Below are 69180 nucleotides of genomic sequence, written 5' to 3'. Positions count from 1 at the left end.
GTGAACCAGCAAGTGCACTGGCTGAAGGGCCTGGAGTTCTAGCCTCTGAACCAGTTTCCTCCTGTGCCAAAGGAGGATAATAATGTGTCTTTTTTTTTTATTTTATTATTATTATACTTTAAGTTCTAGGGTACATGTGCATAACGTGCAGGTTTGTTACATATGTATACTTGTGCCATGTTGCTGTGCTGCACCCATCAACTCGTCAGCACCCATCAACTCGTCATTTACATCAGGTATAACTCCCAATGCAATCCCTCCCCCCTCCCCCCTCCCCATGATAGGCCCCGGTGTGTGATGTCCCCCTTCCCCAGTCCAAGTGATCTCATTGTTCAGTTCCCACCTATGAGTGAGAACATGCGGTGTTTGGTTTTCTGTTCTTGTGATAGTTTGCTAAGAATGATGGTTTCCAGCTGCATCCATGTCCCTACAAAGGACACAAACTCATCCTTTTTTATGGCTGCATAGTATTCCATGGTGTATATGTGCCACATTTTCTTTATCCAGTCTGTCACTGATGGACATTTGGGTTGATTCCAAGTCTTTGCTATTGTGAATAGTGCCGCAATAAACATACGTGTGCATGTGTCTTTATAGCAGCATGATTTATAATCCTTTGGGTGTATACCCAGTAATGGGATGGCTGGGTCATATGGTACATCTAGTTCTAGATCCTTGAGGAATCGCCATACTGTTTTCCATAATGGTTGAACTAGTTTACAATCCCACCAACAGTGTAAAAGTGTCCCTATTTCTCCACATCCTCTCCAGCACCTGTTGTTTCCTGACTTTTTAATGATCGCCATTCTAACTGGTATGAGATGGTATCTCATTGTGGTTTTGATTTGCATTTCTCTGATGGCCAGTGATGACGAGCATTTTTTCATGTGTCTGTTGGCTGTATGAATGTCTTCTTTTGAGAAATGTCTGTTCATATCCTTTGCCCACTTTTTGATGGGGTTGTTTGTTTTTTTCTTGTAAATTTGTTTGAGTTCTTTGTAGGTTCTGGATATTAGCCCTTTGTCAGATGAGTAGATTGCAAAAATTTTCTCCCATTCTGTAGGTTGCCTGTTCACTCTGATGGTAGTTTCTTTTGCTGTGCAGAAGCTCTTTAGTTTAATGAGATCCCATTTGTCAATTTTGGCTTTTGCTGCCGTTGCTTTTGGTGTTTTAGACATGAAGTCCTTGCCCATGCCTATGTCCTGAATGGTACTACCTAGGTTTTCCTCTAGGGTTTTTATGGTATTAGGTCTAACATTGAAGTCTCTAATCCATCTTGAATTAATTTTCGTATAAGGAGTAAGGAAAGGATCCAGTTTCAGCTTTCTGCTTATGGCTAGCCAATTTTCCCAGCACCATTTATTAAATAGGGAATCGTTTCCCCATTTCTTGTTTCTCTCAGGTTTGTCAAAGATCAGATGGCTGATCTGATCTTTGACAAACTTGAGAGAATAATGTCTGTCTTGATTGTCTCCTGGACTTGTGGAGTTCAAGTGTGTATTGCCTTAAAAGATGTGGAGACTGTTGCTGTGTTTGGTACCACATCGCCCTCAGGTGGCACTCTTCAGCTTAGGTTCCTCTAGCAGTGTCAAGTTTGTGAACCAAACCCACTGGCCTTTCTGCATTCTGAGGGCACGTGTGTTAAAGTCTCTACTGATGTCCTTTTGGAAACGCCTCTGCATGAATTTATGGTAGCTCTGACTCATCTTTAAACAATTTTAATTTATTTAGAAAATAAAGGCTTATCTCTCCAGGAAATTTTTTCTTCCTTCAAATAAATACTCAGTTCCAAATATCTCAGATAATCCTAAGAATTCATCTTAGAACATGTTAATACTCTTTTTATGAATATCTTGTTTCTTATTGAGTGTTGTGCTGATTGTCAATTTATTACCACTCTGCTCCAAATTCATTCTTCATAATAGGCACAGTGATAATGACCAGAGTTCCTTTAAAGTCAGCACAATGACTTTCTCCTTTAAAGTCAGCACACTGTTAAGCTTTTTCAGTACAGGGCCCTGGAGGGACACAGCAGGAGGAAGGGGCTCTCCTGCAGCTTCCAGCTGCTGCATGGTGGGTCAATGAAGGGGCTGTGAAGACATCCTGTGTGGCACTGCTTGTGGTCCCTGCCCCTCCCAGTACATCATTCTATCTGCAGACCCTCACATCACCTGTGCTTAATCTGCCCCCTGCCTGGAGGTTTCCACTGAGCAGTACTTCCTCTGCAAGCCCCTGCCTCAAGCCAGGACAGTTTCTTCCAGCTTGTCTAGCTACTTCAGGCCAGCTTTGGCCTGGGTAAACCTGTGAATGTCTCTGCTACCCAAGGTATGGGACTGAACCATGCCTTCTCCAATAAGATCTGCGCCCCAGCCTTGGGGAGGAGTCACACTTCCGAGTTGCTCTTCTTTGGATATTCTCCTTCCACCCTAGGGTTTTTTTGTTGAATTTTCTTATATATTATAATTGTTTTCTTATTATGTTTAATAATTCTGTTAAACTTCCTCTGCTTAACTCACGGTGGAGTTTCCATTTCCTGATTGGACTCAGGAGGATACATGTGTCTTCTCAGCTATACACAGAAATCTGTGAACTTTCCAAAGCTACTACTTGAATTTGCTTTTGCTTATGAGTCTATGGCATAGAGTTGGCCCACTTTGCTTTGTGGCGTAGCTCTTTCTTTAAGAGCTGAGAATGGATGTTCTTTTTTGCAAAAACCATCCTTGGAAGTACCTGCTCCACTTTTTTTTCTTCAATTATTTGTTTGTTTGTTTATTTATTTATTTAGATGGAGTCTTGCTCTGTCACCCAGGCTGGAATTCAGTGGCGTGATCTCGGCTCACTGCAACCTCCACCTCCCGGGTTCAAGTGATTCTCCTGCCTCAGCCTCCCAAGTAGCTGGGATTACAGGCACACACCACCACACTCAGCTAATTTTTGTATTTTTAGTAGAGATGAGGTTTCACCATGTTGGCCAGGCTGGTCTCAAACTCCTGACCTCGTGATCCACCTTCCTCGGCCTCCCATAGTACTGGGATTACAGGCATTAGCCACTGCACGCAGCCTCAACATTTATTACAGGTTCAAGGGGTATATGTTTAGTTTTGTCACAAAGGTATATTGTGTGACGCTGAGGTTTGGAGCACAAATGAATCTGTCTCCCAGATAGTGAGCATAGTACCCAATAGGTAGCTTTTCAGCCCTTGCCCCCCTTCCTCCCTCCCGACTCTTGTGCTCCGCAGTGTCTATTGTTCTCATCTTTATGTCCATGTGTCCTCAATGTTTAGCTCCCACTTATAAGTGAGAACGTGTGATACTTAGTTTTTTGTTCCCATGTTATTTCATTTAGGATAATGGCCTCCAGCTGTCTCCATGTTGCTGCAAAGGACATGATTTCAGTCTTTTTAATGGTTACCTAGTAGTCCATGGTGTATATGTACCACATTTTCTTTATCCAATCTGGAGTTGATGCTGCCCCACTCTTAGTGTATCCTCTCCTCTCATTCCCTGGGGTCTCTGTTGCTTAGGGTAACTATAATTGAGAGGGTGCTTGTAATCATTAAGCAGGATGACAGTTGTAAACTGAGACTGGCTCAGACAAACTTTGCTCATTCTATTTGTGCTGTGCAGTTGCTTAAACTGGTTCTTCTTCCTTTGTGGCCTGGACCCTATTCTCAGGCCACATATGTCTTCTCGCTTCCCACTCCCTGTGATGTGATTTGAAAACTGCCTCTAGGTGGAAAGGCAGGGAATAATTAAAGGCTCACCTGGATTATTTTCCCATACTCAGTATCACAACACTCACTTTCTGTTTTTCTCAATGTCTGAAAACACTTGTTTAATATATTTTGATGAGTTTCTACATGTTTTTTGTTGTAGGAAAATATCTTTCTTTCTCTCTCTTTCTCTTTCTGGAGATAGGGTCTTGCTCTGTTACTCAGGCTAGAGTACAGTGGCAGAATCATAGCTCATGGCAGCCTCGAACTCCTGGGCTCAAGAGATCCCTCGGCTTCAGCCTCCTAAATAGCTGGGATTACAGGAGCACGCAACCATTCCTGGCTAAGTTATTTTTATTTTTTAGAGATGGGGGGTCTCACTACATTGCCCAGGCTGGTCTTCATTTTTTTGGCCTCGAGCAGTCCTCCTGCCTCAGCTTTCCAAAGGGTTGGGAGTACATGCATGAGCTACTGTTCCAGGCCTGGTTTGGCTTTCTTGGGGCATTTTTATTTAGTTTTTAATACACCTTCTTTTCAAAAATCCTAAAGTTATATAGCTGGATAATATTTTGACATTTTAACATATGCATTTATTTCTTTTCTTACATGTTTCCTCTTTTCTCCTCCTTGTCTATGTAAGATATTTACACATTTCTCTTTGCCTCAGGGGAAGAATGTGGCAAGATAGAAAACAGAAATAGTTTCCCAGTCATTCTGTGTTATTTCCAGCAGCACTATCTGGGAGGGGACAAAAACGCAGAGAGAATGACTATGACGTTCTGCTGGACAACAGGTCATGGGTAGCTTAGCAAAACACCCATACTTATAATTGTGGCACAGAAATCTCAGAAAGGCTACTGTGTCTTAAAAGGCTGTGCAGAAAGTGATATGTCTATTTCAGGGATAATCAGTATGGCTTAACCAATGAGTGTCAGTGAGTATAAGAGTTAGAGTTCTGGATTGGGGACAGAAATCAGGAAAAACTAAAATTACATGTTTTCTACCACTGGACGAATGATGCTCAGAGTTGGAAATTACGTTAACTAATGGAAAATAAAGCGATATCCAACATATTGTTGGATATTGTAAGATTCACATGTATTACCTGTGGGATTTGTGTGGGATTACTAAGAATTATTTTACAGAACATGTCTGTCTCCTGGATAAATCATAGCCTCCAGCACTGGAGCCTGTGCATTTTGAGACAATTGCTGTGACTGTATGGGGACATGTATTTGAAGTCTGGAGATGGACTTAGAATTTAAAACTGATTCCTGAAACTTCTGTAGACTATAGTAAACACTGTAAGATGACGATAGAATGATCTATAGCCCATAGTGGACATACGGTGGTTGGAAGATGAAAAAATCAAGGTAAAACCAGTCTTGTTAGAATTTTCTGAGAGGATTAAATTCTGTTAGTTTCAGAAAAATAACTAGAAATGAAGGAAAGTGGAAAATTACATATATGGCCTGTATTTCAGACTCTACGTTTCAACAATAGTAATAATAGTAACACAGTTACTACAGCAACATCAGCTTCTTGGTAAGAGATGGGCACGGGCCGGGAGAAATTTCAACTGAAAAATGTGAATCTAGCTCATAGGGAACAGTTTTGGGTAGGTGTAAAATCATATTGCCTAATAGACCTTCAAAGAACTGAAGCTCGTAAAGCAGAAACAGAAGTGAAGTGGTTTTCTCACCACCATGATCAAAAGAAACCTGACACAGTTAATGTAATGGTGGTGGTATAATCCTAGACCAAGCGAGAGAGTTCAAAAATGTGGTGGTTGGAATAGCCTACTGACTTTGCAGCCTTTGGGGAGTCCAGCAAAAGCAGCCTTCTATTGGGCCTGAGAGCTGGCTGTTAAGGCAGAGGGACCGTCATGTCACCCACGCATGGAAAAAGAATAGATACACTTAGCTCTTTTCACGGATGATGTTACCATATACCTGGAAAACCCAAGCAACCTTATTTGGAAAAACAAATAGTAGAATTTATAAGGGAATTTCAACAGGTAAAAAAGATGAATATATGAAAATCAAAACAATTTTTTTCCTGTTAACAATAACCAAGTAGAAATGTAAATGGGAAATAATAGTCTATTAATAGTCCATTGAAAAAACAAGAATTTTAAAGACTTAAGAATACCTTTCACAAGAATATTGTGGACCCATATGAAGAAAAGTATAGAGTCCTCTGAAGGACAATAAACATGTTCTGAATTTATGAAAAGCTGTGCTATAGTCTTAGTTTAGAACATTTACTATAGTTAAATATTAATTATCTCTTCAAATTTGTAAATTAAATACAATTCTAAGTAGTATTAAAATGACCCCAACATACAACAAATAGTAAAGATGGGGAATCTGCCATAATAGATATTAAAACCCAAAGCCAATGTCATCAAAACATCATGGTAATAAAATAGAAGTTGACAAATAGAAGAATAGAGGAAAAGAATAGAAAGCTAAGACATAGATCTCAATACATAAGGAAATTAATCTATGTATGAGATGTCATTTCATATTACTGCAAAGAATAATTAATGGATGGACCTCCTATGCATATAGAAAAAAACTAATTGGAACTTTGCCTCATAGAATAACCATAAATAAACTCCAGATGTATTAAAGACATGGAAGGTTTGAGTATTTTTAATCAAAGCAGAAATACAGAAACTATAAAATAAAATATAGATATATTAACAAATAAAATGTTTTTAAGGCAATAGATGGCATAAAGCAACCATAAATTGGGAAAATATCTGTATTACAAATGACAGATAGTGTTAGTTAGTATTAAAAATGAGCATAGTCACTCACAAATTTATAAGAATAAGTTCAACACTCAGATAATAAATGGGTAAAGACTATGAAAAGATAACTCATGAAGAAAAATTTAACATTGCCAACATAACAGAGATAACCATTCTCATTAGTAGTCACAGAAGAATCATGAGATATCCATTCTAACTTATCAAATTGATAACAATGAAGGAGGATAATATATTTTTTTAACAGCTTTTTGAAAGCTTTTTGGCAAAAATCTCTTTACATGAAAAAGTAACGGGCCCCTGAACTCAAAAATCCTACTCTTGGGAACATATTTTATTAAAATGAAAGCACCATTGTTTGAGGATGTATGTACAAGATGATAGTTGCAGCCCTTCATGTGTGTGTGTGTGTGTGTGTGTGTGTGTGTATGTGTGTGTATATATATATATATATATATAGTAGTGGCCAAAAACTGAAAATAGATATTAATTAGGACTAAGTGCAGTTGCTTAAGGCAAAAACAGCCCCCCCCAAAAAGAGGCTTAAACAAGTAAAAGTCTTAGATAAGACTTTTACTCTCTTACAGAATAGAAGTCCAGATGTAAGCACTCAAAGGCTAGCTTCCTGAGGTTAATAGGGACCCGGCTTTGTCGAGCTCGTTGCTCTGTTACTCGTTATTATGCTCCATGCGAAATGCTAAAGTGTGATCCATCACAAGAGTTTTCTGGGTAGCAGGATGGAGGAAGAAAAAAGGACAACGCCTTTATCCCCACTTTTAAAGTGAATTAACAGAAGTAGGAGACATGAACGCAAGCCTTCTGCTACTGTCTTAATAAGAAGCATTCATGCGACCACAGCTACATGCCAGTGAGGCTGGGATATCTAGCATTAGTAAGAATATGCCTAACTAAAAATCAGGTTTTGTTACTAATGAATTTGATGAGGCAATTTGCAGTTTCTGTTACAGGCAAACCATGGAACAATGGGCAGTCATTGAAAGAAATGAGTTAGATATATTAACTTAGACTTGAAAGAACTAGAACAACTTTACTAAGTTTTGAGAATCTGTAACCAATTTATTTCTCTTACATTTTCCTTTGTTTATTCACAAAAATTACACATAATTAATATGTTTGTTTAAAAAAGTTCAAAAGACCACTTAAAAAGAAAAGTTAAAACACAAAGAGATAAAAATACTGCGTTGGTTTAATTGACAGTTTTTTTCTTTTCTTAGTGGTACATAAAATATTTGCATAATTACAGTTGGTGACATCTTAGCATGATGAAATACAATATCATAATTTAAATTAATATGAAAGTATGATATAACATTACGACAATAGATACCATATGACTCTGATAATACCTTCATTTACTTTCCTAAAATTTTACAAAATTTTTACTCTTGGTTATCACCTCAAAAGAATAGGTAAAATCTTTTTTTTTTTCTTTGGAGATGGAGTCTCACTCTGTCCCCCAGGCTGGAGTGCAGTGGTGCAATCTCGGCCCACTGCAACTTCTGTCTCCTAGGTTCAAGGTTCAAGTGATTCTCCTGTCTCAGCCTCCCTGGTAGCTGGGATTACAGGCGCCCACCACCACACCCGGCTAATTTTTGTATTTTTTAAAATAGAGATGGGATTTGGCTATGTTGGCCAGGCTGGTCTTAAACTCCTGACCTCAGGTGATCTGCCCACCTTGGCCTCCCGAAGTGCTGGGATTACAGGTGTGAGTCACCGTGCCCGGCCAGTAGGCAAAATCTTAATGCATGACTTTGTACTACCACAGCACATCTTCCTGACTCTTGGTATCTAACTCCCTGGAGACCATTTTTTGGGCTCTACTCCTCACCCTCCTGGAATCTACCAATTCTTTGTTAGCTCCCCTGATCAGTGTGCTGGCTGTCTTGCTCCAAAATCTGTTAATCAATTGTGGGTCATTCAAGGGCTTTTCAAAATGGAGGAAAAATAGTTTATTTTATGGAGATGCCATTTTCTCTTTTCTTTTCCAAATTATTGGAATCTAGGTGAAGAAATACTTCATCTAAAATACAGGGTCATGGATGCTATGAATCGGTTTGCTGAAACTGGAAAGGTAAAACCACATTTCTCAGACTACTTTTCATTTTCAGTGTTGGATGTATATTTGGTTTTAACATTTAGATGCACTCTTGGGACATTTTTAGCCAGGCTTTTAACTACAAATGCACTTTCTTTAATAGATACAGAGTTATTCAACAACTCTGATTAAATGAATGAACACCTTGAAAAACACAGGCTACCAAAGTTCACCCAAAAAGAAACAGATGGTCAGGGGTGGTGGCTCACACCTGTAATTCCAAAACTTTGGGAGGCCGAGGCGGGTGGATCATGAGGTCAGGAGTTCAAGACCAGCCTGGCCAACATGGTGAAATGATGTCTCTACTAAAAATATAAAAATTAGCCAGTCGCAGTGGCTGACATCTGTAGTCCTAGCTGCAAGGGAGGCTGAGGCAGGAGAATCACTTGGACCTGCAGGGCAGAGGTTGCAATGAGCCAAGATGGCACCACTGCAATCCAGCCTGAGTGACAAAGTGGGATTCTGTCTCAAAAAATAAAAATAAAAAAAAAAGAAATAGATAACCTGAATAACTTTTTCTGATATTGATAATTTGTATTGTTCCTCTTTTTTTCTCCACAGATTAGTCAGGCTAGAGGTTTATTGGTTTTATTAATCTTTTCATTGATTTCTTTCTTCTATTTAATTCGGGTTTAGTTTGTTCTTTTTTTGCTAGCTTTTAAAGATAAAAGCTGAAGCTATTGATTTGACATCTTTATCCACTTCTTTAAAAAAAATTAATAGCTAGTTTAGTGACACAAAGAAAATAAATTGTGCCTCTTCAGCAGATAAGTCCTGATTGACAAAAATCATGTAATATACATATGATTAAAAATTCAAACAAATGCTTACAGAAAAGAAAATTAGTATCCCTTCCTTTCCGCTTCCCATTGTCCCTCTCATAAGGAATAACCACTCCTATTTACTTTTTAAACAATTCTTAAGTTGATACATAATAATTGTATGTATTTATGGGGTACATGGGATATTTTGATACATGTATACATGCATAATGATCAAATCAGAGTATTTAACATACCCATCACCTCAAACATTTACCATTTCTTTGTGCCTGGTAACATTTCAAATCTTTTCTTCTAGCTATTTTGAAATACACAATATGTTAACTATAGTTACCCTACTATGGTATTGAACACCAAACTTATTCCTTCTATATAACCGTATGTTTGTACACATTAATGTGGCCACACCACATTTTCTTTATGCATTTATCCATCGATGGATTGAGATTGATTCCATATCTTGGCGATTGTGACTAGTGCTATTGTTTTCCATAATAGCTATACTGATTTACATTCCCATGAACAGTGTGTCAGAGTTCCATTTTCTACACATTTTCTTCACCAGCATTTGTTATTTATTTATTTATTTATTTTTTTGGATAGTAGTCGTTTTAACTGGAGTAAGGTGATATCTCATTGTAGTTTTGATTTGCATTTCCTTGATGATTAGTGATGTTGAACATTTTTTGATATACCTGTTGTTTATTTGTATGTCTTCTTTTGAGAAATTTCTATTCATATCCTGTGCCCAGTTTTTAATGAGATTTTTTTTTTTAAGTTTTTTTGGGCTGTAAGTTTAATGCAAAATAATCCTCTCCAATTTTACTGAGGTGGCTGACCACGTCCACAACCAAATCCGCCTCTAAACTGGAATTCGGTTGCTGACCCATTCCCAGTCTCAGCCTTCTTGTTGGCATCAGGGGGCACAGCAATCCGCCTGTAGGTATCTCTGTTGGCTTCCCCTCTTGTGAGTCTTGCAGGTCGCTCACCCTTTAGACTGAGGCCTGCCAGTCTCTGGATGGCTGTGGCGTAGGGTGGCAGGCACAATCTCCGGGGCAGATGAAGGTAATCACGGAGATACTGGATGCCCTCATCCGTAAGGTACCAGTAGAAATGTCTCCAGGCAAACTGTTCCTTCACGTAGCCTCGGGACTTGGGAGACTGCATGGCCTTCAGGACATGAAGGTTGGGCACATCCTTGTCTGCCAGTTCCAGGTGCTTAGGCATATGGACATCTTTCTTGGCCACCATGACTCCCTCCTTAAAAAGGAGTTCATATCCAGCACTTTGGGAGGCCGAGACGGGTGGATCACGAGGTCAGGAGATCGAGACCACCCTGGCTAACACGGTGAAACCCCGTCTCTACTAAAAAGTACAAAAAACTAGCCGGGCGAGGTGGCGGGCGCCTGTAGTCCCAGCTACTCCGGAGGCTGAGGCAGGAGAATGGCGTGAACCCGGGAGGCAGAGCTTGCAGTGAGCAGAGAGATCCGGCCACTGTACTCCAGCCTGGGCGACAGAGCGAGACTCCGTTTCAAAAAAAAAAAAAAAAAAAAAAAAAAAAGGAGTTCATAAATGGGAATCCAGTTCTTAGGCATCAACATCTCGGCAGCTTTAGGGTCCGGATCCGGGTCTGGGGCTGGAAAACTTCTTTCCTTTCCTCTTTCCTTTCCTTTTTCCTTTCCTTTTTCCTCCTTTCCTTTCCTTCCCTTCCGGGTCTGGGGTTGGAAAGCTACCTCTCCTCTCCTCCCCTCTCCTCCCCTCTCCTTCCCTCCCCTCCCCTCCCCTCTCCTCTCCCTCTCTCTCTCTCCCTCCCTCCCTCCCTCTCTCTCTCCCCCTCTCCCCCTCTCTTTCTCTTCCCCGTCCCCTACTCTCTCTTTCTCTTTCTCCTTCCTTCCTTCCTTCCTTCCTTCCTTCCTTCCTTCCTTCCTTCCTTCCTTCCTTCCTTCCTTCCTTCCTTCCTTCCTTCCTTCCTTCCTTCCTTCTTTTTTTTGGCTGTTGTTTGAATTTCTTGTATATTGTGGATACTAGGCCCTAACTAAATGAATAATTTGCAAATATTTTCTCCCATTCTGCAGGTTGTTACTTCACTCTGTTGATTGTTTCCTTTGCTGAGCAAATAAAGCCTTTTAGTTTAAGATAGTCCCATTTGTCTATTTTTGTTTTTGTTGCCTGTGCTTTTGGGGTCTTAGCCACAAAATCTTGGCCTAAACAATGTCCTGAAGCATTTCCCCTGTGTTTTCTTCTGGTACTTTTATAGTTTCATGTCTTACATTTAAGTCTTTATTCTGTTTTGATTTGATTTTTGTATATGGTGAGAGATAGGAATCTAATCTTATTCTTTTGCATGTGGATGGCAAGTTTTCACAGCACCATATTTTATTTTATTTTATTTTAGTGCATCGTACTATATTTGATTTATTGACATTACTTAAGTGATTTATTGGATAAAGGTCAAACCTTCTGTTTTTTTATTAAGCACCTTGCACAGTACAAACTGTCATGAATAATATCTGTACAACTTAACAGTTTCAATAGCTGTTCAGATACAAACTGATTTCAAACAGATAATTGGCAAACATAATTAAAGTCACAGTTAGACTACGCAAGTGCTATAAAACATTAATATGTCAGTAATTTACAGTGTTCAATTATGGTTGGCAAAATTAAGTTGGAATATGGCTGGGAATTACTATCATAATCCCAGAAAGTCAGAAGTTTTTGGACACCAAAGCATCCTGCTATAAATTAAGTAGGCACAATTCAAATGTTGTATGCACATTCAAAGGCCATGATCTCTCGAGGAATTTGTATATTAAACATGTAAAACAACAAAAAATATATTCATTCAGAAAGAATTGCCTTCTCCCCTCCCCCATTACTTCCCCTGGGCTCTCCTAACCTATTTGATATTAAAGCTGTAAGATAAGGCATGAATAAAGTTAAATCACTTTCACATCCACATTAGAAATGAAGGCTTAGTTTTTAAATTTTGAGACTCAACTTTTCAAAAGCAGAAATTAATTTAGTAAAATGTGAGAGGAAAAGATGTACTTTTAAAATAAGGAGAATAAAAAATGAAAAAGCAAAGCCAACCCAACAACCAAATCACATACATACACATTGATCTCACCTGTTTTCAATGCAAAGGACGAAGTAGAGCCCAAGGACCTTCCAAATAGTAGTAGACCAGCTCCATTTACTGAACAGAGTGTCCTGTCCCTAATGTATGTTCTTGTGCCTTTGTCAAAAAAATCAGTTGGCTGTAAATGTGGACTTATTTCTAGGTTCTCTGTTCTGGTCCGTGTGTCTGTTTTTATATAAATACTGTGACGTTTGCTTCCTATGGCTTTGTAGTATATTTTGAATATACTACAGGTGGTGTGACGGGCCTCCAACTTTATTCTTTCTGCTCAATATTGCTTTGGCTATTTGGGGTCTTTTGTGGTTCCATACCAATTTTAGGATTGTTTTCCCTGTTTCTGTGAAGGCTGTCATTGGCATTTTGGTAGCAGTTACATTGAATCTATATATTGCTTTGGGTAGTATGGCTATTTTAAAAATATAATTCTTCCATTCCTTGCAGATGGGATATTTTTTCCATGTGTTTCTGTCATCTTCAATTTCTTTCAATAATATTTTGCAGTTTTCCTTAGATATCTTTCACTCCTCGGGTTAAATTCATTCCTAGGTATTTTATTTTTTTGTAGCTATTATACGTGGGATTGCTTTCTTGATTTCTTTTTCAGCTACCTTGTTGTTGGTGTATAGAAATGCTTCTGACTTTTGCATGTTGACTGATTTTGTATCTTGCAACTTTACTGTGTTGATCAGTTCTGTGAGTTTTTGGTGAAGTCTCTACATTTTTCTAGTTGTAAGATCATATAATCTTCAAAGAGGGAGCAATTAGACTTCCTCTTTTCTAATTTGGAAAACCTTTATTTCTTTCTCTTGCCTGATTGCGTTAGACAGAACTTCTAGTACTGTGTTGAATAGGAGTGGTGAAAGAGAGCATATTTGTTTTGTTCCAGTTCTTGGAAGAAATGCATTCAGCTTCTCCCCATTCAGTATAATGTTAGCTATGGGTTTGTCATATATGGCCTTTGTTATGTGGAAATATGTTCCTTCTATGCCTAATTTGTTTTCAGTATTTATTATGAAGGGATACTGAATTTTATCAAAGGCTTTTTCTGCATCTATGGAGATGATAATACTTTTTTTGTTTTTTATTCTGTTGATGTGATGTATCACATTTATTGATTAGCATATGTTTTATGCAGCAGGAGCTCCTGGGCTCACGATAGAATGATGGAATTTTAGATCACATGGAATTTTAAACATAATTACATGTTATAATCCTTTCAGCCTAGTAGGAGATAATTATGAGAAAGATTAGATCAGTTATGAACAAAACAAAGAAACCATAATTTTCTCTGCAATTTGGCTATGATTTAAACAATATACAATTTTCTGTGTAGAAAATGAAACATATTTGCTCCTATGGTAACATAAAAAAACCCCACCTCTCAGATCTTATAAAACTCATACTCATTTATGAAACTACTGAAGATTGGTAGTTGCAAGAAAAGTCCAGAAGGTCTGATTTTCAGAGAGGAGGGCCCTTTATGAGTGACCTTTTAGCAGTGGCAGTTTGTGGAGGCAAAGGTGGAGAAGAAAGCCTGCCAAAGACTGAGATAGATGAGCTATTGGCACTTTTGGTGGCCAGGCAGGGACATTGGAGTCTAGAAGATTCCCAAATGCAGCAATAATATACTTAACTCAGAAATTGCTTTCTGGCGTCCCATTCCCATTTTACAGAGAACAGGGTGGGGCTAAAAAGCAGAAACAACTTTCCACGTATTCTTGTGGTGGCTAGGAACAGAGTTCTGCTCCTACTGATTCAAAATGTAAAACTCAGGTCCAAGACACACTAGGCTCCAGGATTAAACATTGACAAGATCAAAGAAATTAGGCTTTGGAGGCCGGGCGTGGTGGCTCATGCCTGTAATCCCAGCACTTAGGGAGGTGAGGTGGGTGGATAACAAGGTCAGGAGTTCAAGACCAGCCTCACCAATATGGTGAAACCCCATCTCTACCAAAAAATACAAAAATTACCCAGGCGTGGTAGCGGGCATCTGTAATCCCAGCTACTCAGGAGGCTGAGGCAGAAAATCGCTTGAACCTGGGAGGCGGAGGTTACAGTGAGCTGAGATCCCACCATTGCACTCTAGCCTGGGCACTAAGAGCGAAACTCCGTCTAAAAACAAACAAACAAACAAACAAACAAAAAACTAGGCTTTGGTAGAATCAGCTGTGGCATCAGGAGGAAAGCCTAACCAGTGATGAATTCAATCTTAAAAATTGCTGCTTAGTTCAAGATTAACCTGATATTCAGTGAAATGTGAATAATCACTTTCCTACTGTAGCAGCCACACATAGAAGAGATTGTGCATGCCTGGAAATAAAAACAAAGCAAAAGAGTTGCATAACTCAGTCTTCACTGTTATCCATATACTACGTTCAGTATATCATAAAACATGACCACAGATGTAAATACTGTGTTCAGTATGCCATAAAACATGACCACAGACGTAAAAAAAACAGGACCCATAAAAAAATCAACAAATCAAAAGAAACAAATTCACAGATAACCCAGACATTGGAACTGGCAGAAAAGGATTTTTAAAACTAGTATTATAAATATATATGGGAAATTATAAGTAAAAGATGAAATGAATGGATGAATATATGAAGAATCTTATAAAATAAATAAAAATTGAAAAAATAAACTCATCGAATGAATTCTGAAAAACAAAAACATACCTGGTGGCCTTAACAGCAGAACAAGCAAAGCAGAAGGAAGAGTCAATTGTCTTGAAGAAAGATTAACAGAAATTATTCAAAATAAGATATAGAGAAAAAATACTGAAATATTTATAAATCTATACAGTGTCTACAACTTTTTAAAATAATAATCAGACTGGTACAGAAATAATCTTTTAAGAAATAATGACCAAATTTTCCCCAAATTGAAAAATATTAATTTATAAGTTCAGAAATCCTAGTGAATTTCAAACAGAATAAACACAAAGAAACTATGCCATGGCATGTCATAGTCAAACTACTGACCAAGCAAAGCATAGAGAAACTTTTCAGCATAGATAAGCTGCTGAAAACCCATGATAACAAGACAATTTTAAAAACAACCATGAAAAAAGACATAGCGCATCCAAGGGAACAATGGGAAGAATGGCAGTTGACTTCTTATTAGAAATAGAAGCCAGAGATGAGGGAATAAAACACATCTTTAAAGTGCTAAGAACAAACAATCAAGAAGAAACAATCCATCAACTTAGAATTCTACATCCAGCAAAAATACCCTTTACAAATAAAAGTGAAATAAAGGCATTTTGAAAATAAAAATGAAAGTGCAGGGAATTTGTTGCCTGTAGACCTACTAAGAAATGCTAAAAGAAGTCTCTCAGGATGAAGAGAAGTAACACAAGTTATAAACTCAGATATAAAAGAAGGATGGAAAAGAATTGAAAATAGTAAATAAGTGGAATATTTTATAATAAATTAATCAGTTCACAAAGAAGAAATAAAAATTATAAATGTCAATGCACTTAATAATATTTCAAAATTAATGATAAGATTAATAGAAACAAAGTAAAAATTAAATCACAAACATGGTTGGAGATTTTTAACACACCTTCTTTCAGCAACTGATAGATTGAACAAAAGTCAATAAAGATATAGAAGATTTCAACAATACTACCAATCAATATGGCCTGATATACACCTATTGAACATTACATCTGATAACTTCTGAATATATCTGTTTTTTCCTGCACACATAGAACATTTACCAAAGTAGACCACATGCTGAGTCATAAAAATGTCTATATAAATATGAAAGGACTGAAATCACTGAGTATGTTCTCTGATCACAGTGGAATTGAATTTAGAATCAATAACAATAAGAAATCTAAAAAATACCCAAATATTTAAAAATTAAGCAACACAATTCTAAATATTTCATGGGTTAGTAAAGAATTCAAAAAAGAAATTAGAAAACATTTTTAAATAAATGATAATAAAGACACAACATATCAAATTATATGAGATACTTTAAACATGGTGCAAACAGGAACTTCAGAGCTTCAAATATTCATGTTATACAACAACAAGAAGGAATGTTTAATATCAGTGAGCTAACCTTACAAAGCAAGAACAAAAAGAACAAAGTAAACTCAACATAAATAGGAGATAATAATAAAGATAAACAAGAAATCAATAAAACAGAAAACAAACAATAGAGAAAATCAATAACGCCAAATGTTTAGTTTTGAGATTAATAAAATTGATAGCTTCCTAGCAAGAATGATCAAGAAAAAAGAGAAAAATAACAAATTGCCAATATATTAATAAAAAAAGAATATTACCACAAATCCTATTATTAAAGAGATAAGTTGAAAATTTAATGAAACAATTTATACCAATATATTTGAAAATGTACTTTTAAATGAAAAAATTCCTTAATGAACTCAATTCACTAAAAGTGAGACAGAAAGAACATTTGAATAGCTCTATGATGATAATAATTTGCTATTAAAATAACAAATAAATAGTAAATAAATAAGATAAAGTAAAAATAAAATAATAAATAACAAAAATTAACATATTTTGTTTTAAAAACTCCTCTCATAAAGAAAAATCATAATCCAGAAGGCTTAGTGAATTCTGTCAAACATTTAAAGAAGACAAAAAAATCAATCTTACTTGAAATCTTACTTTAGGTAGATAGCATATTCCTAATACTGAAACTTTATAAACAAATTACAAGAAAAGAAAATTCAAAATAATATTACTCATACAGTTAAACACAAATATCTTTCAATAGTTTAATAAAATCTAGCAATATATAAAAGGTTATTAAATCATGATTATGTGGGGTCTATCATAGAAAAGAAAGATTGGCTTAATATTTGAAAATTAAAGTGTAATTAATCTCAATAATTCACCTATACTTTATTCCTATATTCTCCTATATTTTGTTCCTACATAATTCCTATATTCAAAATATAGGAGAATGTAGAGAATTATAGAAAAATAATCATATGCTTACTTGAACAGATAAACAGAAGTTTTGAAACATTCAACATCTGTTTATGACAAAAAGCTACTAGTAAATTAGAAATAAAAAGGAATTTCCTCAATTTGACAAAAAGCAACAACAAAAAGTTATAGCTAATATAACACTTAATGGTGATATTATACACTTTTCTTGTCTTGGGAACAAGGCAAGAATGTGCTCTGCATGTCTATTCAGCACTGTCCTGGATGTCCCAATCTCATTAGTTAAGAATTAATTAGGCAAAGGCAAGAAGTTAAAGTCATAAACTGGAAAATAATAAGTCTACTACATTTATTTGTAGGTGACATAATCATTCTCTATACAACAAAGAACATTTAATTCCATTCTATGCTTTTAACTCGGTCCCTAGCCTGCATAGTTAGTATACAATTTGCAAAGTTGGTAAAAGAACCAAATTAGCAATATGGCAAACCAATTCAGGACAAAGGACAATCATAGAAATTTGATTAGAAATGCATTAATGAGTTAACAAGCTACCTTCGCTTTATCTAAAACTTTAAATAAATATGAATAGCAGCAAAACCAACACAAACTATGATTTATAATGGATTATAATGGATAAAATGGCATATACAAGCATTTAAATCAATTTGGAAATCTGGAAAAATTGAATTTTTAAGAAATAATGGGTACAAAAGAAAACTCACAAATGCAAACCCTTTGTATAGGTGAAATTCATATTTGATTCACCAATTTTTTTTCACCATGAATAATTTTTTTTCATATGAAAAAGAGTTGATGCTAATGAATATACTTTTAACACAACAAAGATAAAATGAGAAAAACAGAAATTATTTAATTGTGGTTTTCGAATAATAGAATTAACTTGGCTTAATGGAATTATTTGGTATACTTTAATTCGGAGATTTAAGTAAACAGTGACTCCGGGAGGCTAGATAAATTAGGATTTTTAGATTACAAATGCAATATGGAGATCTCATTTAACAATGACTGTAACTTTGAGATAAAATATGGGGGAAGTAGCCCAGTGGCAGCTGAAATCCTTCGTATACAGTTAAGGTCTTATCTACAAAGCTCCCCACATCAATATAGTTTACTTACAAGCACCACATTGAGTTTGTCTGCCCTTCTGAAAGTGGTGAGTTAAGATAAGGGTCCCAACAGATGAACAGCTGTTACTGCAGGTGAGTGTTCTACATCAGGCACGGGATTTTCAACTCATAATAGAGTGAAGTTGAGCCACATAAAATGTTACGAAGATTTTCCCTTGAAACCATTAAAGAGCTGTAACATGATGCTTGTGAATGTCACCACTAGGTGGCGCTGAAAGTTAAACAGTTATTGAACAGGCTGTGGCGTATTGAAGTTTTCCTAGGGAAAACAATTTGATTTTTTATTTTGTGTCTATATATTTTTTGTTTGACCTTAAAACATCATAGTAGCAGACATCTCTTGTACCTTGCCTTACACCTCAGCCCATCTGTTTTCCTCCAGCCCTTGGTGAAGCGCTTGGTTACAGAACCTCAGCTCAGCTCACTGCATATCCCCTGCTTTTTTGCACTAAGTCTTTATTCACAATGTGGTTGGGACACCTGTGAGAAGCTACTTAGCATTTATGAATGCTAAAAACCGCGAGTGTGGGGGAATTAAGACCCAATGGGCAATCCGTGACTATTATGAGACGGGAGTCAGGGCTTTGTGTTCCTCTCATATCCCTCAGGTGTACAATTCTAAGGCAAGATCTTCATTGCTCATGAGAGGATTGCAGTGAGGTCAGATCCAGTTTTCCATAGTGGCGACCAGCTTGATAACACCACTCTACTGAGTGGAATTTTGTAGTATGTGTGGACAGCTTTGTATTTGTCAACAGAGTCAAGGGAAGTCCTATGCAGTCTTTGTGTACGTAAGTGCCCCTTTTCTAGTACATTGTTTTACAAATTACAGTCACCACAGCCTCCCCAAACTCCCTCTCTATCTCCTTAACTCAGCACGCATGTCATGCTCTCTTTGGGACTCTTTGTCCTCCAACATAGTCGTCTGGAAAGTGCATCTATGCATTAAACTACAGCTGTCACATGGCTGATTTTGTTTGTTTCTATTCGCTAATGGATCATGGTCTTACACTGACTATTAGTTAACATCTGAAAACAGTTGGTTTTTTTTTTTTTTTTTTGGTCATTTCCTAGTTGTTTATAGTGGGAAATTAAGTCCAGGTCTAATTAGTTCATCATGGCTGTTAGCAGAATTCTGCATAAACTCTACAAGAGTAATTGGTGGCCAAAAAATCCTTTCTTTTTAAAAGCAACTATTTTTATCTTTTCTGTAGCTTTTAAATTCTCTTTTTTCTTAGCCATGTGATACTAAACTCTTGTGGTTTGAGTCTTTAAAGATATATATATATATATCTTTTTTTGTCCTCTCAATTAAGGGGAAATATGCCATTGGGCTTTATGATGGCTTCAGTGATTGTTGTGCTCACGCATCCAAAGAAATGTGAATTTCTCATCCCTGTCCAGTGATGGATATTTATATACAGGCAACTGCTATTTCATTGTGGATGAAGATTGGAATTCATATGTGAAAAGGAAAGTGAATGAAGAAGGTAGAAAGTGAGAGGGAGAGGGAGAGAGAAGGTGTAGTGGAAGAATTCAGAATTTGTGTGACCAAACATATTGAACTATGGTTCTTCACCTTTCATATGAGAATTTGTTGGTAGAGTAGAGGCAAAGAAAGAGAAATCTGCTGTACTAGCTAAGACATATATTCCATTAAGAATAACATTTTGGTCCTTGTAAATTCATACATTTTTATATTCTTGTATATTTTCATTTGGTTTTTCCTTTCTAGTTTTTCTGTAACTCTCATTAAATATCCTCACATTTTATCTTATTTTATTTCAATAGTTTTTGGGTAATAGGTGGTTTTTGGTTACATGAATAAATTCTTTAATGGTGATTTCTGAGATTTTGGTGCACCTGTCACCTGAACAGTGTACACTGTACTCATTGTGTAGTCTTTTATCCCTCACCCTGCTCCCACCCTTCCCCTCAAGTTCCCAAAGTCCATCATATCATTCTAACGCCTTTTCATCCTCATAGTTTAGCTCCCACTTATAAGTGAGAACACACAATATTTGGTTTTTCATTCCTGAGTTACTTCACTTAGAATAATGGCCTCCAACGCCATCAAGGTTAGTGCAAAGGCCATTATATCATTTTATTTTATGACTGAGTAGTACTCCATGGTGCATATATACCACATTTTCTTTATCTACTCATTGGTTGATGGGTATTTAGGTTGATTCCATGTTTTTTCAATTGAGAATTGTGCTGCTATAAACCTGTGCAAGTATGTGTCCTTTTCCCCTAATGATTTCTTTCCCTTGGGGCAGATACCCGGTAGTGGGATTGCTGTATTGAATGGTATTTCCACTTTTAGTTCTTTAAGAAATCTCCATACTGTTTTCCATAGTGGTTGTACTAACTTACATTCCCCCCAGCAGTGTAAAAGTGTACCCTTTTCAGCACATCCATGCTGACATCTGATTTTTTTTTAATTTTAAAATTATGGTCATTCTTGCGGGAGTAAGGTGGTATCTTATTGCGGTTTTAATTTGCATTTCCCTGATCATTGGTGATGTTGAGTATTTTTTTCATGTGTTTATTGGCTGTTTTTATATCTTCTTCTGATAATTGTCTATTCATGTCCATCGCCCACTTTTTGATGGGATTATTTGTTTTCTTTCTTGATTTGTTTGCATTCTTTGTAGATTCTGGGTGTTAGTCCTTTGTCAGATGCATAATCCATGGATATTTTCTCCCACTTTGTGGGTTGTCTGTTTACTCTGCTGATCATTTCTTTTGTTGTGCAGAAGCTTTTTAGCTTAAGTATATCTCTTCTATTTATTATTGTTTTTGTTGCATTTGATTTTAGCTTCTTAGTCATGAATTCTTTGCTTAAGCCAATGTCTGATTTTATCGTTTAGAGTTTTTCTGATTTTATCTTATAGAGTTTTTATGGTTTCAGGTCTTCTATTTAAGACTTTGATCCATCTTGAGTTGATTTTTGTATAAGGTGAGAGATGAGGATCCAATTTTATTCTTCTACATGTGGTTTGCCAGGTATTCTAGCACCATTTCTTCAATAGGGTGTCCTTTCCCTGCTTTATGTTTTTGTATGCTTTGTCGAAGATCAATTGGTAGTATTTGGCTTTATTTCTGGGTTCTCTATTCTGTGCCATCAGTCTACATGCCTATTTTTATACTGGTACCATGCTGTTTTGGTAACTATAGATGTAGTCTTGTAGTATAATTTGAAGTCAGGTAACGTGATGGCCCCAAATTTGTTCTTTTTGCTTGGTATTGCTTTTTTTCTATGCAGGCTCATTTTTAGTTCCGTATGAATTTTAGGATTTTTTTTTCTAGTTCTGTGAAGAGTGATGATGGCACTTTGATGGGAATTGCACTGAGTCTGTAGATTCCTTTTGGCAGCATGGTCATTTTCACAATATTGATTCTACCCATTCATGAGCCTGGGATGTGTTACCATTTGTCTGTGTCATTTGTGATTTCTTTCAGCAGTGTTTTGTAGTCTTCCTTGCAGAGATCTTTCACCTCCTTTGCTAAACATATTTCTAAGTATTTTATTTTTTTGTAGCTGATGTAAAAGTGATTGAATTTTTTATTTGGTTCTCAGCTTGGTCATTGTTGGTATATAACAGTGCTACTGATTTGTGTACAATGATTTTGTATTCTGAGACTATAGTGTATTCATTTATCAAATCTAGAAGCTTTTTGGGTGAGTCTTTAGGATTTTCTAAGTCTATGATCATATAATTGGTGAGCAGTGACAGTTTGACTTCCTCTTTCTGTTTTGGATGCCCTTTATTTCTTTCTCTCATGTGATTGCTCTGGCTAGGACTTTCAGTACTATGTTGAATAGAAGTGGTGAAAGTGGGCATCCTTGTCTTGTTCCAGTTCTCAAGGGGAATGCTTTCAACTTTTCCCCATTCAGTATGATGTTGGCTGTGGGCTTGTCATAGATGGCTTTTATTACTTTATGTCCCTTACATGTCACTTTTGTCAAGGGTTTTCCATCATAAAGGGATGCTGGATTTTGTCAAATGCTTTTTCTGCATCTATTGAGGTGATTGTACGATTTTTGTTTTTAATTTTGTTTATGTGATATATGACATTTATCCTCAAATTTTTGATGAGCTGATTTTGGCTGTGCCTCTGAGTGGCTAGCAACATGTTACTTATGGAAAATCATTTTGATAACCTTTTGATGGCAGTGGAGGGTTGCCTGGAGTGGCCACTGCCATCATGCCAGCTGCAGTGGGGAGGCATGATTGGTGGCAGCAAGAGCGGCTGCAGGAGCAGCAATTACGGTGGTGGGTTCCCTGTGCCTGTATCCCAGTGATGGCCGACTGTGCCACCCTCATCCTTGTGCAACCAGGCGGTACCTGCTCCCAGGCCCGGAGGCTCTACCACTCTGGATCCTGGCCCCGTGTCACTGCTCTCGCCCACCACCGCTGTGGGGAGGGCATGGGGAGGAGGCAGACAGTTCCTGGGGCCCGCCCCTAGGAGCCTCCCATGAAGCCCTCTGCCCTGGGAACCGCTGCCATGGGACTGGGCAGAGTTACCCACCAGCGGGGGAGCAACGTGGTTGGCTACGAGGAGCAGGCAGAGAGGAGCCCTGAGGTGGAGCTGGGTCTGCAGTGATGTAGCACTCCACAGAGCCGGCAGGAGCCAGGAGCAGGCAACAGCCCTACCTTCCTGGGCATAACTGCAGCGGCCCAAACTGCAGCTGTGGACCCAGGCGTCTCTGCACTCCTGGGGGCCTGGGAAGGTCCCCCAGCCCTTGAAGGCTCAGAAGTACCTGCTCCTTCTGCCTGCATTTTCCCCGATGTAAGTGCCTGCTCTGATCTCAGAGCAATGTGGCTCTGAGTCCAGGCATTGTCACAACCTGGCCAAGGGTGCACATGCTCAGGTCACCCTGACATACCAGCCCCCTGTTGCCTCATCTTCCTCTGGACTTTGGGCTCTGACAAACATGGGAGGGAGGCTAAGGGAGAACTGAGGACAGGCTGGTGCTGGCCTTTGGGTGCCTCTTGGCATAAATAGCCTGGGTCCCATGAATGGCAGCAGGAGGCAGACAGGCTCCTGGGCAGAAGGGGGTAGGTCCCCATTGAAGCTCCACCTTCAAGCAACAGAAGGCCTGAAGCTTGGGGCATGGTCTGCCAGTTCTACAGACCAGAGGGGAAACTCGTGGTGCTATTCCCTGGGCCTGCTCGTGGCCACCCATGGACCAATCAGCATGCACTTCCTTCCCTTTGAGGCCGGTAAAAACCCTGGACTCAGCCAGATTCCGGGAGAGGATGTAGAGATGATGGGGAGATGGCAGGACAGGACGACCAGCTGCAGAGAGGAGCTGCCCACCCCAGGGTCTCCTCTCTGTTGAGAGCTGAGGAGATGATGAGATGACCAGCTGCAGAGATAAACTACCCTCTCTGCTGAGAGCTGGACACTTGTGGGGATGACCTACCCAGCAGAGAGGAGCTACTTTCTCCGCTGGGAGGTGAAAACACCTTTGGCACACACTGGGTATGGAGAGGAGCTGCCCTCCTTTGAGCTGTTCTATTGCTCAATACAGCTCATCTTCATCTTGTTCATCCTCCACTTGTCTGCATACCTCATTCTTCCTGGTTGTAGGACAAAAACTCAGGACCCACCAAATGGCAAGGCTAAAAGAGCTGTAACACAAATGGAGCTGAGACATGACGCTTACTTGCCACATTGTGGGTGACGAGAAGGAGAGAAGAGCTGTGGCTCTTCAGGAGCCCAGACCTGAGAACCTCCCATGCCAGGACTGTGGATTACTTTTTGGGGTCCTGCAGTTCCTGGTGTCTCAAACCTTCTAGGTGCCACTGCATTCCCTGGTGCTAGCCAGGGAAGCTGCTTGTAGTGTGCCTGATCCAGTCACAGCCTTGCAGAAAGCCGGCATCCATGCCAGTACCTGGAGTTGCCCACCCCATGGCAGCAGCTGGTGTGTCTGACTGTGTACAGTGGCTGGATCCCACACTCTCTCATATACCTCTTGTCACTCTGCACCTGGCTCGCCCTTCACAGGTGTGGGATCCAGACTGGTAGTGTGAGCCAAATGCAGCCTGCTAGACCAAGTGGGTGGAATGAGCCCAGCAATCTCTGAGCAAAAGTTGGACAAAGGTACCACTGGCCACAGAAGATTCCAGCCAGAAAATTGACACCCCAAAGATCCTGTAACACTTTCACCCCTTAAATGGATAAGGATAATCTAGATTTCTGGTTGGGAACATCTCCTTTATCATTTTCTCAAAAGGTATTTCTTAGTTATTGTGTATAAACTAAGTATTCTAGTCATTTATGTTATTGATAGAAGTCTAAAATCTTTTATATGGAATATTTGGAAGCCAATCTCAAGTGATAAAAGCCTATTGGGTCCAGGCTAGTTTGTGGATTCTTGTGAATCTCTTAAGAGCATGAGGTGGTAGAAGGCAGATTGAAGTTTCATGGAAGGAGTCAACTCAAGCACAAAGACCATAGCAGGGCTCATTAGAAAAATATAGGTAGATTCTTTCAGTGTCTAGAACAAGGAGATACCATAAATGTACATGGACAAGAACCAGATGAATTCTCCATTTGGTGTGATATCCCTCTGTGGATCTTCATAGGCCTACAAATCATTGTTCTGCCAAAGTATATTCTAGTAGGTATATAAAGACTTTATATATACCTAGTAGGTATATAAAAACTTTCAAAGAGGGTATAGGGATGGATAGTTTTAAGGGGATCAATTTCCAAATTTTATACATACTCTTCACCAAAATTGACATGCTTAGGTAATTTTCTTGATGCTTCTAACTTCCCTTGACCCTTTTCATAATTGGTTTCCCATGAGGAAAAGCATATAGCTTATCCCTAAAGATCTTATTCTGGTGTATTGTCAAGGAATGATGCTAAACTTCAGGGGTTCTAAACAAAACAACAACTTGAAACATTGCTAATGAGGTCGAGAAAGTAATTTCTTCTGTTGGCTAGATAATAAACCCCTTTTCAAATTAATTGGAGTTCCTTTTTTTAATTTAAAAAACTGAAATGAGATCTAAGTGAGTTTTCATTTGTGAAATTATTAAAAATAATTTTTGGTGATACATCATTATGTGAATTTTGAGGTATGACTTAGGTGGAATTCAAGAAATTATGTAACATTGTATTTAAAATGCTTTCATTGCTATATGTTAACTTATGTGAACACGATATCTCTCTGCTTTCCTCTATAAAATTAAAAAATTAGAAAAGAGTTGGTGTCAAACCCTGTCTTATTCTAGCAATAAGTAACATTCATCCATAAATATATGACTAACTGAAAATAATTTCAATATCATTCATCTCATTAAGAGATGTATTTTCAATGCAATACTATTTTATATGTTTAACAATAACATTAAAATTTATGATATATTTTGGCTGTTTTGATCAATCTTGAATTAATAATAATAATAACTCCATCTAGAGGAGAGCTTTTAACATGTTGAGGTTAGAGTCACAGAAAATTAGGTTTTTAAAATTTCAATTTGTATAAAATTTTTATTGGACCAAAGTATGAGATGGTGATTAATAAAAGACTTTCAAGCATAAAACATAATAAATTATGATAAAATTATGCAAAGAAAGTGTGGTGAAAATATGAGTTTAAGATGTGCTATGATTTGGCTGTGTCCCCACCTAAATCTCATCTTGAATTGTAACTCCCACAATTCCCACCTGTCTTGGGAGGAACCTGGTGGGAGGTGATTGAATTATAGGGGTGGGTTTTTTCTGCATAGTTCTCATGATAGTGAATGAATCTCATGAGTTCTGATGGTTTTAAAAATGGGGGTTTCTCTGCATAAACTCTCTCTCTTTGCCTGCCGTCATCCACGTAAGATGTGACTTGCTCCTCCTTGCCTTCTACCATGATTGTGAGGCCTCCCCAGCAATGTGGAACTGTGTTCAGATGAACCTCTTTCTTTTGTAAGTTTCCCAGTCTCAGGTACGTCTTTATCAGCAGCATGAAAACAAACTAATGCAGTAAATTGGTATCAGTAGAGTGGAGTGTTGCTGAAAATTTTTGGTGATATATCATTATATGAATTTTGAGGTATGACTTAGCTGGAATTCAAGGAATTATGTAACATTGTATTTAAAATTCTTTCATTGTTATATGTTAACTAATGTGAACATGGTATCTCTCTGCTTTCCTCCATAAAAATTAAAAAATTAATTAATCCTAAAAGTGTGGGAATGACTTTGGAACTGAGTAACAGGCAGAGGTTGGAACAGTTTGGAGGGCTCAGAAGAAGACAGGAAGATGTGAGAAAGTTTGGAACTTCCTAGAGACTTGTTGAATGGCTTTGACCAAAGTGCCAATAGTGATATGAACAGTAAGGTCCAGACTGAGTTGGTCTCAGATGGTGATAAGGAACTTGTTGGTAACTGCAGTAAAGGTGACTCTTGTTATGTTTTATCAAGGAGACTGGTGGCATTTTGTCCCTGCTCTAGAGATTTGTGGAACTTTGAACTTGAGAGAGATGATTTAGGGTATTTTGTGTAAGAAATTTTTAAGCAGCAAAGCATTCAAGAGGTGACTTGAGTGCTGTTAAAGGCATTTAGTTTCAAAAGGGAAATAAGGCATAAAAGTTCAGAAAATTTGTAGCCTGACAATGCAATAGAAAAGAAAATCCCATTTTCTGAGGAGAAATTCAAACTGGCTGCAGATATTTGCATAAGCAATGAGTTATGCAATGTTAATTACCAAGAGTGTGGGGAAAATGTATCCAGGGCATGTCCAAGACCTTTGTAGCAGCCCCTTCCATCACAGGCCCAGAGACCTAGGAGGAAAAGATGGTTTTAACAGCTGGGCCCAGGTCCCCATGCTGTGTGAAGTCTAGGGACTTGGTGCCCTGCATTCCAGCCACTCCAGCCATTTCTAAAAGGGACCAAGGTAAAACTTGAGCCATGGTTTCACAGAATGCAAGCCCCAAGTCTTGGCAGCTTCCACTTGGTATTAAGCCTGGGGATGCACAGAAGTCAAGAATTGAGTTTGGAAACCTCTGCCTAGATTTCAGAGGATGTATGGAAATGCCTGGATGTCCAGGCAGAAGTTTGCTGCAGGGATAGGGCCCTCATGAAGTACCTCTGCTAAGGCAGTGTGGAAGGGAAATGTGGGATTGGAGCCCCCACACAGAGTCTCTACTGGGGCACTGCCTAGTGGAGCTGTGAGAAGAGGGCCACTGTTCTCCAGACCCCAGAATGGTAGATCCACGGACAGCTTGCTCTGCGTATCTGGAAAAACTGCAGACACTCAACACCATCCCATGAAAGCAGTCAGAAGGGAGGCTGCCCAAGACCATGTGAATCCACCTCTTGCATCAGTGTGACCTGGATGCAGGACATGGAACCAAAGGAGATTATTTTGGAGCTTTAAGATTTGACTGCCATGCTGCATTTTGGACTTGCATGGGGCCTGCAGCCCCTTTGTTTTGGACAATTTCTCCCATTTGGAATGACCATATTTACCCAATTCCTGTACCCTCATTGTGTCTAGGAAGTAACTAACTTGCTTTTGCTTTTACAGGCTTGTAGGCAGAAGGGACTTGCCTTGTCTCAGATGAGATGTTGGACTGTGGACTTTTGAGTTAATTCTGAAATGAGTTAAGACTCTTGGGGACTGTTGGAAAGACATGATTGGTTTTGAAATGTGAGGACTTGAGATTTGGGAGGGGCCAGAGGTGGAATGGCATTGTTTGGCTGTGTCCCCACCCAAATCTCATCTTGAATTGTAACTCCCACAATTCCCACCTGTCATGGGAGGAACCCAGTGGGAGGCAATTGAATTGTGGTGGTGGGTCTTTGCTGCACTCTTCTTATGGGAATGAATGAGTCTCATGAGATTTGATGGTTTTAAAAATGGGGGTTTCCCTGCACAAGCTTTCTCTCTTTGCCTGCTGCCATCCACGTAAGATCTGACTTGCTTCTCCTTGTTTTCTGCCATGATTGTGAGGCCTCCCCAGCAATGTGGAACTGTCCAATAAACTTCTTTTTTTGGTAAGTTGCCCAGTCTCAGGTATGTCTTATCAGCTGCTTGAAAATGGACTAATACAAGGTGAAAATTGGATTATATATTTTTTTGTCTAAAAATGTTTGCTTGTGTATTTTTAAAATGAATGATGGTAAATATTAAATTATCATATTTAGATTCCTCTAGATATACTGAAAAGGGTAATATAACAGGTTCATTTTAAAGTGTCAATATCTAAAACATAGTAGGAATTGTATTGTTTGGAACTACTTAAATTTATGAGGAAAATTTTAGATGTCAACTTAAAAGTATGTGGTACAGTTACATTGTTTTTGAAATTCTTTTGCGAGTGGGGTTTGCAAAAGCACGTTCTTAGAATGCTATGTGAAAGACATCAAATTTTCTGATAGTGAACATTTTCTAGGATGTTGGGGATACTAAGAATTATAGAATGAGTACATGTATCATTTGTGTTCTGGGAAGAAGGTATTAACAGTCTCCATCACAGAGGTTGGGCTTTGTGGAAGATTAGTATAAGCATGAGTTTGTTGTCTGGATCTCAAAGAAGCTCCATTTTAAAAAGGTATTTCTCACTGGTGCTCTCCTTGCTTGTTCTTAAGGGATTCCCAGGGGCAATGACTTTTTTGGAAATAGGAGAAGACATTATGTGCCATCTCACTAGCCTCCCCACTCTACAATATAGTTGATTCAGAACCCCTCAGAATAGAATCACACACACCTTTCTCATGTATTAAATCATCCTTATCAGAAATCTGTATAATCTAAATTCTGTAGAATGTGGGTTTGTTTTCTTTTTTTTTTATTATTATTATTATTATACTTTAAGTTCTAGGGGACATGTGCACAACATGCAGGTTTGTTACATATGTATACATGTGCCATGTTGGTGTGCTGCACCCATTAACTCGTCATTTACATTAGGTATATCTCCTAATGCTATCCCTCCTCCCTCCTCCCTCCCCCCTCCCCACAATAGGCCCCAGTGTGTGATGTTCCCCTTCCTGTGTCCAAGAGATCTCATTGTTCAATTCCCACTTATGAGTGAGAGCATGAGGTATTTGCTTTTCTGTTCTTGTGATAGTTTGCTGAGAATGATGGTTTCCAGCTGCATCCATGTCCCTACAAAGGACACAGACTCATCCTTTTTTATGGCTGCATAGTATTCCATGGTGTATATGTGCCACATTTTCTTAATCCAGTCTGTCACTGATGGACATTTGGGTTGATTCCAAGTCCTTGCTATTGTGAATAGTGCCGCGGTAAACATACACATGCATGTGTCTTTATAGCAGCATGACTTATAATCCTTTGGGTATATCCCCAGTAATGGGATGGCTGGGTCAAATGGTATTTCTAGTTCTAGATCCTTGAGGAATCGCCACACTGTTTTCCACAATGGTTGAACTAGTTTACAGTCCCACCCACAGTGTAAAAGTGTTCCTATTTCTCCACATCCTCTCCAGCACCTGTTGTTTCCTGACTTTTTAATGATTGCCATTCTAACTGGTGTGAGATGGTATCTCATTGTGGTTTTGATTTGCATTTTTCTGATGGCGAGTGATGATGAGCATTTTTTCATGTGTCTGTTGGCTGTATGAATGTCTTCTTTTGAGAAGTGTCTGTTCATATCCTTTGCCCAGTTTTCGATGGGGTTGTTTGTTTTTTTTCTTGTAAATTTGTTTGAGTTCTTTATCGGTTCTGGATATTAGCCCTTTGTCAGATAAGTAGATTGCAAAAATTTTCTCCTATTTTGTAGGTTGCCTGTTCACTCTGATGGAAGTTTCTTTTGCTGTGCAGAAGGTTTGTTGTCTTAATTGAAGGTTGACTGATTAAATAGTCCTTTACAAAAAGCCATAACTTTTCTTTTCACTTATATTTAGTATTTTCAACTCCTAACATATATTAAGCTGCTTGTATTTAATGTATGCAATTTGATGTTTGATATGTATATACACTCATGAAACTATCACCACAATCTAAATAATGAACATATCCATTATTCTTTAAAGTTTCTGATTCACACCTTAATGGTTGTTAGGTTTTCAATGAGTTGATCCATTTATCATTATAAACTGTCCTTTTTTATCTCTGACAATACTCTTTGTTTTAAAGTCTATTTTACATGATATTAGTAAAATCAGTACAGTTTTTCTTAATATTTGTATCATTTTTCTTTTTCAATCAATTCATCAATCTGCTGTCACATTATGTGTCTTTAAGTTTAATGTGGGTTTTTTTTTTTTTTGGTAGACAACATATTGTTGTGTCTTGCACTTATATCCATTCTGACAACATGTACTTTTTAATTGGTGTTTGGTCCTTTAACATTTATTGTAATTATTGATAGATTGGATTTAGATCTATTGTTTTACTATTTGTTTTATGTTTGTTTTTTCTTTTTTGTTATTCATCTATTCCTCTTTTCTTGCCTTCTTTTGAATTAGCTGATTAACTTTGCTATGTTTTCTTTTGAAATCCCACCTCAGCGCCTTCCACCTCAGCCACCCAAATAGCTGGGCCTACAGGCACACACCACCATACCTGGCTAATTTTTGTTTTAGTCAGTATGGGTTTCTCCATTTGCCCAGGCTGGTCTCAAACTCCTGCACTCATGGAATTTGCTTGCCTTGGCCTCCCAAAGTGCTGAAATTGCAGACATGAGCCACTGTGCCCAGCTGTAACTTTAAAAATTTCATAACTTGATAGGAGGTATAGCAAGATGGCCAAAGAAAAGCCTCTAGCATTCATTTCCCCTGAAGAAAAATCAAATGGATCAACTATCCACACAAAAAGCACCTTCCTAAGAACCAAAAATCAAGTGAGTGGTCACATCACTTGGCTTTAATATCCTGTTAAGGAAAGAGGCACTAAAGTAGGTAGGAAAGACAGTCTTGAATCACCTACACCACCCCTCCTTGATTCCCCAGCAGTAGCCACTTGGCATGGAGAGAGAATCTGTGGGCTTAGGAAAGGGAGAGTGCAATGATTATGGGACTTTGCATTGGAACTTAGTGCTGCCCCATGTTGCTTTTTTACTAGAAAACAACATGGAGCAGAACCTGCAGGGGAGCATTTAGATTAGCCCAAATCAGAAGCAAATCATTCTGGTAAGCCATGCTAAAGCCCTGGGCTAAAGTGCTATGGGGTCTTAAGTAAACTTGAAAGGTAGTCGAGGCCACAAAACTGCAATTCCTGAGCAAGTCCTGGTGCTGTGCGGGGCTCAGAGCCGGTGGACTTGGGGTGTATGCAACCTAATGAGACACCAGCCAGGGTGGTTGAGGGAGTGCTTACATCACCCCTACCCAACTCCAGGCAGTGAAGCTTACAGCTCCAGGAGAGACTGCTTCTCTCTGCTTGAGGAAGGATGGGGGAAAGTAAAGAGGACTTTGTCTTGCAACTTGGATATGAGCTCAGCTGAGGTGGGAAATTAAAGAAAAATAAAATTAAAAAAGAAAGAAAAATAAGCTTTCCTTTATTAGGTTGACTGGTCCCAGAGGCAGCAACAGGCACAGCACAGACCCAGGAAGAGTCATGATAACATTATCTAATGTGCTCTGGAGACTCTCCCAGGACTCCCTCAACATACGGAGAAGAAAAACAAATTTCCCTTTGTTTTATGGTATGAGTTTATATATTCCTGTTCTCTGTAACTAGTAACTTCAAGTATTCTGTTTTATCTAAGAAGTATGGCAACGGTCATAGAAACCTAAGCAGGCCTGAACTACAGCTGTCTAGGCACCATAGTGAAGGTTATGGGATAAGCTTGTGCCTAGGCAAACCTAGATAACGGACATCTGGGTTGCACAGCAATGGTTGTATGCAATCCTGAGTTATGAACCTGTTACAGTTTGATTGACTGTCTTTGTCCTGCTTCTGTATCCCTGCTTTCATGCCACTGTAAGCTTGCTTCGGGTCAGCCCACCCTCTTTTGTGAAGTGTGTATAAAAGTCAAGTGCTGTCTTTGTTCCGGGTCCTGTCTTTGGATGTGAGTCTGCTGGTCCTGAGTGCACTCAATAAAAGATTCCCCTGTTTTAACTCGAGGTCTCTCTCATCCTCCTAAATCCCACAACACAGCCACAATAAATAGGGCACCAGGAAGAGTGCTGAGGCCTCCATCTCAGGCCTTAGCTCCTAGATGACATTCCTAGACACATCCTGGGCCAGAAAGAGACCTACTGCCTTGAAGGGAAGGACCTGTTTTTGGCAGGATTCATCACCTGCTGACTAAAGAACTCTTGGACCCTGAATAATCAACAGTGGTAGCTATGCAGTACATTCTGCAGGCCTTGTGAGAGACTCAGAGATGTACTGGCTTCAGGTGTGACCCAGCACATTCCCAGCTGTGGTAGCCATGGAGAGAGACCCCTTCTGTTTAAGGAAAAGAGAGGGACAAGTAAAGGGAACTTTGTCTTGCAACTTGGGTACCAGCTTGGCCAGTAGGGTAGAGCACTAAGTGGTCACTTGGGGGTCCCTGATTCTAGACCTTGGCTCCTGGATGGCATTTCTGGACCTGACCGGGGCTAAAGGGAAGTCCCCTGCCATGAAGAGAGACACTCAGGTCTGGTAGCGTTCACCACAAACAGACTGAAGAGCCCTTGTTCTTTGAGTAAACATCAGCAGTTGCTGAGCAGTACTTGCTGTGGACCTGGGGCAGTGGTGGCCCTGGGGAGAGACCTCTGTGCTTGAGGAAAGGGGAGGGAAGAGTAGGAAGGATTTTGTCTTGTGGTTTTAGTGCCAGTTCAGTTGCAGTAGAATACAGCGGTAGGTAGAATCCAAAGGTTCTCAACTCTAAATCCTGGCTCTCAGGAAGCATCTCCAGACCTGCCCAGGGCTGGGGGCAACTTGCCACTCTGAAGGTGAGGACAAGCCTGGTTAGATTTGCCACTTGCTGATTTGAGAGCCCTAAGGCCTTGAGTGACTATAGGCGGTAGCCAGGCAGTGGTCACTGTGGGGCTTGGGAAAGACCAAGTGCTGTTATGGCTTCAGGTCTGACAGAGCACAGTCCCAGTGGTGGTGGCCACAGGGGTGCTTGTGTCATCCCTCCCCCAGCTCCAGGCAGCTCAAGGCAGAAACGGAAAATCTTTTTGTTTGGAGGAAAGTAAGGGAAGAGAATAAGAGTCTCTGCCTGGCAATCCAGGGAATTCTCCTGAATATTACCCAAGACCACCAAGGTGGCACCTCTATGAGTCTACAAGAGCCATAGCATTACTGGATTTGAGGTGTCCCCCAAAGCAAATATAGCTGCAATAACCAAATATTTAGATCATAACACTCAAGTTCCTTCAAATATCTGAAAAAGTTTCCCAAGAAGGATGGGTAGAAATAAGCCCAGACTGAGAATACTACAATAAATACCTAACTCGTCAATGCCCAGACACTTGTAAACATCCATAAGCATCAAGAGCATCCAGAATAACGTGACCTGACTAAATGAACTAAATAAGGCACTAGTGACCAACCATGGAGAGACAGAGATATGTGACCTTTCAGGCAGATAATTCAAAATAACTGTTTTAAGGAAGCTTAACAAAATCCAATATAATGCAGATAAGGAATTTAGAATCCTATCAGATAAATTTAATGAAGATATTGAAATAATTATAGAGAATCAAGCAGAAATTCTGGAGTTGAAAAATGCAATTCATATACTGAAGAATTCACCAGAGTCTCTCTCTCCCTTGTTGGAGATGGGTCTTGCTCTGTCACTCAGACTGGAATGCAGTGGCACAATCATAGTTCATTCCAGCCTCGACCTCCTGGGATCAAGCAATCCTCCCACCTCAGCCTTCCAAGTAGCTGGGAACACAGGCACATGCCACCATGCCCAGATAATTTTTAAAATATGTTTTTGTAGCGATGGTGGTTTCCTCAAGTTGCCCAGGCTGGTCTCAAACTTCTGGGCTCAAGTGATCCTCCCACCACAGCCACCCAAAGTGCTGTGATCACAAGCATGAGCCATTGTGCCTGGCCCACATCAGAATCTCTTAACAGTAGAATCAATCAAGCAGAAAAAAAATTAGTGAGCTTTAATACAGGCTATTTGAAATACACAGTCATAGAAGACGAAAGAAAAAGAAATAGAAAAAGAATAAAGAATGACTACAAGATCTAGAATGACTACAAATCTAAGTACAATTGGCCTTATAGAGTAGGTATAGGGAGAGATTGGCATAGGAACCAAAATCAACAAAGCTATAGCCTAACTAAGATAAAAGAGAGAAGTCCCAAATAAATAACATCAGGAGTGAAAGAGAAGACATTACAACTCACAATGCAGAAATTCAAAGGTTCATTAGTGGCCACTATGAGCAACTGTATGCCAATAAATTGGAAAACCTAGAAGAAATGGATAAATTCTTGGACACATGCAACCTAAAAAGACTCAGCCATGAAGAAATCCAAAACCTGAACAGACCAATAACAAGTAATGAGATTGAAGCCATTATAAATAGTCACGGCACAGAAAATCCTGGGACCCAATGGCTTCACTGCTGAGCTTGACCAAACATTTAAAGAAGAACTAATACCAATCCTACTTAAACTTTTCAAAAAATAGAAGGGGAGGGAATACTTCCAATCTCATTGTATGAGGCCAATATTATCCTGATATCAAAACCAGACAAGACACACACACACACACACACACACACACACACACAACTACAGGCCAATATCCCTGATGAATATTGAGGCATAAATCCTCAACAAAATAGTAGCAAACCAAATTCAACAACACGTTAAAAGATCATTCATCATTACCAAGTGGGATTTATTCTAGGGATGCAAGGATGATTCAACATATGCAAATAAATTGGTTTGATCCATTAATCATATCAATAGAATGAAGGACAAAAATCATATGATCATTTCAGTTGATGCTGGAAAAGTCTTTGATAAAATGCAAGATTCCTTAATGATAAAAACCCTCAAAAAACTGTGTATAGAAGGAACAAACCTCAACAAAATAAAAGCCATATATGACAGACCCACAACTAGTATCATACTGAATGAGGAAAAAGCTGAAAGCCTTTCCTCTAAGATCTGGAGCAAGAAAAGGATGCCCATTTTCACTACTGTTTTTCAGCATAGTACTGAAAGTCCTAGCTAAAGCAATCAGAAAAAAGAAGGAAATAAGGAGCATCCAAATTGGAAAGGAAGAAGTCCAATTATCTTTTTATGCAAATGCTATGATTTTATATTTGGAAAAATCCAGAAATTTTGCCAAAAAACGATTAGAAGTGATAAACAAATTCAGTGAAGTTGTAGGATACTAAAACCAACATACAAAAATCGGTAGCATTTCTATATGCCAACAGAAAACAATTGGAAATATAAACCAAGAAGGTGATCTCATTTACAATAGCTAAAAAATTCCTAAAAAATAGCTAGGAATTAAGTTAATTGATCTCTACAATGAAAACTATAAAACATTGATGAAAGAAATTAAAGTAGACACACACAAATAAGATATTCTATGTTCGTGGAATGGAAGAATCAATACCATTAAAACATCTATACTACCCAAAGTAACCTACAGATTCAAAGCAATCTCTATTAAAATACTGATGACATTCTTCACAGAAATAGAAAAAATAATCCTAAAATTTATATGATACCACAGAAGATGCAGAAAAGCCAAAGCTATCTTTAGCAAAAAGTGCAAAAGTAGAGGAATCACATTACCTGACTTCAAATTATACTACAGAGCTATAGTAAACAAAACAGCATGGCAATGGCCTAAAAACAAACACATAAATCAATGGAACAGAATGGAGAACCCAGATATAAATTCATATATCTACAGTGAATGCATTTTTGAAAAAGGTGCCAAAAACACACACTGAGGAAAGGACAGTCCTTTTAGTAAATGGTGCTGGGAGCACTGGATATTCACATGCAAAAGAATGAAACTAGACCTGTATCTCTCACCGTACAGACAGATCAAATCAAAATGGATTGAAGAATTAAATCTAAGATCTCAAACTATGGAACTACCACAGGAAAACACTGGGAAAACTCCCTAGAACACTGGACTGGGTGAAGATTTCTTGAGAAAAATACCTCCAAAACACAGGCAACCAAGCAAAAATGGACAAGTGGGATAATGCCAAGTTAAAAAGCTGCAAAGCAAAGAAACAGCAAAGTGAAGAGACAACCCAGAGAATAGGAGAAAATATTTGCAAACTATCCATCTGACAAGGGATTAATAACCAGAATATATAAGGAACTCGAACAACTCAATAGGAAAAAAAATAATAATCCCATTAAAAATGGGTAAAATATCTGAATACACATCTGTCAAAAGAAGGCATACACATGGCAAACAGGTATATGAAAAAGTGCTCATCATCATCGATCTTCAGAGAAATGCAAATCAAAAGTACACTGAGATATCATGTTACCCCAGCTAAAGAAGCTTTTATATAAGAGACAGGCAATAACAAATGCTAGCAAGAACGTAGAGAAAAGGGGACCTTCTGACACTGTTGGAGGGAATGTAAATTAGTACAACCACTGTGGAGAACAGTTTGGAGGCTCCTCAAAAATCCAAAAACAGAACTACCATATGATTCAGCAATCTCATTGCTAGGTATATATCCAAAAGAAAGGAAATCAGTATATTGAAGAGATATCTGCATTCCCATTTTTATTGTAGCACTATTCACAATAGCCAAGATTTGAAAGCAGTCTAAATGTCCATCAACAGATGAATGGATAAAAAAAAATGTGGTACATATACATAATGGAGTACTGTTCAGCCATAACAAATGAGATCTTGTCATTTGCAACAACATAGATGGAACTGGAGGGCATTATGTTAAGAGAAATTAGCCAGACACAAAAAGACAAACATTGTATGTTCTCACTTATTTTGGGAGCTAAAAAGTTAAAACAATTAAGCTTATGGAGATGGACAGTAGAATGATGGTCACTAGAGGCTGGAAATGGTCATAGGAGTGGGGGAAAGTAGAGATTGTTAGTGGGTACAAAAATATAATTAGGTAGACTGAATAAGAACTAGTATTTGATAGCACAACAGGGTGACTACAGCCAACAATAATGTATTGCACATTTAAAAATAAAAGAGTATAATTGGATTGTTTGTAACACAAAGAAAGCATAAATGCTTGAGGTATTGGATACTCCATTTACTCTGAGGTGATTATTACACATTATATGTCTGCATTAAAATACCTCATGTGCCCCATAAACATAAACACTATATAACAAAACACAGAAACAAACAAAAACACTATATAACATAAACACTATATAACAAAACACAGAAACAAAGAAAAAAATTGCATAATTTTAGTAATAGGGTAGTATTATTTTAGGTGATAGTTCTTCAAATTCTTTACTTAAATAAGTAATCTAGCAGTATCATGGTTTTGGTTACTGTTTCTGCAATCATGTGAAAGGAGGGGAAAATATAATATTCCTTTTGGGCTTAAAGAAAAGAATCAGAATTGATTATACATATTAGAAAACAGAGAGGGTAATTTATTGCAGCCAAAAGTCTGGTGCTCAGAGTGCGCAAAGCCACGCAAACAGTGAAAATATGGAGCAGAAAGATTTAATCAGCTTTGTTCATTTCCCTATACTTTCTCTCATGAGAGAATTATCACACTCTATATTTATGATTGATTTACAGGTTTCTTTCTGTAGAGTTTGAGTTTTTATCTATCTACTGTTTGTAATATAAGTGTTTAGCATAACACTTGATATTTGTAGACAACTGATTGTTTATAATTGTAATATAATGACTGAAATATAATAAAAGGAACTTTGCTTTCTATTGTCTTATGTTCTGAGTCATCTACATCTTTAAGTTTTACTCGTCACTATGAAAAATAAAGATTATTTAAAAAACTTACTAATTCTGCTTTGGTGCTTTTGTCTTTTTTGAATCTAAACATTCATCTTTCATTACTTCTGGAAAATTTTCAGCCATGCTTTCTTTAAGTATTTCCTCTTCCAATTATGTGTTTTGTCTTTTAATGAAATTCCTATTGAGCTCATACTGGATTTCATACTAATTTTCATATATCTTAACTTCTTTTATATTCAACACTTTATCTCTATATTGCATTAGAGGAAATTCTTCAGCTCTCTCAATTTATAAGTATTTTTAAATTGCTTTTTATCTTTGTTGTTTAATCCACTTATTGATATTTTAATTATAGTAATTAGAGTTTATCTTTTTAGAAGTTTAGTTTGCTTTAAAATATGCTTGGTATTTTTTGATAATGTCTTTTTTCAAACCTTTTGACTTTAAGGTTTTAAAATATAAATTCCTCTATATGTTATATCTTAGGGAAACAAAACTATTTATTCTGTCTGCCAACTTTCCTTCATCATGCAATCTTTCTCCCGGTGCTAATTATGGATGGCGACCTCATCTTAGGAAAGGCTTTTTGTGCAATACCCTTTGCAGCTTGTATTGAGGGTGGTTCTCTTGAGATGAACTTTGCTTTAACTTCCACCAGGTGGCACACCTGGAATTATGTTTGTTTTGTTTTGTTTTGTTTTGTTTTGAGACAGAGCCTTGCTCTGTCTCCCAGGCTGGAGTGCAGAGGTGCGATCTCGGCTCACAGCAACCTCCGCCTCCTGGGCTCAAGACATTCTCGTGCCTCGGTCTCCTGAGTAGCTGAGATTACAGTTGTGCGCAACCACACCTAGCTTAATTTTGTTTTTTCAGTAGTGACGAAGTTTCACCATGTTGGCCAGGCTGGTCTGAAACTCCTGAACTCAAGTGATCCACCCACCTTGGCCTCCCAAAGTGCTGGGATTATAGGCGTGAGCCACTGTGCCCAGCCTGGAATTACTTTTAAAATTAATTTCTTAGCTTGTGAATTTCAGGCTCATGCAAGTAGATACTTTTGAACTTCAAACTCAGACCTGTGATTAGCAATCCTCAGAAGGGGAAAAACTGAAAAACCAATCCATAAAATTGGATGGATTTATTTTTCTAGTCTATTCGTCCATTCTATCACTGAAGTGAAGATGTAGCAGGAGCCTCAGTTGCAACTCTTATTACCATTTTGTTTTCATCCTAAGGCCTTGTTTCCTGATTCAAGTGACTAACAGTAGCCAAACTCCTAGGGATCTATACAAGACAATGCTTAATATGTCCAGTTATGGATCCTGTTTGCCTCTCTAGGTTTACATTTCTTTACTTTGCCCCTTAGAGGACTTCCTTTATTTCATTGTAAATGTAGCTTATGCATTTAAAATTATTTAAAACAATCTTGCATTTCTGGGTGTTTTGTATTAGTATGTCTTTTCATGTCATGTAGTGTGCTGTCTTTCCACAGGCAGAATCCCTGGCTGTTTTATGTATTACACACAGAAATCCAAGGGTCATTTGACAAGGCAATGCTTTAGTTAGGAAAGCGAGTCCAGGAGGAGGGACTGAGGTTAAATTGAATGGATAGGAAGTATGAGAAAATGAAGAGGAGGCTCTCGGAGCTGAGATAAAGGCTAAGGGAGGATGACAGTGAAGACACAGACGAGTGAGAAAGATGGAGGAAGAAGAACACATGTATGGGAAGGAACAGGAGCAAGGTAAGACACAAAGACTAAGCCATGGTGACATTAGCGACTATTCAGTTCTTTCAATCTAGTTATTTTACAGATAAGGAAACTGAGGCCAAAGTGTTAAGGATCTCTCCAATTCAAGATGTCCAACAGGAGTTCCATGTGGGGGTTCATCTTGATTCAGTCTAAAGCTCCTTTTACTGCAAGAGATGTGCTGTGAGAGGCCAGCAGCACACAGGCAGATAAAGCGAGACCTGCCAGAAGCCAGAATGGCAAGGAAAAAACTTCAAGCAGAGTGAGAGGGAAGATGACAAGTCTGTGGTTATGAGAGGCAGTGGTTTCTTTGGCCAGGAAATTGAGGTTTCTGTTAGTGAAGAGGGGGAAGTCAGATGAGATGAGACCACTCGGGAGGGGAGCTTTCATATCTGGGTTCCGAGGAGAGCTTCACTGGGGAAGGAAGAATTTAGAAGCCATGTTCGGCTTTGGGGAAGCAACAGGTAAGAGCTGTTACAGTGAACAGGAACATGCTTTTGGCGTGAACACCAGTGATTCAAGAAAGTGGATCCTGGGGAAAGGTTTGGTGGCAAAGGGAAGAATACTGGACTTGCCTAGGATAGCTGGGACACCTGTCTGATTGAGTTCCAATCAGGGTATATGTTATTCACCCTAGTTTTCTTCTCTGGGGTTTCCTGTGTCCAGGGAGCACAAAATTATCAGTGATCAGTGATAGCCATCTCCTCTCTTAATTATTTTCATTTTCTCGGATCCTGGTCACCTTCCCCACCTATCTTATCTCTTGAGTTTTGCCTAGCATTCTGCTGTTTCTCAGCCCCCACCCTCAATTTCTCAGCACCCCCAGACAGCTTCCAAAAAGCCCTGTTCCCTTCCGTTCCCTCATTCAGATCCTGCCCTGTACCCACCATAGCTGAGTGCACACTCAGGAGTGGAGTTGGCTGGGAAAGTTGCAGACCCACAGTAGGACTATGACTCTCACCAGCTACTGCCTGCATCTCTGATAAAGATCAGCTCTGCCCACAGAAAGTTGGGGTGGAGAAACTTGTGGTTTGGCTCCACTTCTCTTTCCAATCTGTGCCCAACTTCCTCTTCTACCGCTTCTTCCTCCTTTAGCATCTTTTATGCCCCTGGTGTTTCTGATGAGCTCCCAAACCTTTGGTCCCAGAACTCCATTTCTCAATTAGTTAATTCTCTTTCTTTTCCTTATCAAATGTAAACTGACTTCTCTTTGCTTTTCTGACCCCATACTCAAGGGTGCAGGACACATAATTTGTGGGGTTGTGAAGAATAAAAATCTGGGGCCCTTTCATTCTCCATTCAGGCTGCTAAAACAGAATACCACAGACTGGGTGGCTTATAAACAGCATAAACTTATTTTTCACAGTTATAGAGGCTGGGAAGATCAAGGAAGATTGAGTGTCTAGTGGAGACTTGCTTTCTGGTACATAGAGTACACTTTCTGGATGTGTCCTCACATAGTGGAAGGGGTCAGTGGTCTCTCTTGGGTCTCTTATAAGGGAACTGATCACATTCATGAGGGCTCCAATCTCAATCTAATCACCTCCCAAAGGCCCCACTTCCTACTAACATCACATCAGGGGTCAGAATTTCAACATATGAATTTTGGGAAGACACAAAGATTCAGAACATAGCAGGTCTGTATTCAAATAGGCAGGATAAGAGTGCTTTTAAAAGTATTAAAATATAAAACTTTCTCATTCCTTCTGAAGTTTCTGTCTCTTTCTCTCTGTCTCAACCTGTTATAGTGTTTTGTTTTGTTATTTTTGTTTATTTGTTTAATTTGCTAATGTTGTACCCCTTGGGCACAGGGATACTCACAGAGTGAACACAGGGGCTCTTAGGTGCCCGGGGGCCCCACTCCATGACTCTGAGCCCATGCAAGTTGCCCACTGGCTGCTGGGTTCCTCTTGCTGGGAAGAGGAAGTCAGTCTCCCCTTCCCACCGTGGCCACTCCAACCCTCTACAGATGGGTGACCACCATGAAATTGCAACCACTGTATGGAGATGCACTTGATTATTGGATCAAGGGATAGCAGGTTGTCCTGAGCTGTCTCAAAACACTCTGTGGTGCAGCCTGGGTGGGGATGGGGCTAAAGCCAAGCTCTGTGCAGATACTGTGGGATGCATGCCCCCAAATCTTATTCTCCTTGTGTCCCTGCCAGAAGCAAGGTACTTGTGAAAGATGATGGCAGAAGGGGCCTCCTCTGCCGATGAGATCAGATGGCTGTATGGGCAGAGAGTGGCAGGGTGGTGGTGGACAGGAAGGCAGGAATTGCCTGTGGCCCCAGACAGGGGGGAGCAGATGGTGGAGAATCAGTGCTGGGGAGGTGAAGTGATGGGAGCCAAGACCATATGTCAGTTGAGAAGCCCTCACACAAGTTCTTTTTGGCTTATTTGACTTCATTTATAAAACACACATTAAGATAAAATTATGAAGAATTTAAAGATGATGATCATAGGGCATCAACTATGCTGCTGCATTGGTTGCATGCCCCATGAAGCAAGCCCGGGATATACAATACACTCATTAACTCACTATTTGGAGGATGATCCTGACTCTGCCTCTTTACAACCTTCAGAGAATCTTGCCTCTCTCAGACTTTCCATCCTAGGACCCTGGATAGCTCAGCCTTCCCCAACCATTTCTGCCATCTTTCACCTTGGTCTGAGTCATGAGGATGTCTTTTGCCTGATCAGCCCAGTGTTGTTCCTCTCTTCCCATCTCCCTCATGTTTTCATTCTCTATTCTTTGCATTAACTTGCAAAACATTTGTGTGTGTATGCTGGCTTTAGTGCCCTCATTTTGTTACCTTGGCGTGAAGTCTGCTGTCCCTGCAGCTCTATTTCATTTGAGTGAGGGAGAAGCCTCATAAAGTTTTAGAAGAGCTTTTTAAGGATTACAGTCCCTGTATCTCTAAGGTTTTCCCAGGAGCCATTCCATATGAGAAATCAGGCTAAGCTTGCTAAACTTGTACAGTTGACCCTTGAATAACGGGGGTTAGGAGTGATGACGGCCCCATGCAGTCAAAAATCCATGTATAACTTTTGACTTTTTGAAATCTTAACTATTAATAGCCTACTATTGACTGGAAGCCTTACTGCTAACAAAAACAGTTGACGAACACATATTTTGTATGTTATATGTATTATAGATGACATTCTCATAATGAAGTAAGCAAGAGGAAAGCAAATATTTTTAACAAAATCAGAAGGGAGAGAAAATGTATCTATTTATTAAGTGGATCATCACGTGTTCATCTTCATTGTCTTCATGTACAGTGGGCAGAAGAGGAGGAGGAAAAGGAGTTGCCTTGTCTTACTGGTGGCAGACTCAGAAGAAAATCCATGTATAAGTAAACCCACACAGTTGAAACCCATGTTACTCAAGAGTGAACTGCAGTGTGAGGGTTTGACTCAATCTAGTCTGGAGCTAACTGGGTTTGCGTTTTGCTGTTGCTACAATAGTCTTCAAGTTCTTCTATATTACTCTGTTCGTAGGGTGGGGCTGGTTTGCCAGGTTTTGTTAATGTCTCCATTCTCAGGTTTTGGTGTTTCCTTTGTGAAGTATCTCTAGAGGACCCACCACCATGCTTTCCATTCTTCTAGCTGCAGACTACTCTCGGAATTGATACTTATGATACTGCTTGGGAGAAGGAGTAGGAGCACTATCTTTTGTTCTGGTGCAGTCTCATTCTTAGGCAGGTCAGTTGTTTTCGAATTTTTTGAACTTTTGTCATGTAAGTGTTCCTGCCTTTCTTCCAGCAGTTTGGGACCTCTAATAGTCTGGAACCAGGATGTTTTCTTGTTCCTTCCTGTTGTTTTTCTCCTCCTCAGTTGCAGTGGGTTTTCACCTGTGCCTGAAGGCAGCAGAGCTTTCTGCCCTTTCCCCGGCAGGTAAGGGCTCTTTTTTTTTTTTTTTTTAATTATACTTTAAGTCCTAGGGTACATGTGTACAACGTGCAGGTTTGTTACATAGGTATACATGTGCCATGTTGGTGTGCTGCACCCATTAACTCGTCATTTACATTAAGTGTATCTCATAATGCTATCCCTCCCCACTACCCCTCCCGACAATAGGACCCGATGTGTGATGTTCCCCTTCCTGTGTCCAAGAGATCTCATTGTTCAGTTCCCACCTATGAGTGAGAACATGCGGTATTTGCTTTTCTGTTCTTGCGATAGTTTGCTGAGAATGATGGTTTCCAGCTGCATCCATGTCCCTACAAAGGACAGGAACTCATCCTTTTTTATGGCTGCATAGTATTCCATGGTGTATAGGTGCCACATTTTCTTAATCCAGTCTGTGACTGATGGACATTTGGGTTGATTCCAAGTCTTCGCTATTGTGAATAGTGCCGCAATGAACATATGCGTGCATGTATCTTTATAGCAGCATGATTTATAATCCTTTGGGTATATCCCCAGTAATGGGATGGCTGGGTCAAATGGCATTTCTAGTTCTAGATCCTTGAGGAATCGCCACACTGTTTTCCACAATGGTTGAACTAGTTTACAGTCCCACCTACAGTGTAAAAGTGTCCCTATTTCTCCACATCCTCTCCAGTACCTGTTGTTTCCTGATTTTCTAATGACTGCCATTGTAACTGGTGTGAGATGGTATCTCATTGTGGTTTTGATTTGCATTTCTCTGATGGCGAGTGATGATGAGCGTTTTTTCATGTGTCTGTTGGCTGTATGAATATCTTATGGGAAGTGTCTGTTCATATCCTTTGCCCACTTTTTGATGGGGTTGTTTGCTTTTTTCTTGTAAATTTGTTTGAGTTCTTTATAGGTTCTGGATATTAGCCCTTTGTCAGATGAGTAGATTGCAAAAATTTTCTCCTATTTTGTAGGTTGCCTGTTCACTCTGATGGTAGTTTCTTTTACTGTGCAGAAGCTCTTCAGTTTAATTACATCCCATTTGTCAATTTTGGGTTTTGTTGCTGTTGCTTTTGGTGTTTTAGACATGAAGTCCTTGCCCATGCCTATGTCCTGAATGGTATTCCCTAGGTTTTCTTTTGGGTTTTTATGGTTTTTGGTCTAACATTTAAGTCTCTAATCCATCGTGAATTAATTTTCATATAAGGAGTAAGGAAAGGATCCAGTTTCAGCTTTCTACTTATGGCTAGCCAATTTTCCCAGCACCATTTATTAAATAGGGAATCCTTTCCCCATTTCTTGTTTTGGCAGGTTTGTCAAAGATCAGATGGCTGTAGACGTGTGGTATTATTTCTGAGGGCTCTGTTCCTTTCCATTGGTCCATATCTCTATTTTGGTACCAGTACCATGCTGTTTTGTTTACTGTAGCCTTGTAGTATAGTTTGAAGTCAGGTAGTGTGATGCTTCCAGCTTTGTTCTTTTGGCTTAAGGTTGTCTTGGGCTTTTTTGGTTCCATATGTACTTTAAAGCAGTTTTTTCCAATTCTGTGAAGAAACTCATTGGTAGCGTAATGGGGATGGCATTGAATCTATAAATTACCTTGGGCAGTATGGCCATTTTCACAATATTCATTCTTCCTATCCATGAGCATGATATGTTCTTCCATTTGTTTGTGTCCTCTTTTATTTCACTGAGCAGTGGTTTGTAGTTCTCCTTGAAGAGGTCCTTTACATCTCTTGTAAGTTGGATTCCTAGGTATTTTATTCTCTTTAAAGCTATTGTGAATGGGAGTTCATTTATGATTTGGCTCTCTGTTTGTCTGTTACTGGTGTATAAGAATGCTTGTGATTTTTGCACATTGATTGTGTATCCTGAGACTTTGCTGAAGTTGCTTATCAGCTTAAGGAGATTTTGGGGTGAGACAATGGGGTTTTCTAAATATACAATCATGTCATCTGCAAAGAGGGACAATTTGTCTTCTTCTTTTCCTAACTGAGTACCCTTGATTTCTTTCTCTTGCCTGATTGCCCTAGCCAGAACTTCCAACACTACGTTGAATAGGAGTGGTGAGAGAGGGCATCCCTGTCTTGTGCCAGTTTTCAAAGGGAATGCTTCCAGTTTTTGCCCATTCAGTATGATATTGGCTGTGTGTTTGTCATAAATAGCTCTTATTATTTTGAGATATGTTCCATCAATACCGAATTTATTGAGAGTTTTTAGCATGAAGGGCTGTTGAATTTTTTCAAAGGCCTTTTCTACATCTATTAAGATAATCATGTGATTTTTGTCTTTGGTTCTGTTTATATGCTGGATTACATTTTTCGATTTGCATATGTTGAACCAGCCTTGCATCCCACAGATGAAGCCCACTTGATCATGGTGGATAAGCTTTTTGATGTGCTGCTGGATTCGGTTTGCCAGTATTTTGTTGAGGATTTTTTCATCGATGTTCATCAGGGATATTGGTCTAAAATTCTCTTTTTTTTGTTGTGTCTCTGTCAGGCTTTGGTATCAGGATGATGTTGGCCTCATAAAATGAGTTAGGGAGGATTCCCTCTTTTTCTATTGATTGGAATAGTTTCAGAAGAAATGGTACCAGCTCCTCCTTGTACCTCTGGTAGAATTCGGCTGTGAATCAGTCTGGTCCTGGACTTTTTTTGGTTGGTAGGCTATTAATTATTGCCTCAATTTCAGAGCCTGCTATTGGTCTAATCAGGATTTCAACTTCTTCCTGGTTTAGTCTTGGGAGAGTGTATGTGTCCAGGAAATTATCCATTTCTTCTAGGTTTTCTAGTTTGTTTGCATAGAGGTATTTATAGTATTCTCTGATGGTAGTTTGTATTTCTGTGGGTTTGGTGGTGATATCTCCTTTATCATTTTTTTATTGCATCTACTTGATTCTTCTCTGTTTTCTTCTTTATTAGTCTTGCTAGTGATCTATCAATTTTTTTGATCTTTTCAAAAGACCAGCTCCTGAATTCATTGATTTTTTGGAGGGATTTTTGTGTCTCTATCTCCTTCAGTTCTGCTCTGATCTTAGTTTTTTTTTTTTTTTTTTTTTTTTTGCCTTCTGCTAGCTTTTGAATGTGTTTGCTCTTGCTTTTCTAGTTCTTTTAATTGTGATGCTAGGGTGTCAATTTTAGATCTTTCCGGCTTTCTCTTGTGGGCATTTAGTGCTATAAATTTCCCTCCACACACTGCTTTAAATATGTCCCAGAGATTCTGGTATGTTGTATCTTTGTTCTCATTGGTTTCATAGAACATCTTTATTTCTGCCTTCCATTTGTTATGTACCCAATAGTCATTCAGGAGTAGGTTGTTCAGTTTCCATGTAGTTGAGCAGTTTTGATTGAGTTTCTTATTCCTGAGTTCTAGTTTGATTGCATTGTGTCTAAGAGACAGTTTGTTATAATTTCTGTTCCTTTACTTTTGGTGAGGAGTGCTTTACTTCCAACTATGTGGTCAATTTTGGAATAAGTGCGATGTGGTGCTGAGAAGAATGTATATTCTGTTGATTTGGGATGGAGAGTTCGGTAGATGTCTATTAGGTCCGCTTGGTGCAGAGTTGAGTTCAATTCCTGGAAATCCTTGTTGACTTTCTGTCTCGTTGATCTATCTAATGTTGATAGTGGGGTGTTGAAGTCTCCCATTATTATTGTATGTAAGTCTACGTCTCTTTGTAAGTCTCTAAGGACTTGCTTTATGAATCTGGGTGCTCCTGTATTGGGTGCATATATATTTAGGATAGTTTGCTCTTCCTGATGAATTGATCCCTTTGCCACTATGCAGTGGCCTTCTTTGTCTCTTTTGATCTTTGATGGTTTAAAGTCTGTTTTATCAGAGACTAGGTTTGCAACCCCTGCTTTTTTTAGTTTTCCATTTGCTTGGTAGATCTTCCTTCATCCCTTTATTTTGAGCCTATGTATGTCTCTGCATGTGAGATGGGTCTCCTGATTACAGCAAACTGATGGGTCTTGACTCTTTATCCAATTTGCCAGTCTTTGTCTTTTAATTGGAGCATTTAGTCCATTTACATTTAAGGTTAAGATTGTTATGTGTGAACTTGATCCTGTCATTATGATATTAGGTGGTAATTTTGCTTGCTAGTTGATGCAGTTTCTTCCTAGCATCGATGGACTTTACATTTTGACATGTTTTTGCGATGACTGGTACTGGTTGTTCCTTTCCATGTTTAGTGCTTCCTTCAGGATCTCTTTTAGGGCAGGCCTGGTGGTGACAAAATCTCTAAGCATTTGCTTATCTGTAAAGGATTTTATTTCTCCTTCACTTATGAAACTTAGTTGGCTGGAAATGAAATTCTGGGTTGAAAATTCTTTTCTTTAAGAATGTTGAATATTGGCCCTCACCCTCTTCTGGCTTGGAGAGTTTCTGCTGAGAGATCTGTTGTTAGTCTGATGGGATTCCCTTTGTGAGTAACCCGACCTTTCTCTCTGGCTGCCCTTAACTTTTTTTCCTTCATTTCAACTTTGGTGAATCTGACAATTGTGTCTTGGAGTTGCTGTTCTTGAGGAGTATCTTTGTGGCATTCTCTGTATTTCCTGAATTTGAATGTTGGCCTGCCTTACTAGGTTGGGGAAATTCTCCTAGATGATATCCTGCAGAGAGTTTTCCAAGTTGGTTCCATTTTCCCCGTCAGTTTCAGGCACCCCAATCAGACGTATATTTGGTCTTTCCGCATGATCCCATATTTCTTGGAGGCTTTGTTCATTTCTTTTTACTCCTTTTTCTCTACACTTCTCTTCTCATTTCATTTCATTCATTTGATCTTCAATCGCTGATACTCTTTCTTCCAGATGATCGAGTGGGTTACTGAAGCTTGTACATTTGTTGTGTAGTTCTCGTGTTATGGTTTTCATCTCTATCAGTTCTTTTAAGGACTTCTCTACTTTGGTTATTCTAGTTAGCCATTTGTCAAGTCTTTTTTCAAGGTTTTTAGTTTCTTTGCACTGGTTACATAGTTCCTCCTTTAGCTCTGAGAAGTTTGATCGACTGAAGCCTTCTTCTCTCGACTCGTCAGAGTGATTCTCCGTCCAGCTTTGTTCTGTTGCTGGCGATGAGCTGCGTTCCTTTGGAGGGGGAGATGTGCTCTGATTTTTTGAATTTCCAGCTTTTCTGCACTGCTTTTTCCCCATCTCTGTGGTTTTATCTGCCTTTAATCTTTGTTGATGGGTTTTGTTGTGGGTGTCCTTTCTGTTTGTTAGTTTTCCTTCTAACAGTCAGGACCCTCAGCTGTAGGTCTGTTGGAGATTGCTTGAGGTCCACTCCAGACCCTGTTTGCCTGGGTATCAGCAGCAAAGTCTGCAGAAAATAGACTATTGCTGAATAGCGAGTGTTGCTGTCTGATTCTTGCTCTGGAAGCTTTGTCTCAGGGGTGTACCCCACCATGTGAGGTGTGAGGTGTTGGTCTGCACCTAGTGGGGGATGTCTCCCAGTTAGGCTACTCACGGGTCAGGGACTCACTTGAGCAGGCAATCTGTCCATTCTCAGATCTTAATCTTCATGCTGGGAGATCCACTGCTCTCTTCAAAGCTGCCATATGGGGGCATTTACCTCTCCCGAGGTTTCTGCTGCTTTTTGTTTAGCTATGACCTGTCCGAGAGGAGGAGTTACAGAGACAGGCCAGCCTCCTTGTGCTGTGGTGGGCTCCACCCAATTTGAGTGTCCTGGCGGCTTTGTTTACCTACTTAAGCCTCAGCAATGGCGGGCGCCCCACCCCATCCTCGCTGTCACCTTGCAGTTAGATCTCAGACTGCTGTGCTAGCAATGAGGGAGGCTCCCTGTGCGTGGGACCCTCTGGGCCAGGTGTGGGATATAATCTCCTGGTGCGCCATTTGCTAAGACCCTTGGTAAAGCGCAGTATTAGGGTGGGAGTTACCCAATATTCTAGGTGTTGTGTGTCTCAATTTCCTTTGGCTAGGAAAAGGAATTTCCTTCTCCCTTGTGCTTCGCAGGCGAGGCAATGCCTCACTCTGCTTCAGCTCTCGTTGGTCAGGCTGCACCTGCGGACCAGCGCCACCTGTCCGACATGACCCAGTGAGATGAACCCAGTACCTCATTTGAAAATGCAGAAATCACCCATCTTCTGTGTCACTCATGCTGGGAGCTGGAGGCTGGAGCTGTTCCTATTTGGCCATCTTGGGCTGAATCTTGCTCTGTTGCCCAGGCTGGAATGCAGTAGCATGATCTCGGCTCACTGCAACCTCTGCCTCCTGGATTCAAGTAGCTGAGACTACAGGTGTGCACCACCACACCTGGCTAATTTTTTGTATTATTAGTACAGACGGGGTTTCACCATGTTGACCAGGTTGGTCTCAAACTCCTGGCCTTGTGATGCCCACCTTGGCCTCCCAAAGTGCTAGAATTACAGGTGTGACCCATTGCACCTGGCCAGGTTTTTTTTTTTCTTTCTTTCTTACAATAGAGGAGAGAGGTCTGGTTGGGACTTACTACCTTTCCCATGTAGTAGCTGTTCTCATTCCTCAGGCCCGCATCATGAGAGAGGATTTATGTGGTCTACATCTCTGACCCTAATCTTTCAGAAGACCCTGATGAGGTTTACGGAAAAGGGCTTAGAGACTGATGTGAAATTTCCTGTTTCTATGACTCCCAGGGCTTCTATATACTCATGCTAGCCTTTACTAATTTGTTTAAAATTGTAGCTGAATTTTTCTTCTTACTGGCTTCTATAGTGTCTGGCATCTGTCCCAAGTAAACAAGGGTTTGCATTCCTTCCGTCCTTGGAGGAGTCTGTCTTTCTTTATATTTTGGGTTAACTGCATGCCCTGATATTTCAGTTCTTTGGTAAATTCAAGTTGTGATTTTGATGGTCCGGCTTCAAAAAATTGTGACAGAGTGAGACTGTGTCTCAAAACAAAACAAAAAACAAACAAACAAACAAAAATTATTTGCAGGCCATGCCTGGTGGCTCTTACCAATAATCCCAGCACTTTGGGAGGCTGACTCAGGAGGATTGCTTGAGGCCAGGAGTTTGAGGTTACAGTGAGCTACTATCATTCCATTGCACTCCAGCTTGAATAACAGAGTGAAACCCTATCTCGAGAAAAAAAAAATTTTTCCCCTAAATTGGCTTCAGATAATTATTTTGAAAACCAAACAATAAAGTAAATAGCCCAAACACATTTATATGGATGATACCTACAAAGCACAAACATATATTTAGAAGTCCTTGAACAGTAAGAAGCAGCATAAAAGAGGAATGTAAATCTGTCCAGCAAAGACTCGTTTATCACAAAACCACCCTGAAACATCCAAGTAGGACTAATAAAAAGGGATCCTGGGATACAGACTTTGGAATATTCCATTAACTTCACTGCTCACAAGTTCTGACTAGTTTCTTATAAGTAATAGGAAATTTATAGCAGGATCCTTTATGTAAACCTCATGGCAGTAGCTTGTACTTTTATCCTTAATAAAAGTGTATGAGATTCTCATCTCACTATGTAGGGTTACAAGTAACTTTTATGATATCTTTAAAAAGTTTCATGTTGAATATCTCCTCCATAATTAAAAAATGGATGTATTGGCTGAATTTATTCATTCATTTGACAAATATTCACTAAGCACCTACCACTTGCGAGGTACTCTGTTAAGTGGGGATACAGTGTGATAACGGCATGGAACTAATATCCAAGTCAACCATTGAAGTCAAAATTCTGGGCTGGCAAACTTTAGTTAGGAGTCCCCATTTTAGAAAATATTATTTCAAGCAGGCCTCCTTTTTATCCAGAGAGTGTATACAGTATAATGAAACTCAGTACACCAAGATTTATAGTTCTTGTGTTTTTCTCCCTAAGTAGAGTAAAAACTCCTTCAATAAAGTGATTGTGTTGTCAACCACTGCATATTCTTAAGTACCAAGATGCTTGACTCCAGGCAGGTGCTGAGAGAGTCTGTTGGGTGAGTGAATGTATATCAATGAAAATCAAACAGAGGAAATTTTCTTTATATATTTTAGTGTTCTTGTTTTTTTTGGGTGTGTGTGATGGTTACTGGCTCTTCTCTAAGAATAATGGAGAAAAGGTGTTAGTTTATACTGTCACACAGGGCAGTCATAGGAGACTCTGACAAAGCAAATCAATCAATGTTAAATCAGAAATGAGAACGTAGTAAGGGGGTGACGAGATGGGAAGAAAATGCATGGGAAAATACTGAAAAGGACAGAGTGATCAAAAACAGCAGGGACATGGGAACATTGGGCGGCACTCTGGGAGCCATTTAGTTTTATGCTCTTATTGTATGATTGAGGAAAAAAAAGGTCCTTAGTGGTTAAGTGGCTTTTCATTGCCACGACAGACTTGTTCCATAGCAGTTGAATTAGGGGAAGGTGAATAAGTTGGAAGTTGGTGACAAGGAGAGAAGTTGGAAACTAGAGAGGAGAGTCAGAACCAGAGGGAAATGAGAGACTGAACAGGCGTCTCAGGGTTTTTGGAGTGAATTTTGTTGCAGTCAGGGGAGGTTTGTCTGTTGGTTGCAGAAAGAAGTCAGAATAGAGATATCGTGGGGGTAGGTTTGTTTGGAACAGAAATCAAAGACCATTTTTTCTGAGAGAAGGAAATAACATCTGCAAATGACATGCTGTTTTTACTACTTCCATTGCTAGCTGTTCTCCCAGGTGGTGGCAATGCAGACGGTAAGAACTCTGACAACTGCCCAGTTGGGTGGATGAAAGTCTGTGTGTGTGTGTTTGTGTGTGTGCACATGTGTGTATGTGTGTGTATATGTGTGTGTGCTTTCCCTAGCATATACCTGGAAAGTGAGAGTGCCAGGCTGGTTCCATTCTGACTGTCCATGACTCCAAGTCCCCGAGCTCTGATGAAGGTGGTTGATAAGTCATGGGGCTCTGTGGCAAGCAAACGTCTGCTAAGACCATGATGGATCCCCTTTTCTCCAGATTCTGAGTTCCCCCACTCTGGCCTCTCTCCATTCTCTTTCTCAATTTCTTTCTCGCCATTCTATTTGTTCTTTTGCCACAGGGCTCAAGGAGCCTGTCTCCTTCCATGTCATCCGGATCTCATCCTTTAATAACCATTCCTGGAAACGAAATCTGGTCTCAGGTTATCTGGGTCATTTGCAGACCCACACTTCGGACAGAAATTGCAGCACCATCATTTTCCTGTGGCCCTGGTCCAGGGGAAACTTCAGCAACAAGGAGTGGAAGGAACTGGAAATGTTATTGCATATATGCTGCGTTCGGTTCCTTGAGGGAATGCGTAGATACTCCCGTGAATTGCAGTTTGAGTGTGAGTTCAGTTTCCTCCATGGGGAGTGGGGAGGTGGGAGACAGGGAATGTCTCAATGTTTCTTATTCCTGTAGGAAACAGCCTGACTCTCTTCTGTATCTTGTTCTATTCTTTCCACCATAAAACTACAATTGGATACTTTTGGGCAAGGGCTCTTATCCAGATCCTAATTCTTCAAACACTTCTGCTACTTATGAACTCCTCTGTTATTGACTGCAGGGTTATGCATTATTACCTTTTCTTACAGGTATCCTATGGCCACCCTTCTTCCTGCCCTACAACCAGATACCTTCTGCTTTCTCACTTTCTCATTCATTCTCTTCAGCAGTCTCTCTATATATACTCAATTGTAACCCATTGCATTCCATTCAACTTAAGTTGTTGTAATCCCAGTTCTCTTACACCAAGTCCTTCCTCACCCACAGCATTCACATCACTTTCTTTGACCAATCTGCCCTCTTCCATACGTTACTAATCTTTTCCTCCACCTACAGCTTCCACCAATTCCTCTTTCTCTGAATCCCTGACCAAACCAAATTTTATTCCATTATGTCAAACCCTGCAAACTTCCCCCTTCTGCTTCTGCAATCTTTGCTTCTGCTCCTACAATCTTTGCTTCTACTCATTTCATTTTCTATTTTTTTCTCCCTCTTTCCCATATTTCATAACCCCAGATCCTTTTGAGATACAGGTGACAGGAGGCTGTGAACTGCATTCTGGAAAGTTCTCAGGAAGCTTCCTTCGGTTAGCTTATCAAGGATCAGATTTCATGAGCTTCCAGAACAATTCATGGTTGCCATCTCCAGTGGCTGGGAATATGGCCAAGCGTCTCTGCAAAGTGATAAATCGGAATCAGCATCAAAATGACATAATACACAGTCTCCTCAGTGACACCTGCCCACGTCTCATCTTGGGTCTTCTTGATGCCGGAAAGGCACATCTCCAGAGGCAAGGTCAGTCCTGCACCCTCCCTCCAAGAACTTTTGATTTCAAAATCATACCCTTCCACCACCCCCTTCCAATTTGGAATAAGGAAGAGCCACCCAGAAGTGGGAAAGGCTGAGTACAGTGGCTCACATCTGTAATCCCAGTGCTTTGGGAATCTGAGGCTGGAGGACCGCTTAAGGGCAGGAGTCCCAGACCAGCCTGAGCAACATAGTGAGACCCCTGTCTCTAAAAAATAAAAATAAGTTAGCCAGTCATGGTAGCACACACCTGTAGTCCCAGTTACTTAAGAGGCTGAGGCAGGAGGATTGCTTGAGCCCAAGAGTTTGAGGTTACAGTGTGCTATAATTATAATTATGCCACTGCACTGCAGCATAGTGACAGAGTGAGACCCTGTCTCAAAAAAAAAAAAAAAAAAAAAAAAAAAAAAAAAAAAAAGAAATGGGAACGATGTGTCTATCTAAACTTCTAAACTACTGTGGAGATATGAAACTCCAAGTCTGTATTTGAATATCTTTTCTGTCCTTTGCAGTGAAGCCCGAGGCCTGGCTGTCCCGTGGCCTCAGTCCTGGCCCTGGCCGTCTGCAGCTTGTGTGCCATGTCTCAGGATTCTACCCAAAACCTGTGTGGGTGATGTGGATGCGGGGTGAGCAGGAGCAGCAGGGCACTCAGCGAGGGGACATCCTGCCCAATGCTGACGGGACATGGTATCTCCGAGCAACCCAGGAGGTGGCCGCTGGGGAGGCAGCTGACCTGTCCTGTCGGGTGAAGCACAGCAGTCTAGAGGGCCAGGACATCATCCTCTACTGGGGTGAGAAAGAGCTGGGGCCCAGGCTGGAAATGCCAAGGGGTGGTCCTCAGGCATAGAGGGAGGGCAAGCTGAAAATTTTAGGATTTTAGGGATTATAGCCCCAACATGAATAAAACTAGGTAAGCTAAGAAATGGAAGTATTGAAAATGAGGGCACTGTAGATGCAGGAGGATGCTGAGGATAAGATGAAGAATCCATCTCTGAGCAGGGATGAGAGAAAAACAAAAAAAGGAAGGAGATTGGGAAGTTGGATACCCAGATGAAAAAAAGAAGCCAAGGGAATGCAGTGAAACAGGGAGTGGTGAGGTAAAATGGGGTGGATTATAACATCCTTGGTGTCTCCCCAAATTCACAGAACATCACAGTTCCATGGGCTTGATCATCTTGGCGGTGATAGTGCCTTTGCTGCTTCTGATAGGTCTTGCGCTTTGGTTCAGGAAACGCTGGTGAGTTCTTTGCATGTGTCTTTCCTACTCTTATTTCCTACCCCACTTGTCTTCCCATGGTTTTTGTTTCTCTCTCCTCAGTTCTTCTCTCCCCAGTCCCCTTCCCTCTTACTCCTCAATTCTTAGCTCCACCTTATTCAGAGTGACTTCTATCTCTGTTTTCATCCAGTTTCCGTTAAGACACACCATGATCCTCCTTGTCACCCTTCTCCTTTTGGGGTGAGAGACCAGCAGTTCAACAGCTCAGGATACACCTGAACACATCATGGTGATGACGTCCTCTAACTCTCCTTGTAAAGCTTTTGTCAGTTTTGCTTGTTTCTGATTAATGATCATTTGTCAATATAAGCTCAATTTAGTTTTGCAGGATTTGTTGTTCTGACCTGGGTTCTGGGACTTTAAAATTCAAATTTTATCTCCAAATGCAATGGGATCCTAGCAATCTTCACGTGTTCAACTATTAATGGATCATCAGGCTTGTTATATATGTCCTTATTCCCGAGGGCCTTCCCTGACTCACAAGTGGGAAACGGTCTCTTCCTGGTCTGAACTCCCACCACATTTCAGCCGTACTTTGCTAACTGTACTCCTCACTTCCTCTCCTTCGTTGCAGCTATTTAGGTCCCCCTTTTCCTTCTAATTTTTCTACTCCTTCAATGCAAAGTATGTGTGTTTTTAATATATGCATACCTGGTAAAGGATCTTGCTTTCATGAAACATGTTCTCAATAAAACTCTGTGTTGAATTTATGCCAAATTTGTAGTCTTTTCTTATTCTTTTCCTTCCTGGTGCTTTTGAAGTACTTGAGACATTTGATACTCTTCTGGTTAAAGGCCTTCTTGGTTGGAGGAAATTTTACACATTCCTAGTTCTATAGTTTGTTCTCTGAGCTCCAGAGGAGAAACACAATTTTGTCTCTTACTACTCCTATCATTCAACTATAGAGAGTTATTCGAGTTAAATTAGTGTTGCAGTTATGCAAGGCAGGATGTATATCTTTACTATTCAGTGGCTCAGGGACAAGCAGCAGAGTTCTCACATTGGAGCTTGTTAGAAAGGTAGAATTTGGGCCTCACCTTAGATTTACTGAATTATAATTTGTATTTTGGAAAATCAGCAGGATACTCACAAGTCCACTAAAATTTGTGAGGCACTGATGCTGGTGATGCCTGAGATGTAGTACAAGTGTGTCACTGAAGAGAAAATGATGAAAAAAGGGAACAAGAGATTGCTCCTCAAGATTGAAGTGAGATCAAGGCAAGTAATATCGTACTGCACATTCTTATTATTCACGACAGTTATGTTCTGTGCAGTTGCTGCAAACACTGGATTCATGAGCACTGAGCCATGAATATGGCTCAGGGAAATACAGGTGTTAGGTTCTTGTGAGCTTTTTCACAACATTTTTGTTAACTGATGAATACATAAGCTTGTTTTATGTGTGTTTCTGTTTAAAGACATCTTATTTTATATATGTATATATTTATAATTAATTCATTATATGCAGTATTTCCATATAATAAAACACGATCTAAGAAGTGTTTAGTGTATTCCTGACCTTGGTTAACATGATCATAAATTTCTTTGGTTTTCAGCCTCACAACATTGCTGTCCACTATACTTAAAAAAAATGGTTGTCATTTCATGAATCCACAAATGTAGCTATTTTCCCATAGCTTCAGCACAGCATTATAGATGTTACTTTCCCAAGCAACCTCATCTACAGATGGGTGAATTTCCTCCCCCTTTTCCTGCATGTACTGCACTGTTGATTTATTAACATTGAATTCATAGTCAACAACCATGTAACTATAACAAAGCTTATGTAACACACACATTTTTCCCTGTAAGGCATGTCACAGCCTTCTTATGCTTAGGAAAATGAGACAACACTTAAGCATTACACTTGGGAGACATTTAAGATTGTGAAATCACCAATCAAAAACACAAAAATGTGAAAAAGTTGGCACTATATAGACTACAAAAAGGACGCTTGTTTACTGTGTGAAAGCTGGAACATGAAGACAGAGCACCACCTTTTTCTACCTTAGGAACATGTTCTTTGAGGGACTCAAATTTTGTACCTCTCTGCACATATTCATGAATGATTGTGAAAGTGCTATGAATATTTATCTAGGGGCTACACATAAAATTTGGCAAGTAGACAAATTAGCAAATATAACATTTTTGGATAATGAGGATTGACTATTGACACCAGATGGTAGTATTTGTCAAGATATCCATAGCAAGACTTCAATTACTTTAGGATTCATGAATTAATTCAACAAATATTTCTTATGATTCTGCAGATTGATATTTTCATTTCTTATTTATTCCTCAGTTTTCTAATACAGTAAGTTATTTTAGTTGAACTTGTGGAATGGGACTTAGCTCTAATTTGTTTAGAAAATGGAGAAGAGGGGCCTAAGGCAAAGGAAACATCCAGGCAGACCAGGTGCAGTTGGCAGCAGCTGCATATATAGAAATTTTTGGAAAATGAAGGTGTGATGGGAGAAGGGGAAAAGAAAAATATGGGATAGAGGAAAGCAAAGAAGGGGACTGCTGCAGTCTTTCTACTTGGGTTAGACATGTTTGGTTCCAACCCATTTGGGTTTCAATCCACCTTGCCACATTTGCATAATAGTCATCTGGCTTTTGGTTGGTTGATATCACCTTCAGCTCTAGCGATCAGACTAAGGCACTAATTGGAACTCATCCTTGACAATGTTATAGGCTAAAGGATGGAAGGTAACCTGAGATTTAAGCCAATCATCATATAGGTCCCACTTACCCTTGCTCAGAGTGGTCGTTCAGGGCTATGTACCTGTTCTAAAATGACTTTGTTTACATGACACCTGATTCTTGTGTTTGACAATAGGGAAAATAGATTCTCTCTCTTGTCCTGGGTGGTATGGTGGGAGGTATAAAGCTTGAAACAGCACAAGTCATTTTTTTTCAGCACCAGAGAGATCACACAGGCAAGAAGGTAGAGGCAACGGACTCTCAGAAGAGTCCAGATTAAACTGTATCCAAAGCCTGAATGAACCCTGTACTTCTCAGTGATGGTAGATGATACATTTCCTTTACTGTTTCAGCCTATCATGTTGGGTTTTCTCTTGTTTGTGCTTGAAAGCATCCTATCTGATGTACATGGACCATAGGGGACACTTAGCTGATTTTACTCTTGGTTGAAGTATTCCTCTTTATTTCCATCTTCCTCTTCCTCCTTTCCTGGGATTGGCTGTGTTTTAAAATTGATTTGTTTTCTTTCACGGGTTGAGTATTCTTTATCTGAAATGCTTGGAATCACAAGTGTTTCAGATTTCAGATTTTTGCGGGGGGGGGGGGGGGGTTTAGAACATTTGCATATATCTACCAGCTGAGCATCCCTAATCTGGAAATCTGAAACTTGAAATGCTCCAATGAACATTTTCTTTCAGCATCGTGTCTGTGCTCAAAATGTTTTAAATTCGGGAGCACTTTGCATTTCAGATTTTCACATTAGGAGTATTTGACCTATAGTTTTTTCTTATATGTGTCCTTATCTTTTTAAACTCTTACACTGTCCTGTTTTTAACTATGCCACCTGGATTAATTACTCTTCTGAACTTTTCATATGCTTCTGACCAGGAATAAAAGTGCTGCATCTGCTGCTAAGTGAGTGACTTTGGAAAGGTTCCCTGATCTTTCTTCTTTTATTCGGTTAAATGGAGGCAAAAATATATACTCTTAGGATTTTCATAGGAATGCAAAGGCAATCTAGTGTTATTAAAATGCCAGGAGTTTGGTCTATGCCCTGCTGCTTGGACATAGAAAACCAGTTACTGAGGCAATGAGTATTGACAGGGAAGAGGGCTCTAGGTAGAGGTAAGGAAGAGGAGTTGGTCAACAGCAAGTAGGTGTTTGTTTAAGCAATCATGATGGGTGAGGAGTCTGACATCTCATTGTCCAGATGCAGTAGTTTGGTAGGTTTTAGTTGTTTTTGACAAAGTTTTGGTTCTTTGGCCAGGAATGTATTGCTAGTAACTTGGCTGCTGTGGGCTGGGAGAATCTCAAAAGCCCTCCTAAGCAGCTGCCAACACTTTTTTGGCCACAAGTGGATGTCAGTTTTTCTTTCTCTGGCCATACGTCTGCTGGCCCCAGTCATGTTCCTGATTGCCTAGGAAGAGCAGCCGTTGAAATGTGTCATCTAAGTCTGGATGGGTGAATGTCTTTTGTGGGTACCAGGTAGTGGGATCTTCTGCTGTCAATGTGGGGAATTCTGAAGGAATTTCCATTTGCAGGTTGAACAAGCCCAACTGATTGATACAGGAAAGCACCCTGACTGTTCCAGTTTGGACACATTTGGAACTCGTTAGTTGCTGCAGCAATGGGACAGTGTTTTAGTGATTGCTTGTTTATTTGTGTGTGTCAATATAGTCATAGGAAATCAGAATTTGATACCTGATAATATTTTGTAACACTGTTTGGCTCCAGTGTTCTTTGGAATCTGGAGAAGTTTGGCTTCTCCATGGGTCATGCTCTTGAGTGAGACAGTGGAATGGTGTTACAGTGTTACGTATATCTAGGCTTTTAGGCTGCTGTTCTAAGCAGGGTTGGGCCTGGTTAGTACATGATGTTCTTCTATAGTGCTGTTTGGCCCCAGTGTTCTTTGGAGTCTGGGGAAGTTTAGCCTTTAAAAATCAAATGGCCACAGAAACTGCTTTACCCAAATTTTGGTTCAAAGCCTTCATTGGATCACCTACTGGAGCAAACAAAGTTGAGCCATGTGAACATGTTCCTAAACCAGTGCGCTGGTATTGCTATCTCATGGCTAGAGTTTCAAGGTAAAAGCTAGTACACCTTTGTGTGTGTATGTATATACATGTTTAGATGTGTTTACGTGTATGTACATTTATTATGTTGTATGTTGTGTCTACCAAATTGGCTTATAAATAAAAGAGCATCTCATACACTAAATAAATAAATCAAAGCCATTTTCAAGTTTATGTGACTTAAGTCATCTTTACTAAAAAAGCTGGCTTTAAAATCATTGGTAAGGTAAAAATAGGAAGGTCTTAACAATGTTAGAATACATTTTGGTCTGGATTTTATAATTGTCTTTGATAGATACTTTGAGGTGTCAGCGTTTGCCACAGAAGGTTATAAAAGTATAAACCCAGCCAAAACAAAATGATCTTTGTTTGTGTGCCTTCTTTGGTAAATAAGACTAATTAAATGTTGTTTGTTTAATAAAAACAGCTGAATCTTCTAAGTTATTGGCAAAAATACCTATGTATTTAAGCTGCTTACGTAGGTGAGCACCTAATATTCATAGGCTACAAATAATAGTCAACAGAGCAATAACCTGAAATGATGACTACCTTTGTCTAATATCTCAGTTTTCAGAAGGAACTTATATAAACTGTTTAAAAAGATGAAAGAATTGAATACATGTAAATGGGATACATGCTTGTAGGTGAGCTTTTTGTGTAATTTAAAATCTTAAAATTATTTTTGATGCTTCTTGGATGTCTGGGTCATTTCCAATTAAGAAAGGGTTATATATACTGACAAACCAGATCCAGCAGCACATCAAAAAGTTTATCCACCATGATCAAGCGGGCTTCATCCCTGGGATGCAAGGCTGGTTCAACATATGCAAATCAATAAACATAATCCAGCATATAAACAGAACCAAAGACAAAAACCACATGATTATCTCAATAGATGCAGAAAAGGCCTTTGACAAAATTCAACAGCCCTTCATGCTAAAAACGCTCAATAAATTTGGTATTGATGGAACGTATCTCAAAATAATAAGAGCTATTTATGACAAACCCACAGCCAATATCATACTGAATGGGCAAAAACTGGAAAAATTTCCTTTGAAAACTGGCACAAGACAGGGATGCCCTCTCTCACCACTCCTATTCAACCTAGTGTTGGAAGTTCTGGCTAGGGCAATCAGACAAGAGAAAGAAATCAAGGGTATTCAGTCAGGAAAAGAAGAAGTCAAATTGTCCCTCTTTGTAGATGACATGATTGTATATTTAGAAAACCCCATCGTCTCAGCCCAAAATCTCCTTAAGCTGATAAGCAACTTCAGCAAAGTCTCAGGATACACAATCAATGTGCAAAAATCACAAGCATTCTTATACACCAGTAACAGACAAACAGAGAGCCAAATCATGAATGAACTTCCATTCACAATTGCTTCAAAGAGAATAAAATACCTAGGAATCCAACTTACAAGGGATGTAAAGGACCTCTTCAAGGAGAACTACAAACCACTGCTCAGTGAAATAAAAGAGGACACAAACAAATGGAAGAACATACCATGCTCATGGATAGGAAGAATCAATATCGTGAAAATGGCCATACTGCCCAAGGTAATTTATAGATTCAATGCCATCCCCATCAAGCTACCAATGAGTTTCTTCACAAAATTGGATAAAACTGCTTTAAAGTTCATATGGAACCACAAGAGAGCCCACATTGCCAAGACAATCCTAAATCAAAAGAACAAAGCTGGAGGCATCACGCTACCTGACTTCAAACTATACTACAAGGCTACAGTAACCAAAACAGCATGGTACTGGTACCAAAACAGACATATAGACCAATGGAACAGAACAGAGTCCTCAGAAATAATACCACACATCTACAGCCATCTGATCTTTGACAAACCTGAGAGAAACAAGAAATGGGGAAAGGATTCCCTATTTAATAAATGGTGCTGGGAAAATTGGCTAGCCATAAGTAGAAAGCTGAAACTGGATCCTCTCCTTACTCCTTATATGAAAATTAATTCAAGATGGATTAGAAACTTAAATGTTAGATCTAATACCATAAAAACCCTAGAAGAAAACCTAAGGAATACCATTCAGGACACAGGCATGGGCAAGGACTTCATGTCTAAAACACCAAAAGCAATGGCAACAAATGCCAAAATTGACAAATGAAATCTAATTAAACTAAAGAACTTCTGCACAGCAAAAGAAACTACCATCAGAGTGAACAGGTAACCTACAGAATGGGAGAAAATTTTTGCAATCTACTCATCTGACAAAGGGCTAATATCCAGAACCTACAAAGAACTCAAACAAATTTACAAGAAAAAAACAAACAACCCCATCAAAAAGTGGGCAAAGGATATGAACAGACATTTCTCAAAAGAAGACATTCATACAGCCAACAGACACATGAAAAAATGCTCATCATCACTGGCCATCAGAGAAATGCAAATCAAAACCACAATGAGATACCATCTCACACCAGTTAGAATGGCAATCATTAAAAAGTCAGGAAACAACAGGTGCTGGAGAGGATGTGGAGAAATAGGAACACTTTTACACTGTTGGTGGGATTGTAAACTAGTTCAACCATTATGGAAAACAGTATGGCAATTCCTCAAGGATCTAGGACTAGAAGTACCATATGACCCAGCCATCCCATTACTGGGTATATACCCAAAGGATTATAAATCATGCTGCTATAAAGACACATGCACACGTATGTTTATTGCGGCACTATTCACAATAGCAGAGACTTGGAATCATCCCAAATGTCCATCAGTGACAGACTGGATTAAGAAAATGTGGCACATATACACCATGGAATACTATGCAGCCATAAAAAAGGATGAGTTTGTGTCCTTTGTAGGGACATGGATGCAGCTGGAAACCATCATTCTTAGCAAACTATCACAAGAACAGAAAACCAAACACCACATGTTCTCACTCATAGGTGGGAACTGAACAATGAGATCACTTGTACTCGGGAAGGGGAACATCACACACCGGGGAGTATCATGGGGAGGGGGGAGGGATTGCATTGGGAGTTATACCTGATGTAAATGACGAGTTGATGGGTGCTGACGAGTTGATGGTTGCAGCACACCAACATGGCACAAGTATACATATGTAACAAACCTGCATGTTATGCACATGTACCCTAGAACTCAAAGTATAATTAAAAAAAAAAAAAAAAAAAGAAGACATTCATACAGCCAACAGACACATGAAGAAATGCTCATCATCACTGGCCATCAGAGAAATACAAATCAAAACCACAATGAGATACCATCTCGCAACAGTTAGAATGACAATCATTAAAAAGTCAGGAAACAACAGGTGCTGGAGAGGATGTGGAGAAATAGGAACACTTTTACACTGTTGGTGGGATTGTAAACTAGTTCAACCATTATGGAAAACAGTATGGCGATTCCTCAAGGATCTAGAACTAGAAGTACCATTTGACCCAGCCATCCCATTACTGGGGATATACCCAAAGGATTATAAATCATGCTGCTATTAAAACACATGCACTCGTATGTTTATTGCGGCACTATTCACAATAGCAAAGACTTGGAATCAACCCAAATGTCCATCAGTGACAGATTGGATTAAGAAAATGTGGCACATATACACCATGGAATACTATGCAGCCATAAAAAAGGATGAGTTTGTGTCCTTTGTAGGGACATGGATGCAGCCAGAAACCATCATTCTCAGCAAACTATTGCAAGAACAGAAAACCAAACACCGCATGTTCTCACTCATAGGTGGGAACTGAACAATGAGATCACTTGGACTCGGGAAGGGGAACATCACACACTGGGGCCTATCATGGGGAGGGAGGAGGGGGGAGGGGGGAGGGAATGCATTGGGAGTTATACCTGATGTAAATGACAAGTTGATGGGTGCTGACGAGTTGATGGGTGCAGCACACCAACATGGCACAAGTATACATATGTAACAAACCTGCACATTATGCACATGTACCCTAGAACTTAAAGTGTAACAATAATAATAATAAAAAAAGAAAGGGTTATGATATGGAGAAACATGCTTTTATAAATTGTGGAGTGTCTTCATCTATAAAATGCAAATATTTGATTTTCATCTATAAAATGGAAATATTTGATGGACAGCTAAAGATTTCTTGCTTCTTAGTTTTCACGAAAATTTAAGGGTACTATATACTTTAGTACATAAAGCCTGCCAAAGAAGATGTTTTCTTATTGAGAAATAGAATAATTTTGTCTAATTCAAATGTTTTCTAAAGTTTTATTCCAATTATGGACTTGAAAATCTTATTTATGAACTAAGGTAGAAAGGAACCAGTAAGTAGGGAGAAAGATGTGAAGAAAGTTAAGGATATAAAGATGTAGTTTTAGCAAGAAAGGTTAAAACGAAAGGAGGATAATTTTGTGCAAGAATCTTTTTTTTTAACTTTTATTTTAGGTTTGGGTTACACAAGCAGGTTTGTGATATAGTAAACTCACGTTGTGGAAGTTTGTTGTACAGATTATGCACCACCCAGGTACTATGCTTAGTACCCAATCTGCTCCTCTCTCTCCTCTCATCCTCCATCCTCAAGGAGGCCCCAGTGTGTGTTGTTTTCTTCCTTGTGTTCATGGATTGTCATCATTTAGCTCCCACTTACAAGTGAGAATATGTGGTATTTGGTTTTCTGTTCCTGCATCGGTTTGCAAAAGATAATGGCCTCTAGCTCCATCCATGTCCCCACGAAAGATATGATCTCATTCTTTTTTATGGCTGCATAATATTCTATGGTGTATATGTACTATATTTTCTTTATCTAATCTGTTATTGATGGGCATTTAGGTTGAATCTGCTATTTTGAATAGTGCTTCAATGAACATTTGTGTGCATGTGTCTTTACGGTAGAATGATTTATATTTCTCTGGGTATCTACCTAGTAATGGATTAGTGGGTTGAATGGGTATTTCTGTTTTTAGCTGTTGGAGGAATCACCATACTTCTTCCCACAATGGTTGAATTAATTTACACTCCCACCAACAGCGTATGTGTGTTCCTGGCGAGAAAACAATCTGACGGAATTTTTTTTTTCCTAAAAATAAAATGAATAAAAAAAAATTTAGGACAAAACAGAAAGTCCAAGCATGACACAGATGGCTTTTTGAAGACATATGTTGTTTTCTTTCTGTTTCTCTGTGTGTTTATCTTCATGTACATACAGAGAAAATGCAAAGTTGAAAAATTTACATAGTAAACATCCTTTAAAAACTGATAGAAAATTAGAGACATTTGGCAAATTAACATTGTTCATAGTTAAAGCTCTTAGTCTTGATGAAGGTACAATAAGAATTATTAAAAGGAAATACATTGGCAGCTTGATAATTCTGTTTTAAATATAGTTAAGCATGGAGCCAGATTTAACATGGAGTCAAATTTTACATAAGTGCTTGCATTGCTTTGTTTCACACTGTATTTGCTAGTCTACATAGAAAGTACTAGCACTAAGGTACTTATTGGTCACATGCTTAAAGTGAATTTCTTAATTTCACAAAACAGAGTGGTACTGGTGGACTTAAAGACATTAATTAGTATATCAGAAACAGAATATCTGTCATATTTTTTTAGGCTTGGGATAACACTGTAGACTCCAAGGTAAACTGAGTAGGAGAAAATTTGGGGGTTATTTTCCTGTTGGTTTTGCTTTTAATTTTCATTTATTTCCTGTTTGTTCTCCTTTGGGTTTTACATATATATATGTGTGTGTGTATATATATATATATACACACATACAATTGATGTTTTTTAGTTTCTAATGTAAGGCTTGTATTTGGTTCTATGAATAGTCATTTTGTTTCCTATGCATTTCCAGAGATTTATCATTTGCTCTATTTATCTAAAATTCCTGAGCTATCTTTGTCAAGCTTCCAAAAATTGGTAGAGGATATCAGCCATTTAAAATTTGGATTGGGGCTGGGTGTGGTAGCTCATGCGTGTAATACCAGCACTTTGGGAGGCCAAGGCAGGCAGATCACCTGAGGTCAGGAGTTGCAGACCAGCCTGGGCAACATGGCAAAACCCTGTCTCTACTAAAAATACAAAAATTAGCTGGAAGAGGGATTACAGTAATCCCAGCTACTCAGGAGGCTGAGGTAGGAGAATAGCTTGAACCCATGAGACAGAGGTTGCCACTGCACTCCAGCCTGGGTGACAGAAGTGAGACTCTGTCTCAAAAAAAAAAAAAAAAGGTGAGTTTTATTTTGTAAAATTAAGAATTTCTCTTTTACAAAGTACACACTGAGAAAAATTAACGTGTAGACAATTGAGAAAACTGTTTGGAATTTTAACAATAAAATGGGTACATATAACCTATATGAGATATACACCCATATGTGAATTTGGAGATGTTTGTTGATTGTGTATACATATGCAGAAACAACAGACTAGACTGTTGCGAAGGTTGTCAAGAAAGTACTGAATGCAATGCATCAATACAGAAAGCATACAGTACAATACCCGTGTTGCAATTAGAGTTGTACACATTAAATAGTATCACTTTTTTTCTTTTGTAATTGAGATTTTATTGGTTGTGTTGAGGGTCAGCACACAGATATTTCAATTCTTAACATATGTACTGAGAATCTAAAAAGCCGTGTATTATAATTATTTTTTAAAGTTATTCCAGTGACTTTCCAGCTTAAAATTTGGAGGCAAATTTTCCTTAAGAGGCTATCAAGTACCAGTATCTTCACATGTTGATAAGCTGTTATAGACATCCCACCAATTCACAATTGAATAGCATATATACTACATACTCAAATTTTTAATATTTAACAGCATGGTAACAAAGTTATTAGAAAAACAGGACTACCACGACCAAAGATGTTACAGAGTGCACACAATTCTGACAGGGAAAGATATGATCCAGGAGTGGTTTCCTTTAGGAAACAATTCTAATGACAAAAAACATGGGACTAGAAGTAATTCAAAATGTTCAAGACATTAAAGGCAAGGCTGTGACTCCATATTGCCATTTAGTATGCTTTGTATTAAAAAATAAAAGCTAACCCCCCATCCATGGAACATTAAGCTGACACCCAAGACAAAACCTCCCATAATTCGGTATCCCATACTGTTTTCTGGTTGTACCAAAAAATAAACAACCAGAGAATGATTTCACCTTTATAAAAAAGCACTTACATTTAAGAAATGGGGTGAGATGGGATTCGCTCCTTCTTAAAAATGTTTCTAGAGCTACTGAAAAACTTGCGTTTACAAAATAGTTGATAAAAATATTCCTCTAGGTTGTACAAGAAGGGAGACAGGGATGACCCATAAGACATGGAATGTAATACTAATCAGATGTGGCTTCTTTCTCTGTGGCTTCAGTGGCTGGATTCTCCTCGGTTTTTGTTTTTCCATTTTCTGAAGTAAATCTTTAGTTTCTTGATTACACAAGTTGGCCTGTTTTCCCTTTGCTCCTCTTTCCCCTTTTGTTTGCATTTTTTTTTTCTCTGAAGATTTGTCCTATCCTGTTGCTTTTTCTTTCTTTCTTTTTTTTTTTTAGACTGAGTCTCGCTCTGTTACCCAGACTGGAGTGCAGTGGTGCCATCTCGACTCACTGCAACTTCCGCCTCCCGGGTTCAAGTGATTCTTCTGCCTTAGCCTCTGGAGTAGCTGGGATTACAGGTGCCCACCACCACACCCGGCTAATTTTTGTATTTTTAGTAGGGATGGGTTTCACCATGTTGACCAGGCTGGTCTTGAACTCCTGACATCAGGTGATCTGCCCAACTCGACCTCCCAAAGTGCTGGGATTACAGGCCTGAACCACCACGCCTGACCTCCTGCTGCCTTTTCTGGCTTCATTTCCACTTTTGGAGAAGGTTTAGCTGACAACGGCACTGATCTCCTCTTTGGCTCTTCCTTTGTGGCTCCTTCATCCTGGTGGTGTGGAGGGTGCATGCCAGGTGCCTGTGGGCCGCTGGGCATGAGAGCCTTGGTTAAGCTATGCTGCCTAGCCACTGCGGCTCCTCCCGCCTGAGCTGCTGAGACCCCAACATCATGTGTTATAAGAACACATAGGCAAGAAGGATGACACATTAATACATTAAAATGTGGGGAAGGGAAGGAAGTGGGGATAGTAGGGGATAATAAGTAAATAAAATAATTTACAGAGGAGGCCTGCTCAGACCAAATGATATCCATGAGCCATGAATCAAGAGAATGAACTCAACAATCTACACTTAAGATTCCAGAGAAGACAGAACACAATACAACAAATCAAAAATTGGAAAATTATGATGCATAGAATGAAGAGACTGAATTGGGATAAAAGGGTTGCACCATGGGTAACTTCGCAGTGAAAAATCATAAAAATGCATGATATTGTGTAAAATACTTCTGTGTCTAAGTACAGAATCAAAATATCTGCAACATTAAAACTTGGGTTGAAAATGTCAGGGTTTTTCACCCTAATATCAAAACCAGGAAAAGACAATAATAAAAAAATGAAAACTGCAGACCAGTATCCCTAATGAATGCAGGTGCAGAAACTCTCAACAAAATACTAGCTGTCTGAATTCAACAGCATATCAAAAAGTTAATACATCATGATCAACTGGGTTTTGTACCAAGGATGCAGGGATGGTTTAACATATGCAAGTCGATAAATATGATACATTACATAAACAGAATTAAAAACAAACATCATACGATAATTTCAATAGATGCAGAAAAAGTATTTGATAAAATCCAGCATTCCTTTATGACAAAACCCTCCATAAAATAGGCATAGAAAGGACTTACCTCAAAGTAATAAGAGCCATATATGACAAACCCACCGCCAACATCA

At 39.2% G+C, this 69180-nt stretch overlaps 1 protein-coding gene and 2 pseudogenes across 7 annotated transcripts; 1 reads left to right on the top strand and 2 right to left on the bottom strand.

Moving 5' to 3' along the window:
* Positions 1-10088: 10088 nt before the first annotated feature.
* On the bottom strand, positions 10089-10680 carry LOC102141737 (small ribosomal subunit protein eS10-like; annotated as a pseudogene).
* Positions 10681-40132: 29452 nt separating this feature from the next.
* Positions 40133-56310, top strand: CD1A (CD1a molecule). 7 transcript variants are annotated; one of them, XM_045399776.3, is made up of 6 exons: positions 40133-40192; positions 53095-53361; positions 54053-54314; positions 54839-55117; positions 55473-55563; positions 55733-56310. In XM_045399776.3, exons 1-6 carry the CDS (start codon positions 40172-40174, stop codon positions 55740-55742), a joined length of 930 nt encoding a protein of 309 aa, XP_045255711.2. In that variant the 5' UTR covers positions 40133-40171; the 3' UTR covers positions 55743-56310. The 7 variants fall into 7 exon arrangements, with proteins under 7 accessions (XP_045255711.2, XP_045255702.2, XP_045255721.2 ...); XM_045399767.3 differs by having other exon boundaries at positions 54036-54314; XM_045399786.3 differs by lacking the exon at positions 40133-40192 and adding an exon at positions 40535-40662.
* Positions 56311-66106: 9796 nt separating this feature from the next.
* Positions 66107-68318, bottom strand: LOC107128680 (uncharacterized; annotated as a pseudogene).
* Positions 68319-69180: the final 862 nt, after the last annotated feature.

Source organism: Macaca fascicularis, chromosome 1 (assembly GCF_037993035.2).
Source record: "Macaca fascicularis isolate 582-1 chromosome 1, T2T-MFA8v1.1".
Lineage (NCBI taxonomy): Eukaryota > Metazoa > Chordata > Mammalia > Primates > Cercopithecidae > Macaca > Macaca fascicularis.
The sequence above is the reverse complement of the archived record's forward strand: the minus strand, read 5'-3'. Positions and strand labels throughout refer to the sequence as shown.

What these genes read in the sequence shown, in the direction of transcription:
- CD1A (XM_005595550.5), top strand. Translation starts at nt 40,560, where the DNA reads ATGAGACCACTCGGGAGGGGAGCTTTCATATCTGGGTTCCGAGGAGAG. An exon ending in CCGTGAATTGCAGTTTGAGT is followed by an intron (nt 53,362 to 54,035) that starts GTGAGTTCAGTT and finishes TCATAACCCCAG; the next exon opens with ATCCTTTTGAGATACAGGTG. An exon ending in GGACATCATCCTCTACTGGG is followed by an intron (nt 55,118 to 55,472) that starts GTGAGAAAGAGC and finishes CCAAATTCACAG; the next exon opens with AACATCACAGTTCCATGGGC.